The sequence below is a fragment of the Bidens hawaiensis genome, unplaced genomic scaffold (assembly GCF_021521415.1).
Source record: "Bidens hawaiensis isolate Kalapana, Puna unplaced genomic scaffold, B.hawaiensis_p1.1 tig00020232_1, whole genome shotgun sequence".
NCBI classification, from domain to species: domain Eukaryota; kingdom Viridiplantae; phylum Streptophyta; class Magnoliopsida; order Asterales; family Asteraceae; genus Bidens; species Bidens hawaiensis.
In genome coordinates, this window is record NW_027493080.1 from 195726 (window position 1) to 254737 (window position 59012).

General features: G+C 34.7%; 3 protein-coding genes and 3 pseudogenes across 6 annotated transcripts in view; 1 reads left to right on the forward strand and 5 right to left on the reverse strand.

The window, feature by feature from the left end:
* The first annotated feature begins 324 nt into the window (after positions 1-324).
* Positions 325-717, forward strand: LOC143560189 (histone H2B.3-like). Its single transcript, XM_077048547.1, has one exon. It carries the CDS (start codon positions 325-327, stop codon positions 715-717), a length of 393 nt encoding a protein of 130 aa, XP_076904662.1.
* A 4604-nt stretch (positions 718-5321) lies between these two features.
* Positions 5322-11042, reverse strand: LOC143560184 (alpha-isocomene synthase-like; annotated as a pseudogene). Its single transcript, XR_013140071.1, has 7 exons — positions 10864-11042; positions 9398-9696; positions 8477-8858; positions 7847-8065; positions 7608-7746; positions 6264-6512; positions 5322-5716 (listed from the first exon to the last, which is right to left on the reverse strand). The product of XR_013140071.1 is annotated as an alpha-isocomene synthase-like (transcript).
* A 2767-nt stretch (positions 11043-13809) lies between these two features.
* LOC143560201 (U1 snRNP-associated protein usp106-like) lies at positions 13810-19892 on the reverse strand. The gene is made up of 13 exons (XM_077048554.1): positions 19687-19892; positions 17977-18029; positions 17630-17798; positions 17456-17519; positions 17235-17314; positions 16479-16632; positions 16306-16367; positions 16131-16205; positions 15965-16023; positions 15517-15598; positions 15350-15393; positions 14606-14854; positions 13810-14455 (listed from the first exon to the last, which is right to left on the reverse strand). Exons 1-13 carry the CDS (start codon positions 19831-19833, stop codon positions 14437-14439), a joined length of 1257 nt encoding a protein of 418 aa, XP_076904669.1. The 5' UTR covers positions 19834-19892; the 3' UTR covers positions 13810-14436.
* A 14053-nt stretch (positions 19893-33945) lies between these two features.
* LOC143560185 (cathecol O-methyltransferase 1-like) lies at positions 33946-36102 on the reverse strand (annotated as a pseudogene). The gene is made up of 4 exons (XR_013140072.1): positions 35613-36102; positions 34472-34782; positions 34338-34402; positions 33946-34271 (listed from the first exon to the last, which is right to left on the reverse strand). The product of XR_013140072.1 is annotated as a cathecol O-methyltransferase 1-like (transcript).
* Positions 36103-42324: 6222 nt separating this feature from the next.
* Positions 42325-45770, reverse strand: LOC143560202 (cathecol O-methyltransferase 1-like). Its single transcript, XM_077048555.1, has 4 exons — positions 45350-45770; positions 44781-45091; positions 43089-43153; positions 42325-42722 (listed from the first exon to the last, which is right to left on the reverse strand). The coding sequence occupies exons 1-4, from the start codon at positions 45727-45729 to the stop codon at positions 42426-42428; spliced, it is 1053 nt and encodes a 350-aa protein (XP_076904670.1). The 5' UTR covers positions 45730-45770; the 3' UTR covers positions 42325-42425.
* Positions 45771-53109: 7339 nt separating this feature from the next.
* The window catches only part of LOC143560203 (cathecol O-methyltransferase 1-like), a 6371-nt pseudogene continuing 468 nt past the window's right edge, over positions 53110-59012 (reverse strand). The window contains exons 2-5 of the transcript XR_013140078.1: positions 57794-57855; positions 55247-55498; positions 55103-55167; positions 53110-53490 (exon numbers count right to left, since the gene is read on the reverse strand). The product of XR_013140078.1 is annotated as a cathecol O-methyltransferase 1-like (transcript). The remainder of the gene's footprint in view (positions 53491-55102; positions 55168-55246; positions 55499-57793; positions 57856-59012) is intronic.

Below are 59012 nucleotides of genomic sequence, written 5' to 3' on the forward strand. Positions count from 1 at the left end.
TTGTCTCAAATCGAAAAATAAGTGCATTCTGATTAAATTTAACCAGTATATCATTTGTTGAATTTATTGCGGCCGTTAAAAGAAAACATTAGTCAACTCGCATTTTCCTCATGAATTTCTGTGTTTTCACACATTTCAATCTTTACCGTCCAATTAACATTCCAACATAATCAACGGCTTAAACTCACAATCCATGTTAACTAAATATCAACCAATAACAACACACCTAATTACCCTATATATACATAACAAGTTAATAACCCATACCACCACCTTTATTAACTCCATCAAACAAACATAAACATCCTTCACATAACAATTTCAATGGCATCAAAGGCAAAAAACAACCCGGCCGTCGAAGAAAAACCTCTATCCGAGAAGAACCTCCTAAAGGACGCGTTCGCAGCCACTGACAAGAAGAAAAAAAGATCCAAAAAACCCATGGAGACGTACAAGAGCTACATATTCAAGGTGTTGAAGGTGGTGCATCCGGATTTAGGGATCTCAAGCAAAGCCATGGAGATAATGGACTCATTCATTAATGATATCTTTGAGAAGCTCGCGGAGGCGTCTAGGCTTGCTAGGTACAATAACAAGCCGACTATCACCTCAAGGGAGATTCAGTCGGCTGTGAAGCTTGTGTTGCCTGGTGAGTTGGCGAAGCATGCGGTTTCTGAAGGAACGAGGGCGGTGATAAAGTTTAGTACTAGCGCGTAGATTGGTTGAAGTTGAGTAGGGCTTGGTGTGTTTGGTTGTAAATTATAATTTCACATGTTTATCACTTAATAAGTGTCATGATTTGGAATTATAATTTATGATACATGCATGCATTAATGTGGATTTAGCCTTTAGTTATTAATATTCAGTAATAATATAACCTTTTGGTGAATTTGGTTCCAATGTTATATGATTTTGTTAATTACCTAAAATCTCTTTAAATTATTTTTCGTGAATACTATTTGTTCAGTTGTAAAATTCGCTAGACGACAGTCTAGCAATGGGGTAGTGATCAAGGATTAATCAGGATTACTAAGGAATGATCGGATTGGATTTCATATGTAATCTTTCAAATATACGCATACATACAAAATTTTATATATATATATTTTTTATTTTGACCCATTTTGACCAAATAACGATTAATCGGTGTCTAGGCATGATTTTTACGACCATTGTATCATATAAAGTATTGAAAACTAATTATAAAATCCAATACATAAGGGTGTTACTTGGGGGTTTCAATGAGTAATTAAGGGTTTTGGGTAGCTAAGGAATATTAGCTAGACTGCCGCAGATGGTTTGGCTTTGCAGATTGGTTAGTGATTTTGGTTCATGGAACCGAATGGAATTGAAGGTGGTGAAAGTGAATCGGGTTGGCAGGTATTGTCTTCGGTTTCCACCCCGTGTGATTTGGTTTAGCCAGATTGGTAGCTAGGTGGTTAGATTTTAGGCTTGAAAAATTCCCGGGGGGGGGGGGGGGATCAAATTTGTGGTTAAAAATAGGTAAAATTACACTACGTATAAAATTTACATGGAAAATTTTTTTTAGTTGTCCTTCGCTATGCTTCGCCCATGTCCAGATACCCAACTATTGAAGATCAGTGTTAAGCTTAAAATGACTTCAGGGTTGAATCTTGACATGTAGACTTCAGGGTTGAATCTTTAAGCTTAAAATGACTTCAGCGGCTAGAGATGTAAGTTTTACTAACCTAAAAATGGCATGTGTAACACGCGTATGATATTATATCACGAGTGAAACTGGAAGATTAAACGGATTCACAATTAAATTAGTTACATTGACGAAATCAAATCGTTGGATGCGCCGTAATTTTGATTAAACAAAACATTTATACTTATAAAACTTCCTGCTTCATGTGATTGGTTGTAATACTAGAAATCTAACGTCGTCGTTAAAGTTTATAGGGTGTTCTACAAGACCGTTGGCATATGCAACTTTATATAATGTAACTTATGAATTTCATCAATCAATGCGTCATGATATGTGATATATAATTAAAAAGTAGCTAAATTTGAAAATAATGTCAATAATAGTACGTATATACCAAAACCACTCCGATAGTTATACAGCCCGAGTCAACAACAAAGCGGGCCACCATCCATGACGCATGAACACTATGTTACCAAATCTACAAAGATTTTCCAAAAAAAAAATAAAATCATTGTCGTCTAAGACCAAAAGTAGCAATGAATCTTCTCAACTTGTTGCTGCATTGAACTCCTACCGTTGACGGAATTTAAACTTTTAGATGCGCCGCAATTTTGACTAACCGTATTTATATACTTATCAAACTTCATATTTCATGTGATTGGTTGTTATACTAGAAATCTAACATTGTAAACGTTTATAGGGTCTTTTTAATGCATTTTGACATATGCAATTTTTTATAATGCATTTTATAAATTTCATCAATCAATGCGTCTTGATAACTAATACATGTGATATATCATTAAATAGCCGCTATTTGAAAATAATGTCGTTGAGGGTATATCAAAACCACGTAGACAGTGATTCAACCCGAGTCAACGACGAAGGGGACCACCATCATGACGCAAGAGCTCTCTGGTACCGAATCTACAAAGATTTTCCAAAAACTAATCATAGTCGTTTAAGGCCAAAAATAGCAATGAATCTTTTTAACTTCTTTCTACATATCAATTGTTACTACTTTTGCAAGTTTTATAACATTGTACTTAATTTAACTAGGTAATAATCCATTTCCTTCCAAGGTAGGATAAGATAAGGCTAATTATATATTATTGGATTATGATTTTTCATTTCTTTCTAAGATATCAAATAACGTTATTAAAACTAATTAAATGCAAATTAAACTTAACGAGTTAAGGTTTGGATTATGAATTGAAAGGGGTTTCGAACATCCACATAGAGTTCGTTATCGTTAATCAAAGTTGTTAGCTAATTTTGTTTCTTGGTCGAATAGGTTATAGGCTTCATGAACCAGAGATGGTAAGATTTGATGTGATTATGTAGTATTTAGTTCTCTAGTGTAAAAAATCTAATATGCCATTGTTAATGTTATTTTTCTATGTGTTATTCCTTGTTGCTATGAATTATACGAAAATGGTGTCCTTTCGCATCGAAGGTTAAAGCGCGATTGTGTTTAGAATATGGCGCGATCATGGGAAACCAAAAGACCAATTCACATTACGGCTCGATGTCCCGCTTTCACTACATTGTCTTAATCGTACACTTATCATCTCAGGCTCACAGCTATCGTGGACAACAAACACGGTCATGCCCAAAAATCCAAAATGTGGTAGAATTGTTGTTTAGTTGATGACTCTGGGAACATGGTCGCTTCAAAGACAAGCACGGGCACTAGAACTGGTGATTTACGATATCCATGGCTGTAGGTTGGATTGTGTATCCGAGAAATTAATGAAACCGGCACGATCGCATTGATGATGGCCATGACTATGTCTAACTCCAGATTTCACCATTTCTTCTACCATCAAGCAATGTTCTTTCTATTATCCAGAAAATGTTATGGACAACAATGTTGGAGATTCATAAATAATGCAATTAAGTGTCGATTTTCATGAAATTTCTAACGCACATGTACAAAATTTACAATAAAGACGGGTAATTTTATGCAAATCAACAAGTATCTTTATCTTCTTAATAACATAAATTAAAGGACAAAATTTAAACTAAAATAAATTAGAATTGTTGCGTTCTCCATAACGTCGCCATAAACTTTATGTGTGCAAATGTATATGAAATAAAGGTTTCACACAATGGTTTTAAAATGGTTTTCACAAACAAACTAAAATAAACAAATAGACAAATGTTTCTACCAGAATATAGTATAGTAATTAATGATAAGAATCGAATATCAATCCATAGACACATACAAAGTTTAAGATACTAAATCTCCATCAATATCTTGTTGATCAATCAAGAAGTAGAGGGAATCAATGACTAAACGAGCAAACAGGCAAATCAAACAAAATAAAGGAATATAAGATGGAGAAAACTCTCCTAGGCGTCGAATCCTGTTGACCTTAGAATGACTATACTTATGAAAGTAGTTCCATGAAAGGCTAGGCTCTCACTAAGGATACTCTAGTCGGGTATATACTTAAAGCCTACTACAATGAAGAATCGAAATTTAAGCTCAAGTTGAAGGGCTAGAACAAGCTAAAATCCCTGCTAAGGGCCTATAATCCCAAAAACAAAAGGAACACTTGATGCTAGCTATGACACACGCTAACTACCTCAAATCATGAAGCAAGCTCTGATTAAATCTACCTAAGACACAATTATAATCAAACACTATATTTCATCCCTTAAAGTCCTTAACTTTAATTCTACGTCTCCATGAAGGTCCTATGGTGCCATGTCCTCAAAGGGTGCAAATCTAACAAATGAAGCCTAGATCTCTCATCCCAACTAAATTTGGGTATGCCTCTACTGCTTATCTTGCTTGTAGTTAGGGTTTCCACTTATCTAATATGAGTCATCGTCTATTTCTTTTTCACATATCCAAACCATCTCAATCTCCCTTGCCTTATCAAATAAGATATACTAGTTACCCCTAAACTTTCTCAGAAAACGTTGTTTCTTATTCGATCTAACGTTGTGCCCACACACCCACCTTAGCATACTCATCTTTGTTACGTCTAGCTTAGGTGTATGTGTCTTATTGATGGCCAATAATTTGTTTCGTTTAAAATAGCAGGTCTCATAATTGCTACCCTATAAACTCCCCCCCCCCCCCTATAAACTTTCCCCCTTTAACGATCGTGTTCCACAGTTTTTTCTTTTTTAAAAGAAATGGACAGAAATTGTAGTGAAGATGCCAATTTTATTTTTTCAAAATTGAAGTGACTTGGAGAGAAAGAATTTTGAACACATAATATCTTTATGTTACGTATTCTTTTTGTTTAAGTTATATGTGGGGCACATAAGTTGTATTCTATATTAATGAATACAAGTTCTTAATTTACCCACCCAATTTGGAAGTTAAACTGAAGTCCACCACAGACCACATCTTCTTTCCCAAACATATACTCATCTTCAAGAATAGATATAAAAACAAACAATGATGCAATTAGCTTGGTATAGTAGAAGACAGGCAGAAAATGAAAAAGTGGTAGACTTGTACTTATTGGCACTTAATCTTATACAGTAGTTGTTTATGAATCATATCTATTTAAACAATAAAGTTATTACTCAAACTTGACATACAAACAGAAACTTATAAGCACACGTATATTAATCACCTAACGAGGACAAGTGAACCATCATATGCCAAAGAACTTTGACTTATTTTTATTGTCATACATAATCAACCAAATATCTTAATTAAAGAAATTATGACCATCTTCCAAGTATATGGAACATATTATGATGGCTCATTAAGGACATACTGAACTCATATCACGATAGGATCCACGACAAGCGACTTGATATGATTTATGAGTTCTTCATCAACATGTGTATAATGGTCCTTATTCTTATAGAGGACATCCATAGCACGTGCCAAATTAATCACCCGCATAATTACAGGCATTGCAACATCTTTACACCTCAGGGACTCTAGATTCATTTCTTTCCAAGCTTCTTCAACTTTCTCATTGAACAAATCATAAACATGTTGCTCACTGACATCATGTTCTTTCATGTAGCACTTAATGCCAGAGGCCACAGTACATGCATTCTTTCTTGCTCCTCCTAATGTTTTTTTTCAAATCTTTAGGAAATCAGTAATTCCTAAACTTTTACATTAATATAAAAAGACTTGCGTCGCAACTCTACAACGTTTTCTGTTGGCTTCATGGGAGGCTTGGAGGGTGTGCGAGCCGCACCATCAGCCGGGGCACATAAGTTCCGGGGGCACAAACTTTTTTATACATATTACATATATATATATATATATATATATATTGGTGTTAAAAATAGGGTTATTTGCAATGGTTTATGAGATAATTACATGCTCGAGATGGTTTCTGCTGATAATAAATCGGTTGATAAAATTTTATCCATGTACATTAGCGAATAGAAAATTTTCATTAAGGCCTACGGGCCTTTTTATTTTGGCTCGGCCGAGGTATTTAAATTCTCGTAGACGGCCCTGGTGGCTTTTACCCCTTTTGTAATAGCGAGAACAAGGATGATATACAACTATGTTCTATGTACAAAATGAGTAACATCTAAGGTTTATCAGGTTGTGTTGCGAATAAACACATTTTAGCATTGCTAAGATACGAGTTAAGTGTACCTTGTGAGTGACAATATCATCCATGACCCTACAAAGCACGCAACAAGCTTTAGCAAGGGGAGGCATAGTGAGAGCCCATTTGAATGTTTCATCTGTGATCACATCACCCATGGCAGCAAAGCTTGCTATTAGAGTAGATTTATATCCACTACTAACGGTGGCAACTTCTTTATGCTCCTCCATTGTTGGTATGTATCCATCATTTGCCCATCTAGCTTCTTTCATGTAGCATCCAACGTATTCCATCATCTGTAAATGATAATAGGCACAGGTACATGCAACAAAATCCATATTTCTCCAGATAAAACATTAAAATTGCATACACAAATGTTCAATCTAAATGGCAACATTACACAAAAATCCACATTTTTAACTCTTTTTTTTTTTGTTGTCTAATTAACTAAAAGATTGAAGGAAGGGTAAGTTATATATAGACACACTGTCTGACGTATAATCTCATAGTGTTTCAAATGGCCATCCGGATAGAGGTCGGCTAGCCGCTTTGACCAAAAAGTTTAAAACTTTGACCATTGGAACGACCGTCCGAATTTTGGCCAGTCGCCATTCTGACCAATAACTTTCAAAGTTGTTCAAATGATCATTCTGATCAATATTTTTTCAACTTTGACTCTTTTTATTGTTTGGTAAAAATGATTGTTTGAGTATGCATTACAGACGTATGATCATTACGCTTCAACTGGGTTATTCTATTCCACCTCTTAGAAAGAAAAGAACTTAATCAAAATACTTAATAGCATGGCGATACATTTATACAAAATTTCTACCCCGAGCACACGTAATGGAACCGTAGACAGTCAAGTGAAATTCAATCCACGAAATAATTTGATCTATGGACAGCATCATTGTGGTAAAGGTCGTAATGCCAGAGGAATCATTACCGCAAGGCATAGAGGGGGAGGTCATAAGCGTCTATACCGTAAAATAGATTTTCGACGGAATGAAAAAGACATATATGGTAGAATCATAACCATAGAATACGACTCGAATCGAAATGCATACATTTGTCTCATACACTATAGGGATGGTGAGAAGAGATATATTTTACATCCAAGGGGGGGCTATAATTGGAGATACCATTGTTTTTGGTACAGAAGTTCCTATAAAAATGGGAAATGCCCTACCTTTGAGTACGGTTTGAACTATTGATTTACGTAATTGAAAGTAACCAATTAGGTTTACGATGTGGACGACCATTTGATGGTGTGAAATCAGATTGGAGTGGTGTGGCTATAGCATGACCCTTGAAGAAAAACGCATTTGAAACAAACAACTCCCAGACCTACAAAACGATACCGTCATAATTGGAATGTGTTGGAAACTTACTGCTTCTCTAATATAGTTTAGATGATGAGCTATTCCCATCTTTGTCAAGATTTTTTCCATCTCTCCATACATATCTAGGAGCATTCGGTATATAAGTTGCATATTCTTCGGTAAACCATCCAAGCTTGTGATTGATCACCTATAAGAAACATTATGTGTTATTACTTGAAAATTCGGTATATAATTAAGTTGTATACATTCTGTTTTGACGGAGTCAGGCCGCATGTCGGTTCTTATACCTTTGAAGGGCTTCTGTAAAGATCTCAAGTTCTTCCAAAGTACCATATGCATCATAAATGTCATCAAGAAGTGTTGCCATTGAGAGAACTTTAGCTAAGAACATTCTAGATTCAGAATATTGAGGCTCAACATACACGCATGATGACCAAAAGTGGCATTCAACTAATATATTTCTGGCATAGGGTAAATTAGTTGGGACCTCAAAGCCTTTCCACCACCTACAACAAGTTAAACAACATGTCCAGTTCTATATCTAGATGGAGTGAATGAAGGTTTTAGAATAATAAACTAAACTTATATCAATGTGTATATAATATGTATTTATTTGTAATATTTGTATTTAACCGGTAACCGGTTTAACTCCAATTGGGAGTTAATTAAGATTGCCAGCAAAATTAATCGCCAATAATAAAGGTCATTACATGTATGTATATATAGGTGATTCCAAAATCCTAATCCGGTACCACGAATAATTAATAAACTTTTGATTAATCCGTTATACCTTATGTTGTCTACACTCGTATTCATAGTTTGATACAAAGATCAAGCTAGGAACAAGATACACATCTCATGTTTGATTATAATAATTGAAGAACCAAAAAAAAGATAGAGGACTTATATGTGCATACTTGTAAATTTGGCTGAGCTCTTTCTTATGTAGTGATTGAAGTAGGTTGAACTCTAACTTTGCAAGCTTTAGTAAAGACTTGTTATGAGAAGTTTTTTGTTCGTAAAATGGTATGTACCGCAAAGCCTCGAGTCTAGGCACCCTTTTATGCAATGGTTGCTTTAGCGCTTCTTGTATTCGATAAGAAACGATAGAGTTGCTCAAAGAAGGATCTTTTGAAATGTCATTAAGACGACGTTTTGTGAATGCAAGTGCTTCCTCTAATATGATTTCGCCCGGAACCCTTAGATATGTTGCCTCATAAAACTCAAGTAAACTCTCAACATCATTCTCCAGTGGCTCCTTAAAACCCCCATCTTTGCCCTTGTAGGTATTGAAAATATCTGTTACATTTTATACGAGACGTAATTAGCTTCTTTTGGATCATGATAAATATGAAAGCTGGCCAAAATATCCATTTGACTAGTTAATATAAACAATTTTTCCATTTGAACAGGTTTTCCCAAAATGTCCACCCAAATTCAATCGATGTGCCCACTTACCTAACTAGATTTTCAAACAACCATGTCATGTCACATGTTAATATCCCATCGAGACGCTCAGATCTTTTGAAAAAAAAAAATTAACCAATGAGATTTAATTTGGTGTCTAACGAGATTCCCGTCGTCTTCTGATGGGATTTATCTTGTCTTCTGACGGTTTTATTTCTTATACCAAGATTATTTTATGGGTGGCAAAAATTTGTGGCCGGCTTGAAATATTGTCAGGGTCACAATTATTAAGAGGGTCGACTAGATTTGTGGTATAAATTTTGATAAAAGTTGTTCAAATATACATTTTGTTTTCAATGACCGGTAAAATAGACATTTTTGTCATTTTCACCTGTAAATAAGCTTGATTTATGCACGCTAATATAACCAACCACTTGAAACAAAATATCCATGTTGTCTCATGATTCGAAACCAAACACAAGTAGCACCGCTATTCCAGTTGTCACCGTAGGCATCATAAAAGTGTTGCAAGGCTTGATTAATCGCTTCCTCAAAGTAATAGTCAATGCCTAGGCGTTCAACTTCATCAGCCAGTTTTAACAAACTGGTATGGTCTGTAGGGATGTTCAATGCTCGCAACATTTCTTTCCTCACTTCTTCTATGAGCTCTTTAACCACCTTTCTAACACTAGCTTCATCTTCTTGCTTCATTTATGAGCATAAATGTTAACTAATTAGGCACAGAAAGTTGCGCAACATGTAAAAATAATTACGCCACAAAAATTTACGTAACTTGTATTTAAGACTTTATACGCTTAGTACGTTAAGCAACCTTTGTACGAAAACCTGGCCTATGCACACACGCACACACACGCGTGGATCGACTTCGGACATAGATTTAAGGAATATATAAAAGTTCGTTATAGATGTAATTTACTTATTATGATACATGTGAAAAAACTTGATGAGCTATAAGAACTCAATATGAATCACACAATCAATTAAATGAGTATTGAACTCAATATGTGGCTGAGAATGAACCTAATTAAAAAATTAATCAGGGGAGAGAATAAAGATTTTTGATAATTACACAAGTTTAAATGTTAGTTACATATATGTAATAAGTCGATTCGATTGTGTAAAAAAATACTGTAATTTTTTTATGTTACTATTACGTATTACATAAGTGTAAAAAGAAATTCAAAAAAAAATTGTTACGTTGAATTCTTTCGAGTTCTTAAAACTCAAAGTAGTTCTCAAAAAAATTTAACTAAAACCGAACCGAAAACCAAACTTTCGGTTTTATGATTTTTAAAACCGTCGGTTTCGTTTTTTTCGGTTTTTGGGTTCGGTTCGGTTTTGGTAGCAGTTTTTTCGGTTTTCCTAATCAAGCCTAAACTTTTTGGGTCAAAAAAACTTGACCCAAGATATTGAAATTGGGCATGACATTTATTTTCTTCAAACTAATAATTAATAGAATGGACCTAAAAAATATTAAAAACTAATAAAAGGTACATTTAAATCAAAGTTCAAAATCAAATCTAAAAATACCAATTAATACTATTAGTTATTAAGCGTATGCAGAAACTAAATATATTTGTTATTAACCATATGTTAAAACTAAACAAATAGTCATTGACGAATTTTGTTTTAGTGGTTACAGTTAGAATATTATGGTTATCTCGATTTTTGTTCTTTCGGTTCTTTACAAAATGCAAACCGAACCAGAACCAATATTTCGGTTTTTTCTAAAGTTCAAAACCGAACCTCCGGTTTCTAATTCTGTTTGGTTCTTTAGGTTCAGTTTTTTTGGTTTTTTCGTTTTCGGTTTTGTGCACACCCCTACTTTTGAGTTATCACAATTCAAGCGAGTTCTCCTACGCTGTTGTGAAGGTACGTACGCACCTGCTCATAAACGAGAAATTGATCTCCCCAAACACTGGGAGGAAATGTAGCAAGGGGACGCTTAACATCATCTTGTTTAGCAGACATTTTTTGTGACAGATTTAGACTGATATATAAGTTTTGTAAATTGCTTAAATTTGAATTGGATCAAACGAGTATATATATATATATAGCGGGTGATGATGACTGATGGCATCTTTGTCCCATCTTCTGTGAAGATTCTTCTTTTTTACTTTTGTACACATCATGAAATATTTTATTGAATATTAGCTTTTATCTTCCGTATTACGGGTACGCCCTGCTTGCGGTGCGCGCATATAATGTATATATGTGTGAACCCTCGGGTGGGCAAAAGTAAAATTGCACTAATTTTGACGTTATTTTACTAATCTCGTGAAAATAACGTTAAAAGTGGCGGAAGGTTTATCAGGCATCATGTGGTGGCGTTGATAGCCGAAAGACAAGGGCACATGCACCGATCAGCCGGTGTCCCGATGATTGAGTTTTTTTGGTTTTTTCGTTTTCGGTTTTGTGCACACCCCTACTTTTGAGTTATCACAATTCAAGCGAGTTCTCCTACGCTGTTGTGAAGGTACGTACGCACCTGCTCATAAACGAGAAATTGATCTCCCCAAACACTGGGAGGAAATGTAGCAAGGGGACGCTTAACATCATCTTGTTTAGCAGACATTTTTTGTGACAGATTTAGACTGATATATAAGTTTTGTAAATTGCTTAAATTTGAATTGGATCAAACGAGTATATATATATATATAGCGGGTGATGATGACTGATGGCATCTTTGTCCCATCTTCTGTGAAGATTCTTCTTTTTTACTTTTGTACACATCATGAAATATTTTATTGAATATTAGCTTTTATCTTCCGTATTACGGGTACGCCCTGCTTGCGGTGCGCGCATATAATGTATATATGTGTGAACCCTCGGGTGGGCAAAAGTAAAATTGCACTAATTTTGACGTTATTTTACTAATCTCGTGAAAATAACGTTAAAAGTGGCGGAAGGTTTATCAGGCATCATGTGGTGGCGTTGATAGCCGAAAGACAAGGGCACATGCACCGATCAGCCGGTGTCCCGATGATTGAGTGCTATGTGCCTTATGTCCAAGGCTTGATGCAAAACTACTATCGAGCCGGGGGTCTCACCGGAAGCAGCCTCTCTATCCCTATGGGATAGAGGTAAGGCTGTCTACATCTTACCCTCCTCAGACCCTACCATAGCATTGCTATTGGTGGGATATACTGAGTACGATGATGATGATCTTCCGTATTACGGGGTTATTTTACATTATTTGTTTCTAATATTTATAATTTTTTGGGGTTTTAATTTTATTTATGGTAAGGAAGTTAATAATATACTTAAGATTTGATGATGAAAGAGTTTCACAAATGAATGAGATGTTATAACCCGATTTAAAAGTTATCTGGGTCTGGTGAGACCTATGACCCGCTTATTTTTTTTACAATAAAATTGAATCTTAATTATAAATAATATCTTTTTTTTAAAAAAAAAAATAGGATATTAATTTTTAATATATCTCTATTTTATAAGATTTTCATATCAAATATTTAGTGAGATTAATTTTAATTTAATGAGATGTTATAACCTGTTTAAGGGCTATCTGAGTTTAGTGAAACTCATATCCATGAATCCAGGTCAAATGCATGAGAAACATTCATTTACAAATAAAACAATCTGATAGCTTAAAAAAATATAGAAACTATAAAATGATTGAACATTTTTTCTTTTTCCCCATAAAGTGATTGAGACGCTTTGCCCTATTCCCCCACCCCGGGGTTGCGGAGCTAAACCAAATAACAAACTCAGCCATCAGTTCTACAAAGTTGAATTCGTGAATAACCAGTTTAGATTTGGTTAAAGCCCGGTTTTTATAACTTATAACAACCTCTCACATAAAATCTTATTAGTTATTTTCATATTTTGAAAAGAGGGGATTGAACTTTTTACCATTTGTTTTCTTTTTCCCCATAAAGTGATTGAGACGCCTTTGCCCTATCCCCCCACCCCCGGGCCCAGGCGCGCTTCGATACAAACCTTTAGTTATGTTGTAACACGAAAAACAAGTTGGACACAAATGCCATTTTTTAATCACATTTTTTTCTGGAAAATTGTCTGTTCTATCATATTTAATACAACATGTAAGGTTCAATGTATAATTGTGAAAAACACATTAGCAGACAAGCAGACAGATTAGACATTAAAATAAACACAATTTTAAAAGAAAAAGAATCTCTCTAAAGATAGGAGGTTTTTTAGTACTGTAGTATTTTAAATAACATTTAAAGTTGTGATTAAAGTTGGCTGATCATAGATGGTTTTTTCACATTAAATGCATGTGCATCTCAAAAGTTGTATGGAAACAAATAAATAGTTAAGAAAAGAAATGTAACCAAACATTAAATTACTAATAAAAATACTGCTAATGTATTGAAATAAATTCGTTGCAAAATCAAGAAAATAAATTTTAAAACCAACATTGGTGAAATCTATAGCAAAAAACGAAGAACGCTAGTTGAATTTAGGTATTCACTTATAGTGTTCTGAATTTTCAATGTGGGATAGAGCATAGAGGAGTAAAAGATATATATTACAGCGCGTTTGTAATTGAGTTTGAAAACAAATTATTGGTTTATTGATTTTTTCAAAAAGAAATATGTAAAAAATTGTTTTTTAAAAACCATAAATTATGGCTTTTCAAAATAGCTTTTTGAAATAACCAATAAGTCAATAGACTACTTTAAAACTCGATCCTAAAAAAGCTCTTAGTAGAATTGTTTTTTCAAATTATTTTGATTTGTTCTTTTTACCCTTAAGACACCATAAAAAAAACTAGCAAATTTCAATCAATTTCCAAAAATGCACTAATTGATCAATTATAGATCAAACAAGATTAGGGATCGTAAACGATTTTCTTAGCTTTTCTCATGAACTTAACCGTGTTTAGATATATAAAACAATAATATAACTAACAAATAATAAAACAAGCTCGAGCTTCTCGAGGGAGCTCTGATAAGTTAAACAAGCTAGGCTCACATTCAAACTCGGCTCATTTACACACCCATTGCCCGGCCCGCTTTGACAAGTATAATGCAATTGCCTCAGGGCTTGCTACCTTCATCCTAATACCCAACCATACGCAGGAATATACAATATACACTTCTAAAACGTATTACACTTTAAACGTACCATTTAAAGAATAAGCGAAAACCCCATGAGCCCAAATGCACGCCCAACTCGAATACAACTAGAACCCTAGAAAAATATATTAAAATACTAGCTAGTACTCAAGTAGAACCGCAATCCATAAACGAAACTTACACTTACACTGAATCTGACATATAGAGCTGCTTCTACAAAACATAAAACAAAAACCCAAAATAATAACAAATACATTTGTTCTAGTAAAACCCGATTAATTCCACCATTCAATCTGAGGTTAAAACACCAACAACCAACGATTTATAAAAAATGTTTTGTGCAGGATTGAGAAAAGATAACCTTTGTTCATCCGCTTCATTGCATGCTAGTACCGGTCATAACGCCTGCACACAAGTTCAACCATCATTATAAACAGTGATACAATATTATCTAGAAAGGTTATATTATTCGACCACTTTATAATCAAATAATAAAAAAAAAGTTTATCTCAATTCCACGACATCAAAAGTGAAGATAATAAAAGAAAATCAAACCTTGGTCGATCATAGTCTCTGACACGGTCCCTTGACCGTGACCGTGACCGTGATCTATGTCGGCTCCTTGAATCGCGATCTCTTTCTCTATCACGGTCATGGCGGTCATAACCACGACCACGGTCGTGATGCCTGTCACGGTCTCGGCTCCTACGGTCACTATCACGTGTACGGTCACGGTCACGACTACTGGCTCGGTCACGGTCTCTGCTGCCTTCTCGTTCAATATCCTTGCTTCGTTCTTTTGATCTAAGCAATAAATTTAAAAAAAAAAAGGATTCGATCCATTTATATATGAATGACTAAAAAAATGCAAAAAAAAATATGCTATATTAATAAATGTGAAGGTTACCCGAGTATTCAACTTTTTTCATTAAAGTCGAAAGTCAATTTAATCTACTTCATAACCAAATATCTTTTTTATTATACCAATTCCAGTAAAAAACATGCAGGATGACAAAAATGCCCTTAAAACGTTGATTAGATAAAAAAAAGGTTGATGAATGATCAACATGTTATAGAGAATAACTGTTCTTGTAATACGGTATTTTCGAAAATTTACATGTTTTGGTTGACATTGGTATCATGGTATGCATGACCTAACAAAAGTTGGCCGAGATGATAAAGTTAAATACTTGGGTTAACATCCACATACATTATACCAAAAAGAAAATAACTGTTTGGATAACTTTTATAATTTTATTAAACCTACTTACTGTTACAAACAAAAGAAAGCAAACTTACCTTCTGTCGTCTTCCAGGACCTTCCTTTTATTGGTTCTCTCTTCCTGACATATTAATATCAGATAAATTACACGTTAGAGCTTCAAAACACAAAATACAGCCTTAAAACACAAATGATACTACTAATAACCAGGGGCATAAAAGTAAATGGTCAATCAATAAATTACCAAAAAATCGGCTAACTTCTCACGGATTTGCATATAACCAAGGTGTAGCTTTCCTCCAAAATGATCCGCTAACCGACGGTCACTGAGAAGCACGTTAGAAAGTGAAATAAAAACAAGATAAAGAAGAACATAAGTGCATAACCATCATAAATTATAACTAATAAATATTAGAAGATATTATAAAAACAGTCCCATAATTCTTTGAGCTAAAGCAGGATGATCAACAAGCAAGCATAGTATAGACTATAGAAATTAAAAAACGCACATTCTTTAGCAGCAAAAGTTTATCCTCGTAAAACTGGGCCCAAAAGCCTGCTGGTGACAAGGAGGTATAATCACCATGTCAAACACTGAAGTTACTTTAAACCTTAAATACTAATTTTTCTTGATCCTAAATAACACTATTTAAATTTCAGTCTTCACTGAATAATAAGAACTTAAATTTTACCTGTCGTAAACACTTAAAAATGCTCCACAAATGTCACAGACACGCAACTTCTGATCAGTCTGAAAAACCACAATTTAGTAAGCATATGAAAAAAAAAATCAGTTAACAAATCTATATGCTGTTTATATAAACCAAGCAAAATAATCAGAGGCTGTAGATATCTTACAACTCGCACATCTGCAGCATACTTAGAGGAGTCTGTAACGGGTTCCTGACGAGGAGGCGGCAAGTGCACTGAAAGCTACAAAAAGAGATTAAGAAAACTCAGAATAAGTACACAAGAGAGTAAAATAAGAAATAAGCGATTTAGTTTATCATTCTAGAATTTAGTGATAAAGAACCTTTTTAAGTGCTTCAGCCTCTTCAAGTGCTTTTTGTGCTTCATCCAACATTCCTTGCTCGCCTAGAAAATGAGAACATTTATTACAAGGTTTCTAACAAAATACACACGTAGTGAACAAATAAAATATATGAATTGTATTTTGATAGATTTAGAATTAAAAATTCAACTTACCAAGATCTTCTGCTTTTTTGAGCTTCTCATTAATTAACTCTTGAGTGCGGGCATCAGGAATAGGCACAGGCAACGGTGCCAATGTTGGAGGGTTTGGAAGAGGGGATGGTAAAGAAGCCCGATCTTTGTTAAACGCATCTAATAAAAGCACTGACTGGTAATAAAATAAACAAAAAGCCACCAAAGATCAGCAAGTGGGTGTAAGTTAAAAAACTGGCAATTCATCAAATTCAACAAACAATTTATTACATGTATACTCAAATTCTGCAAATTAGAAGTGACCTTTAACATTTTAATTGTTTTAACTCTTGCTCTTTCTAAAAAAAGCATACTTAACTATTTACAAGGAAGTCCAGAAAATAAGTTTGTCTTTACAGACTTGAATTGACTTTTTATCCCATATTCCAATTGGTTTTGAAAAATTAACAGCTTAGAAACAATTTATCTTAATGGCAAGTTTCGGTTTTTTAAAGATAATCTTTTTTGCATAGGAGAATATTCAATAAGATTTGAAATCCATTATCCATCTAATACCAGCCAAGAGAATTGCATTTGGAGACTAATACAGAAGCTATACTCTTAAAAGAGGAAGTTTAAGGAATTCATGTATTACAATAGTCATTTGATTAATTAGATTGCTTATTACAAGAGTAAGTTTACGAAGAAGTGTTGAATAAAGCATGTTTAACAGAAACAAAAAAGAAAGAAATAAAATAAACCATAACACACGTTTTCGCAGTACAAAAGAAAATGTACCTGTTTGTCTGCTCTTTGAGTTCTGAGTTCTTCAACAATCTCCATAGCTCGAATCTTCATATCTGCTTTTCCTTCAAGATCTAAAGTACCAAAATTGAAAATGATAAGCAAAGAAATAATGAGACATCATAAAATAAATATATAGTTCACACATCATGAGATAGTAGTGTAACATCTATTAAAGGCAGAGCAAAATTTTAATTGCAATCGACCATATTTACCATATTGATCAGCTTCTTTCAGCTTCTCCTTTATCTGCTTTGACAACTCAAGAATCTCTGGTGTCTGCAATTTCACAAATCAGCAAATTAAAAAAGCATGAACTGATATAAACATGCATACAGAATTACAGATAAAGGATGATATGCAAAAATAACCCAATAAGTTCAACCTACCTGTGTAACTTCTGTTACAGATATAGCAATAGCTGCTTTAGCATCCTCCTCACTAAGACGTTTAAGAGCTCTTGCAATTTTTCTGTCACATTCAACAATGAGTCTGTCTATAAGATCCTCCAATTCCCTATCATAGTTATCTTGACCTTTTGCCTTTGCTTCTTGGTATCTGATTACAGTTAAGTAACACTGATATTCAAATCCTAATGTTCAAACTTCAAACTCACATATATTAAGATGGTGGTCTAAAACATCATAAAAAGTGATCAACTTGAGATATCATCTTTTTAGCTTCTAGATGATAATCAATATGAAAGTTGATAACATAAGGGTGAGAAAAAGGATACTCTTTTCTCAGCTGAAATGAGTGAACCTTCGGGCATGGTCCCATGTCCATTTTCTGTAGTTTTAAACATAAGAAAGTTGAGTAAGCATCACAAAATTTGTCAGCTAAAGAAAAACGGAAAGCTGAAACATGTGCAAAAGATGATCGTAGCATGAAAAGTTCTGCTTAAACATATAATAACATGAAGTTCATAAGGTCAACAACTATCATGTTCTTGTTTACATTCCTAAGTTCGCTCGGTGCTAAAAAGTGTCGAGTATTACAATAAATCCCTATAGAACATTCAAATATATCCATGACTTGGAAAATAAAGAAAAAATAAATTCAGGTTGAATCTTTCCTCTTCTATTTTGTTTTCAGGCTATACATACTTTAAACATTCAAACATATTATTAATAGAATTACCTTTTTAAAATGTCCTAAATTCAATGTTTTCCTCTGTTTGAGACAAAACTATAACACCAACTCAAAATAAAGCCAAAACAACAAACAACAAGTAGAACTCTGCTAAATTTATTTTTCATGCTTGCAGAAAAGTAACATGTCTAACAAAAAGCCAAGTAAGATGTTTGAGCTGAATTCTCTTCTATTTTTTGTATCAATACTTAACAAGTTGAGTAGTAGAAAAAAAAATAGTAAAACGATCCCAAAAAAAGCTCAAAAGTCATTCACTATCATCCGAAATTGGCATCCTAACGCTTCAAACTGGTAAATTTGTATTAGCTTCCATGATTTACATCTTACTTTTCTTACAAAGTTAAAAACAATTCAAAAACCTGCAGTACACATGACGAAGATTAAAAGTGCAAACGAGCCGAGCCGACACATGAACTACTCGAGATCGGGTCAAGCTTAAACTGGCTCGAGCCTTATAATAAGCTTGTTTGATAAACAAATTCAAGCACGAGCTTCACTTATCGAGCTTAAGCTGGCTCGCGAGCCTGAACAAGCCTATGATTTATATAATTTTCATTTCAATGTATTAAATATACAAATGCAGCATTATCTATTATATAATTATATATAAAACTATAATAAAAATAAACTAAATAGTACATATTATGCTATACACAAAAGATATAACTGAAAATATATAAGACAAACTAAAAATGTACATAAATAACAAGCAAGTCGAGCTCAAATATACGACTAACGAGCCGAGCTCGAAATACAATCAGATTAGCTTCCATTCCTCACTCAATAACGAAATATATTATCTAAAACTCAAAGTATTCAATTCCGCGACATATTTTGTAATATCAACAATAACAAGCCCTAACACGCAGTTATTATGCGTCGAAATAATTAACTGGCTAATTAATTATTCGAGTATAACTTACAGTGATTTGGAAGAGTATAACTAAATCGAAGATATCATGTTATACACAAAAATTATAACTGAAAATATATATTAACAAACTAAAAATGTACATAAATAATAAAGTAATAAACAAGTCGAGCTCAAGCTCAAATACATGACTAACAAGTCGAGCTCGAGATGCAACAAAAAGCATTATCTAAAACTCAAAGGATTCAATTCCGCATCACCCGATTCAAAGGAATTCAAAATTAGAATTCAAATTCTATCAATTCTTATAACATATTGTGTAATATCAACAATAACTGAATAACAAACCCTAACTATTAACTAACAGGCTAATTAATTGATTAATTAATGAATTAAACTATTATTGGAGTATGTATAGCTTACAGTGAGTTGGAAGAGTTCGTGTGGACAAAGTCCGGCTAAGAAGAGACGGCAGACGTCACGGTCGTAATACTTCCGGTTGACTTCTGTGACGTCACCGTTCCGATTGGCTCCCATTAACACGTCTAACTGCTTCCGTATTGCATCCATCGGTTCGTTAGGGTTTTGGTGTACGGTTTTCCGGTCAGATTGTTTGTGAACCGAAGTGGATCGTATAATTGGTTAATGTGTGTATGTATATATGTGAGGTACTGAGGTTATGTGGTGTTGAACCGAAAGTCAAGGGTCAATTACTTAATACTAGAATTATTTAAATGAACTACTGGTTAAATTTATCATGTCGGGATACACTTCACTTGTCGAATCTGTTCAGTTCAAGGATCCAACTAGCCTCTCATTATGTCGCGGGCATGAATCGAACATGAGTCTCATGGAACATCAAGTCTCTCATTTACCACTCCATCACAAACTCATTGACATAACTTAAATTAAAGTTTAATATATATAATTATTTATTTTATAGAGAAAAGTTAACGTATAAATGAAATTAACGTGCTAATTGTAAGGTAAAAAAGCAAATGTATTAGATGACAAACGAAAAGAAAAACACACTCATTTCTCTCTTTATAACTCCCTTGAGGTAGAGGGGTGTGACTTTCCATCCTTTGGCGAGGGTGTGGCTTTCTAAGACCACCCTGTGGGGCTCCAACGGATGATGTGGCGGCCCCGGTGGGCGCTCAACACCACCAAGGGGCGTCTTTGGTGGTGGGGCGTCGGTGGTCAAGGTGGTTGTGAAGCTGGGTGCGGATGGGTCTTGGATGGTGGAGCCCTCTCTCTCTATCTCTCAAACACACATACATACATATGAATATATATATATATAATGGGCGCCTTTACCATAGTGGTGTTGAACCGAAAGTCAAGGGTCAATTACTTAATACTAGAATTATTTAAATGAACTACTGGTTAAATTTATCATGTCGGGATACACTTCACTTGTCGAATCTGTTCAGTTCAAGGATCCAACTAGCCTCTCATTATGTCGCGGGCATGAATCGAACATGAGTCTCATGGAACATCAAGTCTCTCATTTACCACTCCATCACAAACTCATTGACATAACTTAAATTAAAGTTTAATATATATAATTATTTATTTTATAGAGAAAAGTTAACGTATAAATGAAATTAACGTGCTAATTGTAAGGTAAAAAAGCAAATGTATTAGATGACAAACGAAAAGAAAAACACACTCATTTCTCTCTTTATAACTCCCTTGAGGTAGAGGGGTGTGACTTTCCATCCTTTGGCGAGGGTGTGGCTTTCTAAGACCACCCTGTGGGGCTCCAACGGATGATGTGGCGGCCCCGGTGGGCGCTCAACACCACCAAGGGGCGTCTTTGGTGGTGGGGCGTCGGTGGTCAAGGTGGTTGTGAAGCTGGGTGCGGATGGGTCTTGGATGGTGGAGCCCTCTCTCTCTATCTCTCAAACACACATACATACATATGAATATATATATATATATAATGGGCGCCTTTACCATAGCGGGGCATTATTGGATAGGGCTTCGAAGCCCCCGGTGCTTACGTGGCGTTGACGTGACACGGTGGATGGGCTTCGAAGCCCCCACCATAGAGGATGGTCTAAGTGGAGAGGTACGAGAGCGACATGGGGATACCTCTCGTGAGTTAGAGTAAACACGACCAAGGAGATGATGGAGAAGTGGGAACCACCCCCACCCCCCGGAGCGGGGTTAGGGTGGGGGATGTTGGTATCGGGATAAAGATACGGAACAACATTCTTATTTCTTCATCTTTGCATTCCCTGTCCTCTAACAATACAAGTTGTTGTTCTACTTGTATTTCACCGTCCTTGTGTCCATATTCAAGTAATTTTGTATGTAAAAGTGTCTATCAATACCAATTTGTTTAAGCGGCTTTAGAGCAACTCTTTGTATTTCACTTATATGCTTATGACAAATCGTGAACTGTGTAAACCATTAAAAATTATGAGTTGTTGGAATTCTACACACGTCCTAACATTCAATTTCCAATCCATCATAGATAAATTCAATATGATCTTATATGTGAACACAATATTCCCGTCATATTATGCATCTCGGCGATGGCCCAATAAGCATCGCGCAATGGATTGTTTATAGGGAAAATCAAAATAAGCGTTTATGAAAACGTTTTTCAGGTTTTGGTAGCCATTTGCAAGAAATTCCCAAAAGAATATGTATTATAAACTAGTCGTGACTAGTAGTTTATGATTACACACGATTAGTTTGTGAACCAGTTAAAACTTACCATGTGCCCTTAAACTAACTGTAACGAGCAGGTTCACTAATCATATACTCGTCATGACTAAATAAGTTTCATGCCTCGTAATCAACGCCAACGAGTAATTCATAAGTCCTTTAGTCGCGCCGACTAGTTTACCTGGTTTACATTCCTTACACGAGTAGTTTATTAGTAGTTAACTCGCCACGACTAGTTTAACCTTACAATCTACTCGTCGCGACTAAAGAACTTATGAATTACTAGTGGGCGTTGATTACGAGACGTAAAACTTATTTAGTCGTGACGAGTAATTGGTTAGTAAATATGCTCGTTACGGTTAGTTTAAAGACACGTGTCTAGTTTTAATTGGTTATACAAACTACTCGTCACGACTAGATTATAATACATATTCTAGGAATTTCTTACAAATGGCACCTAAAACCTGAAAAATGTTTTCATAAACACTTATTTTGGGAATTTTTCCTTGTTTATATGATTTGTCAAGGGTACAATACAATGAGAATGTTTATACGATCCGTCAAAATGAATGGATGGATTTGACAAGAAGTATTTCATAAAGTAATTTTAAAAATGGTCTAACTTTTTCAAATAACTTATTTGCCCGTCAAGTTTCTAATATATATGAATTATGATACTTTAATCGTGCTTGATAAGTAATTTCTTAATACTATTGAATTAGTATATTGAATGAAAGATGTGGAGCATATGTGACATGTCGAGATTAATGGTTGTATGGAGGGGTATTATGCTACTTATTAAATATTACAAACATTAAAATGTGAGTTTAACATTTAAAGAACACTTTTGTAAGTGTGGAGTTTCTTCATTTTGTCAAAATATGTCATATGGCCTACAATATAGATATAAGAAATTTTTGCATCTTTCGGTGGGTATAAAGTTACTTCTCTTGAAAATTTGAGATGATAATCTTTATTGATGTAATTGACCTTTTGGCACAATAAATATCACATGAGTGATGATAATTAAGGTTTAAAATTTTTGAAGTCGCGTGTTCGAAATCTGAGTTAAGGGAGTTTTTTCATAATGGTGGGGTTTCCTCCTTGATGGCGTTTTCGGTGAGTTAGGCACGAAACATCAAAATTAATATGAACGATTGAGACCTAAACTTCGTAGGGGCACAACTTAGTGTAAGGTCAGGGGGGATCCACCCACACATGTCTTCGTCAAAGCATCGCCTTGAGGATAGTTACAAACACTAACGCTGTTAACAAAAAATTTCCATTAATCATGGAAGCATGAAGCAGAAGATTGCATGATACCTAAATGTAATTCCTTTACACGTTATGGTTGATTTGGTTTTAGTATTAGAGAGACAAATAGGTAAACTAAAATTGAGATTCATTTAGATTTTGTTTAAATGATAATAAGGACTTAAATGCTAATTCAACAATTGTTTAATTGGATATTTGGGTATAATATGATACGGTCAAAATGTCTCATTTTTAAATAAGTTTTCACTTCCGACCTCGAACTCAGAAAATATTTTCATTTTAAAACCCACAAAATATTTACTCACCGAATCCAAACACATCTAATATATACATGATATATTTTTGTCGGGTCTAGACTTAACAAACTTTGCATGGAGGACCTTGTTGTAACTTAAAACCCGTTTTCATAAAGTTTTCATAAAACTTTTAAACTAAAACTGAAAAAAAAAATAAAATTAAATTTACATTAAAATTTAAACTAAGTTTAACGAAAAACAAGATAAAAAAAATTAAAAATTTACAGACTAAAAGAAAATAAAAATAAAGTTTAGATAAAAATTAAGCTAAATAAAAGAGAAAAAAATAAAATATAAATAGCATAAAATAAAATTCAAAAGAAATACAAGTTAAACTAATTTTAGCAAGTAAATTAAAATTAGATAAAAATTAACATGAACTAAAATTTAAAATTAATATTATATTAATCATATTAATTAATTTACAAAATAAGCTATTCATACTTGTTTTTTGTGAGAAAGATCTCGATATGGAATCATATTGTCTATAGTGTCCTAGATCACACTTCTATTTGGATATTATTATGCCAAGAACCCAAAGTCGATTGTAGATATATTGGTTCACTTTAAGCTTAACAAGTATTTTGATTTCACCGTGATACGTTAAGGTACAATTTGGCACAGTACTTGTGTGGTCCCCTGTTAATCTGACATGTTACAAACTCCATCATACCTCGGGCATACTTTGTGTTCATCAGTAGCACCCAGAATTGACTCAGACCCCCTAATGATTGATCAAAACATTTTGAGCTTCATAGACTTTTTGCAAACTTTTCTTTCAAACAATATGTAAAGGTTGAACCATGGACTTACTAACATTGTTGACTTATGCCTTCATATAAAGTGTTTAGGACTTACTTGTTTGCCCCACGTTACGTGGTTCTAATATACCCCTTTTTGTTTGATAAAATTATCAACATTTTTGTTGTTGATTTTTGAATACTTTTTGAGTATCTTGCAGTTTTTCTGCTTTTTCAATAATTTTTTATATTTTTCAATATTTGAAGCTAAAGCAAGAAATAATTTTCATTGTGACCAATCACTAACGGGCTCGTGTATGACTGACTATTAGAATTTTTGCCTTCATTAATATGACTTATTTGGAGTCGGCAACCACTTCATAAGAGTGTAACCACTAGCAAGGGCATATATTTAAGTTTATATCACTATGATACTTACTTATTTGTTAAGCTTATCTACACATCAAGCAATGATCTCGTTGGTTTTTGATCTACTCTTTTCATGTGCTAGGATCACCTAAGACAATTTTCTATCATTTTTCAAAGGTCGGATCAATTTCTCAAAATTTTCTAATATTTTAATATTATCCGACTCCCTCTAAACAGGAGCTCCCTCTAAACGAGAGATTATACTTTTAAGGCTTTTTGAGGTTTTCTCAAATAAAATAACGAATATATAAAATATTTTTGGAAGTCAAATGACTGAATTTTTGATTTTCTTAACAAAAGTAAAATCTTTTTGGTGAGTAACGACTCATTTTCTCCCTCTAAAATTGTGACATATTAAAAATATTTATAATTTTATATACAAAAAGATAAAATAAAGAAGAAGAAAATTTAAATGAAATTCAAAAAGAATATTTAAAAATAAAACAAAGTTTAAAAAAGAAAAAGTTTTAAAACTTAGAACAAAAGAAAAGTTAAGTTAGAAAAATTAAAATTGAATAATAAATTTTTATTTTAAATAAAATAAATAAAAGAAAGATAAAATTAAAATAATTTTAAGATTAAATTAAGTAAAATTAAGATAAAAGTAAAAATAAAGTAAACTGAAAAATAAACTAGTTTTAAAAACTTAAGTTTGTTCAAAAGAGATCAGGCCAAGTGACTCAATAAGAAACAAAAATCGGGCACGATCAAAAGCTTTGGTAAATAGGTTGGCAAAGTTGTAATCAGATTTGACCTGTTCTACTGTGACAAGCTTCCGGTCATAACAATCACGAATAAAATGTATTCGGATGTCAATGTGCTTTGTCTTAGAGTGCTGGACCGGGTTTTTCACAATACACACAGCTGCATCATTGTCACACTTAATCGGGGTGTTAAAGAAATTCAAACCGTAATCCAACAGCTGATGTTGGATCCAAATGACTTGAGAACAGCAAGCGGAGGCAGCAATGTATTCCGTTTCAGCAGTGGAGGTGGACACGGTGACTTGTTTCTTGCACTGCCAGGAGATTAATCTGTCGCCCAGGAACTGACATCCACACATCGGACTTTCGGTCCAGATTGCATCCCGCATAATCACTGTCGGTGTAAGCGTGTAGTACCAAAGGAGAGTCTTTGGGATACCAAAGACCTAAGCAAGGCTTTCCCTTGAGATACCGGAAGATGCGCTTGACAGCAATTAAGTGGGACTCTTTTGGATTACTTTGATATCTGGCACACTGACAGACAAGGAACATGATGTCCGGTCTGCTGGCAGTGAGATACATCAGAGAGCCGATCATAGATCTATAAAGATGTTGATCAACAGGAGTTCCTGATGGATCTGGAGCAAGCACAGGTCAGGTAGCGATCGGAGTGAGAAAAGGAGAAGAGTCTTTGAAACCGAATTTCTGAACAATGTCCCGGACATATTTCTCTTGATGAATCAATATACCATCGTCCTTTTGTTCAACCTGAAGACCCTAGAAGAAACTCATTTCTCCCAACGAACTCATCTCAAACTGATTCTGCATGACCTCGGCGAACTCTCTACACACAGCTTATCTGAAGTAGATCCAAAGATAATGTCATCAACATAGACTTGGACAACGATCTGATCGTCCCTTACCTTCTTGATGAAGAGTGTTTGATCGATAATACCCCTTCTGTAGCCATTCTTTAGCAAGTGGTTTGCTAATGTTGCATACCATGCACGAGGTGCTTGGTGTAGGCCATACAGAGCTTTGTCAAGACGGTAGACATGATCGGGATGATCAGGATCCTCAAAACCTGGTGGTTGCTTCACATATATCTCCTCTTTGACCTTTCCATACAAGAATGAAGTCTTTACATCCATCTGATAGACTTTGAAATTCATGTACGAGTCATAGGCTAGAAACAAACGAATTGCTTCCAACCTAGCCACCGGTGCATAAGTTTCATCATAATCAAGGCCTTCACGCTGAGAGAAACCTTGAACTACCAATCTTGCCTTATTTCTTGTAATAACCCCTTTATCATCCTTCTTATTTCTAAACACCCACTTGGTACCAATCGGTTTCTTGTTCGCAGGCATCTTGACCAATCTCCAAACTTGAAGCTTCTTAAATTGTAACAATTCTTCCTGCATTGCTTCAACCCACGAGTTTTCCCTTAGGGCCATCCTGTAGTCCTTTGGTTCAACCTGTGAAATAAAACAAGCAAACAAACATCTGTTAATAGTACCGGATTTTCTTCTTGTTTGGATGCCGGCAGATGGAGAACCGATGATGTTCTCAGATGGATGACGTCTGTGAACGAGTGTCTGAGGGATGTCTTCAACAATGGTCACTAGTTCGGCTTGAAGGTTTACGATGAGACTGTTAATGGGATGGAAGATACGAGGTGCACCTTCCAGAACATCAGCAGTTGATTGAACAGAGTTGGTTTGATCAACTCTGTTTTCTTGATTTTTCGGTTCTTCCCAAAGTTCCTCACCATAAGGAACAATGATTGTGTTGATTGTAAACAATCTGATGCATCTTCAACTTCTACCAACTCAGTCGAGACAGCAACTTGTGAAGTGGCTTGAGGAGCTGCCAGAGGAGCAGGATTGTTTACAATTTGATTATTAACTTGAGGAGGAGGTTGAAAGATAGGTGGAGCAGGCAATGGCAGATAAATACACTTCTGACAAACTGTTGACCAGTGTTTGCATCAACAAAGGGTCTTGTGATGAAGATGGAACTTGAGTACTAGCATGATATGAAATAGACATGCCTCGAAACTGATTAAACAGACTGTCATAGTCAAACAACCAATCTGGTTCCGTGTGAGCGTCAGTAGGATTTTGCTCTTGCCAGTCAACATTGTAGGATTCCAAGATCAGCGTTGTTTTCTTGTTGTAGACTCAATAAGTAGTTTTGTTGGATGCATACCCAACAAAATAACACTCATCAGCATTTTCAGAAAACTTAGGATCATGCTGAACACCCGTATGGAGTAAGGTGCAAAGACATCCAAAGGTTTTGAAGTAGTTGACCAGCGGCTTCGTTTTGTAGTAAACTTCATACGGAGTCTTCTTCACACGCTTGTTGATAATCACACGGTTTTGGATGAAGCAGGCCGCGTTGATGGCCTCACCCCAAAATAACAGAGGTAATTTGGAATCAGATAGCATTGTTCGTGCAGCTTCAATCAGTGTTCGGTTTCGTCTTTCAGCAACTCCATTTGTTGAAGAGTGTAAGGTGCACTGAAATGACTTTCTATTCCATTGGAGCTGCAGAAGTCATCTACAGATCGGTTTCAGAACTCAGTTCTGTTGTCTCTTCGAATACACTTCACCTTCTTGTCTGTCTATCTTTCCACCAAAGTTATAAACTTGATCAAAAACTGTGCGGTTTCATCCTTATGCCCTAAAAGGAAGGTCCAGCTGAAACGAGAAAAGTCATCAGTAATCACAAGGCAATGGGCTTTTCGGCCGATTGCCATAGGAGTAATAGTACCAAACAAATCCATGTGTAACAATTGAAGAATGGAATCTATGGAACTTATCGTCTTGGGTTTGTGAGGGAGCTTGTGTTGCTTGCATTTAGGGCATGAAAGACATTTTTCAATGCAAGAGAAAGATTTAACAGGAAATCTCCTCACATGTTCCCCTTTAACCAATTTGTTTAGATTCTTAAAATTAACATGACCTAGACGACGATGCCGTAGAGATGAGTCGTTCTCCGAGGCCTTAGATAACAAACAAGAGGCAACTTTACGTGAGTAAGAACTATTCATGTCTATTACATAAGAGTCATTGTGCCTCGGAGTACGCATCATAATCCATTCTTCTGGGACCTTAAAACCTGGTTTTAGAATCAAGCATTCATTTTCGGTGAACAATGTGGAGAACTGTTTGTCACAGATCTGAGAAACGCTGAGAAGATTGTGGTTTAATTGTTCCACCAAGTTGACATCTTCAAATGTTAGGACTCCATTTGACACTTTTCCTTGTTTTGAAATATTTCCACCCATATCTCCAACAAAAGAAACGTATCCGTCATCGAACGGTTTAATGTCAAACAGCAAGGATTCGTCTCCTGTCTTGTGTCGGGTACAACCGCTATCTAAATACCATATACTATTTACAGAACGTCTTGGCTGACCCTACACATTAGCAGTTTAATTAGATACAGGTTCCCGAGACTTAGTTGTCTCGGGAGGGTCAAATGTCCTTTTTTCTCATTGTTGTTTATGAAGTTGTGGGACGTGTCAGAGTCAGAAGAGCAGTCCTTAGGATTCCATGCACGAGCAGGTTTCCTGTTTTTAAAAGATTTTCGATACTGTCTCCTTCTTTGTTTTAAAACAACATCCTCAGTTTTTTCAATCTTTAGATGTCTTTTCTGCTTTCTTTTTTATGAATTCTTAGACCTGTCGGTCTTTGAATTCCTTTTTTCTCTCTCCTTCTTCGTTATCCAAAAAGGAGGTTTTTCATTCTTTTTTACTTTTGGATCTCACGTCCATTTCACTGGCAGAACTGTCAGGTTGATCATTTCTATTCCTTGAGCTTGGTTTAGCTCTGGATCTGAATTGATTAAGCCGACTGTTCTGATCATCTCACGTCTCATTGTTGTTTATGAAGTTGTGGGACGTGTCAGAGTCAGAAGAGCAGTCCTTAGGATTCCATGCACGAGCAGGTTTCCTGTTTTTAAAAGATTTTCGATACTGTCTCCTTCTTTGTTTTAAAACAACATCCTCAGTTTTTTCAATCTTTAGATGTCTTTTCTGCTTTCTTTTTTATGAATTCTTAGACCTGTCGGTCTTTGAATTCCTTTTTTCTCTCTCCTTCTTCGTTATCCAAAAAGGAGGTTTTTCATTCTTTTTTACTTTTGGATCTCACGTCCATTTCACTGGCAGAACTGTCAGGTTGATCATTTCTATTCCTTGAGCTTGGTTTAGCTCTGGATCTGAATTGATTAAGCCGACTGTTCATTTTTCTTTTCATATCATGCCAGTTCTTGCAATGTCTTGCAAGGTGAGAAGGGTTACCACACACAAAACACAACTTTCTTCTATCTTCCCTATAGAAACCGTCAGAATGATAATACATGGGTTGTGGCGAATAAGGAGATGGTTGTACGAAACAAACAAGCTGTCAGATCTATGACCTCTATCATCAAAAACATTTGTATAGAAAGAGTTAACATAATCTTGTGGATAGTAACCATAGTAGCTATTATCAAATTGATTGTATAGTTGAGGTTGATAATATTGATTTGTGGATTGATAAAAATTGTTTCTATGAGGTGGCACATATTTACCAGATGTACATGTCTTTTCCTTTTCAAAACGATTTTCATTAATTTTAGTTTCCTCAACTTTACAATCTTTTGATGAGCAACTGGGTAGGTTAGTATTCACAGAGATCTTTTCATGCACAGTTCTATCAATAATGGTTTCATCAAAAATAGTTTCACAATCACTATCTGAAATAGAAACTTCATTTTCATTTTCAAGAGGCGTGCCAACATGAACACTCTCATCAGATACATCATTGTTCAAAATATTTTTGGAAACAATATTATTACAGACAGGGTAGTTAATAGACGAATCAAAAAAGCAAGTTTTTATCTCCAAAACCCATGTTTGTTTCCATACACCCACTTTCTTCTACACAACCTCCTACATAAGATGAATCATTATTAGGATTAACCGAAGAATTAGCTGAAATAACAATCTTGGGAGCTGCAAGGACAAATGTCTTTAATATGGGCACATGACCAATACCATAGACCATTTCTTCCTCAGGAGGAGAATTAAAATCAAGATGAGGAACGCTAGTATAGTTATTGTTAAACAGTGGAGGTACAGCAGAACAATCATAGCCTAAACCAGTCTTTAATCTTAATTCTATTTGTGACCCAATAAGTTTGTTCAGCTTTTCGGTGGCTAACTCAAAGTTTTCTATGGCAATCTTCTTTTTGGTTAACTCAATCTCTAATTTAACAATTTTGGCGTTTAGTTCAACTACTTGATTTTCATGACGTTTTGCTAAATTTCTAGCAATTGAAACTTGTTCCCTAAGATCGGCCATATCATTACCATGAGTGTTAATTCTAATAGTGTAAATCTTTGCAGCCTTTTTAAGATCATCATTTTGAACTCTAATACTATCAATTTGTTCAAGAATTTTAGCATTATGGTTTCTATTGTGAAGAACTTTATCAATACATTCTTGAGAGCAGAGTTTGTGTACCTCGGGAATGAGAGAGGCAGGTGTGGGAATCCCGTCGGTGGTGCTTGAAGAGGTACCAGCCTGATCAGTGAATGCCATCCCCGCAAAGTTCAGAGGATTCTTTAACTCTTCAAATTGATCTTCTTCCCAATCAGGTACAGTTGAATCGACATTCCTAGCAATCATCGCCTTGGAGTTCAATTCGAAGTTCCCTTTTGATGAGCTTCCTTGATTGATTCTAGGGACCATTGGCTTCGATGAGTAGTTTTGGATGATTCTCTTACCAGACTTCTTAGTACCTTCATTGTCAGACATCTCGGTGATCTTGATCTCTCCCACAGCCATTGGAGGAGTTGTCATTCACGAGCAAAGTGACCAGGCTCCCCACAGTTGTAGCACCGGAGCTTGTCTTTCTCAAAACCAAGATTCTTCCCATCTTTGAAACTATCCTTCCCGTACTTCTTCATAAAGTTTGTGGCCCGATGAACAGCCATGGCCATATGATATTTGATATCCATTTTCTTGAGATCATACTTGTTAATCTCGGGAAGATCTCCTTGTTCAAACGATGGAGGAAGCAACTTTCCTTGTAGCAATTCCTCATGACTTGATAAGAAGGCATGAATCAAAGCTACATTGGAGTCATCAGTAGGTAGAGGCTTTGAAGCAGTGAAAGTTGGAGTGCTTGGAGTAGGCTTGATTCCATGAGCTTTAAGTGCTTGTGCAACAGCTTAATCAACAGCAGATTGAAAGGAGCTTGAGTTTGCACTTGATGAAGCTTGAGACACACTAGACGTATTGAAGGTTGAGCCTTGACTTTTAGCTGTGGTGTTGACTTGACTTATGAATGCAGAGCTCACACCTGTTCCAGTGGCCATACCAGATTTTGAGAGAGAACTTATGTGATTGTTCATCCTTAACTTCTCATCCATCACAAATGACTTGATAACTGAGGCCAAATTCGACAAACTCATGAGATGAAGGTTGGAAGTTCTCCTGATGGTGATAACGCTGCTGCTCCATGAGTAAGGGAGAGAATTTAGAAGCTTATCGTTAATCTCAATTTGCTCGAATTTAATTTTCGCACTGTTGATTTTTGTAATCAACGTTTCAAATCTTGAGATGAGACTATCAATTGATTCTCCTTGAATGTAATTAAACATGTTAAACTCTCCCTTCAACATCCCTTTACGGCTGTTTCTCATTTCCAGATTCCCTTCAAACTTGTTCACTAAGGCATCCCATAGACCCTTAGCAGTGGTGTAGTCTCTCAAAGTCAATATAATTTCTCTTGAAAGAGATACAGTTAGGATACCAAAGGCCTTTTGATCTTCATCAAGCATTCTTCGATCATTATCATTGTAGTTAGCCAGGGTTTTGGGAACTTCACCATCATACCAGTTGTCATAGGATGGTGTGGACCTTGTTCGATAGGTCTAATAAGATTATAGTCAATGATCTTGAGATAGTTGTAAAATCTCTACTTAAACTCATTAAAATCACAGTACCATTTCATCAACTTTGGAGGCTTAGAAGTGGTTCCGGCCTCGTTTTCGAACATCACATATTGAACAGCTTCAGCACTAGCAACAGTGGAAATTGGGTTTGCCATCTCTTAAAATTCTGCTCAAAAACTAAGTCTGATGTATTCTAATGAGAATTGTATTCTAATCAAGTATGATTAGATTACAATTTCCTTAGAATAAAAATATCACACAATGTATGCTAATGAAAATTGTATTCTAATCAAGTTTAATTAGATTACAATTTACTTAGAAAAATTTTGGCCACAAGGTGATTGCAATTGAGTGGAATGTAAGAAAATTTTGGCTAAGTATTGTATTCGAGTTGGAATGAAGAGAAATTTGGCTAAGGATTGTATGCGAATTGGAATGAAGAAAATTTGGCTAAGTATTGTATGCGGGTTGGAATGAAGAAAATTTTGGCTAAGGATTGTATGCGAATTGGAATGAAGAAAATTTGGCTAAGTATTGTATGCGAGTTGGAATGAAGAGAAATTTGGCTAATGATTGTATGCGAATTGGAATGAATAAAATTTGGCTAAGTATTGTATGCGAGTTGAGGTATGAGAATTTGGCTAAGTATTGTATGCTAGTTGATGTATGCGAATCTGATGAAAGACTAAGGATTGTATGCGAGTAAGATGGATGGGCTGGATTGTATGCGAATTGGTGTAAAATAACTAAGTAGTGTAAGCGACTTGGGTAGGATTGTATGCGACTGAGGCTAAGGAGAAAAGTTAAGTATTGTATGCTAGTTGATGGGCATCATGAATTCGATTTTCACCAACCCAACCTTGAATTTGAAACCCTTTTAACCAAAGAAGCAAGTTACCAACTTATTCATATCACCATTCTCAAACATGTCCAAATACATGCTAAACACCTCTTTTCAAGAAAGCATCACATGCACAGTACAAACACAATTATTTCAAGATTCATACACCAAAACTAACCACTTTAACAACATTGAACCATCTTCTTGAACATGAACACCTTAAATATTTTAAGAACTTCAAGAACACAAGAACCCGAAAACCAATTATTTTCTCGAAAAATCCGTCTTTTCACACACAAGACCAAAATCCAAGGTTGTGACCCAAGATCTAAAACTAGTTGAGCCCGAAAGCTCTGATACCAATTGTAGGTCCCGAAACCGGATCAAACAACAAAACAAACTAAATACTAGTTGTTCTTGGATCAACCTCACAACTAGTTGGCGGAAACAACTAGTCGGATCGAGATCTCGGATCTTGTGTGTGTGGGTAAGGGAGGCCGAAAGTTAAGGGAAGGGTTGTGAGGGAGTTGAGAGAGTTTAGTTACTTAGATGAATTGAAAGATGCAAGAGTTGGTTGGTGTATTCCATACACACACATTATATATGTGGTATGCTATACACCATTTCATTAATAACAAGCCCAATAGGCACCAAGTACACAAGGCCTCGGGCCCAATACATATAAGCGTAAACGAACATAAACGAAAACTAGACTAATACAAATACGAAAGACTTAAGTAATCAAAATCGGGCCTTACATATGAGCTTAAGTGTTCAAACCAACTAGAAATAAATCTACTTGTAGAATTCCATGACCCAAAAATTGCAAACAAAACATTCTTTTCTAATCCCCGTGAATCCACCACCTTTGGCTAGTGCAAGAAACTCATCCTTGGTGCGCTCCTTTCCACCGGGATTCTAAGTCATCATGATTGCATCAGTGTGGGTCGTGGCTTTGACGGAAGAGCTTGTGTCCGGTATAAAAGGGAGAACCGCCTCTACGATAATAACCTTTCCATTTTATGGCAAAGCCTTATAACAGTTCTTTAGCAACTTTACACAAAAGTCGTCACTCCAATCATGTAATATCCACTGTCTTATACGTCATTAGTCAGAAATATGTTCAATAGGAAATATAAGTAAGTTTGATTATATTACCTTCATAAAAATGGCATCACCTTTAGGAACCTCTTTAAACATATCTCCTCCAACATGTTCTATACCTACAATTAGTTTACATGAATATTAGCATGGGTGTAATGAAAGGGTTTGTTGAAAATATAAGATGTAACCTTGATATATTGGTGCATGTTGAGTTACATGTGATAAATCGAAATTAATCCCCTTAATGGTTGGATGTTTCGATACAATCATACTAAGAGTGATTCCTAGACCGCCTCCAACATCAACGACACGTCTGAGGGTGTCGAAACCATGATAGTGCTTCAAAATTTCCTTTATTACCAAAGTAGTATGGTTCACCATGGCTTTATTAAATACCTCATTGAACCTTGCATCTAGTGCAGGATATTCGAATGCGTGAACTCCATGAACCTTGTCAAACGGAACACCTCCTTTAAGAACTGAATCCCCAAGTTCATACCTTGTTGTGTAAACAAAAAATATAATCAATCAATGGAATGAAAACAAAAATCATGTTACTGATATATTATTACAATATCCAATTATATATTCTCTTGAGAACTAAAAAATAGATAAAATTATCTTTAATCTATTTTGTACAAGGTAATGATACTTGCATTATTTGACTTTGCATTTAACTGTTTTCAACTAAACTTTAGTTTTAAATTTAGTTTATTAATTTAATATATATCACCAGTGTTTAAAAACCATTTTAAATCGGCCGGTTAAACCGGATTTCGCACAGTAAGCCGGTATTTTGAGTCCTGTATTTTTGACAAGTTTGCTAGAATATCGTACGGCTGGTTTTTGTCTAAAATACCGGTTTTCGGCCCGATAATTTTTTGATGATTGTGGTGCATATTTTTTCAAATTTACTTTTAATCCAACAATCAACATTCAAATTACGTGTAACCATTAGGACTATTTTTTTAAAATTGAGTGCTTTTGCATTATTTTTTTTTAATACGAATTAACTTTTGGATTATTTTTGTTATAAGAATCATTTAGTTTTGGGTTATTTTTGGATTGAAGTTGCATTTATATGGAATTATAAGGTAAACTATTCAACCTGTTGAACTTCCCGGTATAACCCGGGTCAACCAGTTGTATCATTTTTTTAGCCCAATCCAGTAAAAGTAAAATGCCGATTTTTAAAACATTGTATATAACTAGTTGCTTTAATCCACACATTAATTAATTACCTTTTGATCATTAATTTCCATTTTTCAATGAGTATGCCCATTTTGTTATGATTTTTTTATACTAAGTAAATGAGATGGTTACACTTACCAACTCTGAGTGAACACTTTATCTTGAATCAACTGCATCAAGGGACCCAAGGATACTCCATCTTCGTTCGGAACGAAGTATTTGGCAATCGGGGTGAGTCCATAAACTCGAATAGGCCTTGATTCATGGACCCTTTTGTTGCAAGTGACAATTGAATGGCTTGCAAGCAAACAAAGCATTCGGTCAATCATGCCAGGGGCATCTTGGTTGGGGATTGATAAACGAGAAGCAATATCATGACTCGAGAGTTGGGCATTAGGTCCCATCTCCGCTATAGTCTCTAGGACCTTAAGCTTGATTGTAGTCATCAACACCATGCCCAATGACATTGAGCAAGCCAATTCCATTGCAGAAGTGAAGTGATCCTCATTGTAACTCATTATCACACAACTCTTTTGTCTCTATTTTTTTTTTGGTTTGTTACTCTCTCATAAATAAGCACTCCTTTATAGGTACATAAACAAATCAAATATGCATACACCAACGTGTCACACTCACTCACAATAAATTTGAACCTTTAAATAAATATAATAATTCGCTGTTCCAAATTTTTATTAATAATCTAAAAAGTAAAAATATTCAAATCTTAAAGCAACATCAGCCTAACGATGACATTGACAATTACCTGTCTTGTAATGGACATTGACACATTTGTTTAAAGGCTAATTTGCACTCATTGTTCTTTTTCATATATGGACCCACAATTTTATTGATCTTATGAAACTTGAATATTTTTTTTTTCATAAATGGAAAGATTTAACATAAATTTAGTGACTAAATAATTTAGTTATGGGTAGATCAGTAGATGTCTGTTTCACCTTGTTCCCATATTCAAAGGCAATTTTGTGGGGTCAGTGTGACCCTCAAAAGATGCTCATCTACGTGTATGGATTAACAATTCATTAATTTCTCCAAAGTACCACGTTAAATTAGAGGTGTCATTTGTTTCGGGTCAGTGGGTTAACAGGTTGATGAATTTTGGGTTGGCGGGTTAGCGTGTTGAGTTTCTTCAACCCTAACCCAATCCATATTTTTATCCGTGTCGGACCGTGTCGACCCATTTAAATTCGTGTCGTGTTCGGGTTGTGTTTCGGGTCAACCCATTTTACATTCACATACAAATATTAGTAATATCTATTGACTTAGTAATAAATTAAATAATTTATTACTTATTCATATAAAACTTGTTAATAATTTGTGATGAATCTAATTGTTTTTGTGTATCTATTTCTCATTCTCAGTTAACAAAATTAGGTTCACATATTTAATTAAAAATAAGAACAAAAGGAAATAACCAGAGGAGAATATACAATTAGAACTACTAAATGAAATTATTATAAGTAAAAAGTAGATAAAAGTTGTGTAAAAAGAAATTAGTTTTACTTTTAAAAGTTAATTGGTATATGAAAAATTAAAAATCTAAGTATTTAACTTTAAAATTTAAAACATTTTATCTATAAAATAAAAAATTTAGCTTCTCAAAGATTGTTAAACGGGTTAATAGGTCAACCCACTTTTTAACGGGTCGGGTTTGGGTTGACCTGTTTAAGGAAAACGGGTTGTGTCAGTCGACCCAAAACCTATATTTTTTCGTGTCGGGTTCGGATTGGGTTTCAGGTCGTGTCAGGAATTGAATTGACGCCCCTACGTTAATCACATCTTATCCTAATTCACTCTTTTCTCATTATTTTTTTTTAAAAGACGGTATTGTATTAAACATGTAACAAACAAAAGCAAGAATAAAAACAAACATAAAACAAAAGTGTGAAATTACATATTCGTTAATCGTTATATCAAACCTACACCAATCATCTCAATTAACGTCAAACTCTTATCACATCCTAATTCACTCTTTTCTACGATATCAAGAAAATACTTATCAATTTGTTTTTTTCCCTTTTCTAATAAAATAATAATAGTAATATTAACTAAAATTGAATAAAAATAAATAATAAAATAATAATAATTGGAGATATTGTCCTAGTGGGCCAAGGACAATATCAATAACAAAAACCGGCTCCACGGGAACGGCGTAATCCATTAAGAACAAAGACTTACAAATTTATCAACATCTTCAGATAGAACAGTGATCTTCACCCTTCCTCCTCGCCACCTGAACATAATTAGTGAGATTTAGGTGGTGTTTGTTTTTTAAGTGGTAAAATGTCTGCAGTCTGCGAACCACATCTGCAGGGATCTGTGGCAGAAGAGGTGGACCAAACCTCTGCAACATGCAAGAAAAAGACTGTTTGTTTTTTAACGTCTGCAGACTGTTAAAAATTATTTCTGAATGATATAAACAAATAATTCATAAACAAACCGAACCAAACAAACTAATGGTAATCAAACCTATTAAAATTCTTAACAAATCAAATAAAACCACAATTGACATTAATCAACAACCAAAACCTAAATTAATATTAATCAACAACAAAACCTAAACATAAACAAATCAAACCTACTAAAAATGCTTAAAAAAACCAAATATATAAACAAATTTGTGGTCCATTTTCTGGTGAGAACATCACACACATGAACAGAGTTTGTGACACCATCTAACCCTAAAATTGAAACATTTAACCTAATCAATCAATTTGGGGACAATTATACAAACTCAAGTAAACAATCAATCAATGAAGGATGGATGGATGGTTACGGATTCCAGGGACCGGAGACGAAGGTCCACCGCCAACAGCAGTGTCGCCGCCAAATAATATGAGGCAGTGGCGCCGCCGAATAATATGAGGCAAGGAACAGCGTGGGAGGCGGGGTTGTGTAGACAGGGCGTAGCAGCGGTGGATGGATGGAAGTGCAGGAGGAAGGTGGCGGAGGAGCGGCGGCGAGGTGGAGCAAGGTGGTGGCGACTGAATCAAAGGTGGGAAGGGGCTGACGGGATTTGAGGGTTGAAGAAGAAGATGTATAGGTTTTAGGTTTGAGAGAGCTAAGGGAAATAAAAGTTGAGAAGATGTTAGAAGTAGCATGAACAACACTTCTGGGAGAAGAGGACGGGCAGAGGTTTTTTAATGAAATGTCTTCGGAAAAACAAACACACTGCAGACCACAACGTCTGCGCTTGGTCTGCGCGGCGCAGACAGAAGTAGTCTGGAAGAGCTTTTGAGGAAAAACAAACACCACCTTAATCAACCACAAATCCACCGATGGCCAACACCGATTAGGCGGGATGGTGTTTTACCGTTGGTGCCAATGGCCACATTGGCTTGAGATAGGTGGCCACACCGTTTGGTCTAAACGTCGTGGAAATATGTGACATTCACTTAACATAAATTTAAAAAAAATAAGAAGAGATAAATTAATTAGATATTTTGATTCATAGCATGTAGCATTCACTTTCAAATAAATTTAAAAAATCAGCATGACTCATGAGGCGAATTAATTATAGAATATTAATTTGCTCCTTTATGCACTAACGTTATTTTAAACAACTTAGTTTTGCTATTTAAAAATACACAATAACGTAGCTGTTACTAATCAGTTTTTGGTATAGATACTTTTTTAATACGATACTTAACATGGTTTGATTGAAAAAAGAAAGAAAAATACATTTGAAATAACTTAATAAAAATATAATTTATTTTATTGTATAAAGAGTTATATATATTAATTTATATTTATATATTTACATTTTCAACTAAATTTGTGTATCAAGAGTTGTACTTAGGCATCTAATGTATATACATTGCTTACATCATCTTCCTTATCTAGCTTATTGCCAAATGGCATGTTTATTTATGTGCTCATTTGATGTATTGACAGCTGTCCTTGTAGTGATACGTGTTAACAAAGGCTTAATGTATCTACCCATGTTCCCCTCTATCATTATTTGTTTACAACCGTTCTTAATTGATGGTGTCAAAAGCCACCATCTGTGACTTCATACATATCGACTTCTACTGTTGACGGGTTCTATCGGAATCCTTGGTGACGGGGTGGTTGAATGTGTGGCGAGTTCAAGGTCGTCTTTGAGAACTTAAATATCTCGGCCGAGTTAAAATATAAGGGCCCGTAGGTCTTAACGAAAAATTTTTATTCTTTAATATACATGGATAAAACTTTTATCGACCGATTTATTATAAGCAGAAACCATTCGGAGAATGCAATTATCTCATAAACAATTGCAAATAACCTTATTTTAACACAAAAAAAAACATATATATGTAATATGTATAAAAAAAACTTGTGCCCTCGAAACTTATGTGTCCGGCTGATGGTGCGGCTCGCACACCCACCGAGCCTCCCATGTACTGTACAGATTATTTGATGTATTTCTTTTGAGTGTTTCTTGACGATTGATAACTGTGAATATTCTTTTAGAATTGATTGAAGGCGATGACGTTCTTTTGAGCCTACCATGAAGTCCAACGGTAGCGATGATCACATTTTCGAGGTTCAGGATGCTACCGGAGTTTTCTTGGTGGTGTTGTCCAGCGAATGGACTTTCAAAAATAATCAGTTAAAAGAGTTTTTGTTTTATGTATGTTTAGCCCTTTTTAGATTACTGCAAATTTATTTATATTTATACAATACTAGGATTTTGACCCCGCGGGGGTGCATTTGAATATTGTTGTGGGTTAACGACAAAGCAAAAACAGAAGAAACCCATAAACATTTAAAAATGCTAAAGCAACTCAAAACCTAAACCAAGCTATAAAACAACTCGAAATGTATACTAAATTACTCGAGGCTCAATTATTCGCGATCACATCAGACGACCACTAATGACTAAACTCTAATTGCAGAACCTGATGTTGACAACCTCGGATAAAATAATCTATTTGTGTTGAAACTCACTTTAGCAAGTTTTTCAAATTCTCCTACAACTTCATCATGCTCCTGCGCAAACACAAATATTTTTTAAAAATTCCTGCAAAACTGAAGAAAACTGAAATACGGGAAATGAGTACACGCATGCTTGTATATAATTATGTAATAACTGGTTTTATTTTAAACCTGACTTGACTCAGGAAAAAAAAGAACGTATAAGGAAAAATAACAAAAACACGGTTTGCAAGGTTAGTTTTTTTAATCAACCATCGACACGATTATGGTGATCTTGACCGGGGTTATCGTCTAATCGATCGAGTATTGTATCTAAATTTGAGAGAACTGGGGTGGGCAGGTGAAGGAACGTGAAGATTGAAAGGTGCACACCATACAGCATAAGGTACAAGCATTTATGCAGTATTATAAATATAAATTGGGGGAATTGTGCTTCATCAGGTTGTACATGCATTGGGCTCATGTTGAAGGTCATGCAGGTTCAGATGCAAACTCTGCATCATTTTATCATTCCAGCTTCATAAAACCCCTAAATCCATGTGCCTCCTATCTATCTTCAGCCGATAATTGGTTTCTTTGTCTAATTTGTGGACTGATCGACACTTGGATGGGATTTCTCTTTCGGTAATTAATTTTCTCTTTCAATTTCATTTGGTTTTGCTCACAACCTACTCGATGAAATGCCTTTGCGGTGGTGTCTGATTTTCTTTCATGCGTAGGTCGTTCTCATTGTTGTTTGCATGACCTTGATTTCGTTTTGCTGACAAGGCTCTCGATGAAATGCCTTTATCAAACAAGTCCAATATTAATAATTTACACGGCAATTGATTTTGGCAATTTTCTCAAGATCAAAACTACCAAGAGGAAAGCATAGGTAACTCACAGGTATGTATGATTTCTTTATTCTTTAAACTTTATATTACATTGTTTAAATAATATACTTGGATCACATTGCTTAGGTAACAACTTCAAAAACTTTGCGATGAGCTTAAAAGCCAATTGCGGGACATTGATGGTGAAGGAATAGTGCAAATGAAGGGTCGTGCAACATGTTTAATTGCAAATTGCAGCGCTTGCAAGTTGTTTTATTCCAGAAGACAAATCAAGTGCACAAATACAGTTAAGATCATAACTTGCCTAGCCGTTACAACAGGTTCAAGATACAATATACTGAACACAGAATAGTAGTGGTACAGTGCTAGAATAGTATTAACCTCAAAAGAATCATTGAATAATGATAAAACAAATAATAAGTTAGATAATAATTATGCAGATACAAAATGAATGCAAACTGGAAGTTAATGACTTAATGTGGATGAGTATGCGGAGGCAGACTGACCATTCTTGATAGATGTTATATATTGTTGTTTGACTAGATTTACCATTCTTGATGGATGTTATATATTGACCATTCTTGATGGATGTTATATATTGTTGTTAGTCGAGAGTAAGTCCCCTATAATAGTTTCATTTTTCTTTTGCGTCATATTAATAATAAACTATAAATAATTATGATTTTCATTTATTTTACTAGGGAGCACTATGTAATATGCTACCAATTTTTAAGGCAATCCAACCTCAAATACATAAACTTTTTTAGTTAAAATATACCTTTTCAAGGTCGGTTCAGATGTGGATCTTGACATGCGTTTTATCTTGATCTTTCTTCTTGAATGCACGTCCCATACAATACTAGATTATTCTTGATCGTTCCTCTGTTTCTAGATCCGGAGTTAGATGGAGATTGTCTGTTTTGAGTGTGTAGGCAAAGATGAAATGAGAAGTTTTTAGGGTTATAGGGTTTAAGGTGTTTTTATAGGCAAACCCCATGGACCTTAAGCCCATAACCACTCCTAAGTCCATGTTTTTATTATCAAGTTAATCACTCAACTTATTATTATTTAAAATAAATAAATAAAAAATACCACATAATTCTAATATTTTTTATTATGAAGACGGATGTTATAGTTTGAAATACAAACATGGGCTTATTTGTTGAAACAACTAGAAATACATCTACTTGTAGAACTCCATTACCCAAAAGTTGCAAACAAAACATTTCTTTCTAATCCCCATGAATCCGCCACCTTTAGCTAGTGCAAGAAACTCGTCTTCAGTGCGCTCCTTTCCACCCGAATGCTGAGTCATCAAGTGTACATCAAGGTGGGTGGTGGCTTTGAAAGAAGAGCTTGTGTCTGGTATCAAAGGGAGAATCGCCTCTACGACAATAACCTTTCCATTATCCGGCAAAGCCTTGTAGCAGTTCTTTAGCAACGTTACACAAAAATCGTCACTCCAATCGTGTAATATCCACTGCACATACATCATTAGTCAACATTGTGTTCAATACAAAATATCAGTGTTTTCAAAACCGGACCGTTTCAGCAAGTCGGATAGGTTCGACAGGAATTTAATCACCTGACCGGTCCGGTTCTTTGTAGCTCGCTCAGTTTTCTAAAAATCGTCCGGTTCACAGGAGAACCCGACCGATTGAACCGGTTCACCATAAAAAAATATTTTTATTAATTTACAATATCTTTAACCTTGAACTACATTTTTGAAATAAAAGTTGTTCGGCTTGTCGGACCTGTTGAACCGGTGAACCGGTAGTTGGTCCGGTTCACTATCCGATCTGGTTATGAAAACATTGCAAATATAAATAGGTTCGATCCATATTACCTTCATAAAGATAGCATCACCTTTAGGAACCTCTTTAAACATGTCTCCTCCAACATGTTCTATACCTACGATTATTTTACATAAATACAAGCGTTAGCGTAACGGGTGATTCTGTTGACCGTCCAACCAACTAAATTTTCTACTAATTACATGTGTATCTTACAATCAAATTTTATGTTTACCCGTTTCATCACATACATGTCGATGATAAGTGTGAGGATTACTATTTGATAGCCTTTTAAGCAAGCTACTTATATCATAACTAAGCATTCAGAGTTCTTGCTGTCTGTAGCTTACTAGTGAAGTGTACTGAGGAACGAAGTTGCAGGGTTTCAGCAATATTCATATAGTTAAAAAGGCACGTATTTTGTCGGGGAACACAAATTTTAAAAAATTCCTGATGTTATATATATTTTTTTAGAATATTGGAACACCTTATAATCCCACTACCATAATTATAAACTCATTTTAATACCACGATTTTGCTAATTATTATGTTTAATGCCATAATATTAATCGTCGTTTAAAAAAAATAGTTTACACTATTTAGTTTGTTAAGGCCTAAGGAACATATGTTTTTAGGCAGCTTGGCCGGGGCACGTGAGTTCTCAGGGCGCCACTGCAAACTAATACATTATTTTAATTATTGTAGATTTATATATTTTAATAAACTATTTTCTTATCATGTGAAATCCAACATAATATTACTAATTACTGCAAGTTATCATGTTGAAGGCTGAGTTTTCAATCTTAGTTTCATTATTTATTACATCACAAAGTAATGTTTGTGATATGTAGATACAAGTCTATCTAAAGTGTCTTCACTTAAGTTGGTTAGCTTGCAGGAGGTTATGGTTTATGGTAGGGGTGTGCACAGCTCGATTCGCTCGGTTATTAGCCTCAACCAAATTAACCAATCGATTTTTGGTTAGTCGGTTCGCTTTATTCAGTTTTCGGTTCGGTTTGGTAAATTTCGGTTAATTACAAAAACAAAAATTTGGGCTAAAGTTTTTACTTAAAAATACATGAAATGGATGCATAAATACATGAAAATGAAGACATGATTACATGAAATGGAGATACAAATACATGAAATGGTGGTATAAAATATAAAATACATAAAATGGAGGCATAAAAGTTGCAAATTATATGAAAACATGAATGATTCGGTTCTATTCTGTTAATTTCGGGTAACCGTGGGTATAAAAAAACTGATAATCGATTTTTGGTTAATTTGGTTATAACTTAATGTTAGTTCAGGTTCGTCGGTTTTCGGTTCGGTTCAAAGTTCGGTTATTGCTCACCCCTAGTTGTGTTTACTATTGTGCAAAACATGATCTCTAAGTGGATTAACTTTCTTTTAAAGATAAACAAAATTTTAGCACTAGTTTGGGGAGAGAATCTGATTGTATAATTTTTGGGGAGATTTTCTTGACTTAGTTGTACATATTCATCTACATTTATGTCTAGTCATTTTGTAAGTTTGTTCGGGTAAACATGTTTGTTAAGGTTAAAATGAGTTGTTTTAGAACATGAAGTAGAGTAGTACGATAAATCCAACAAGTATTTGTTGTTGACTTGTTCTTTTTCTACAATTATGGGTACCAAATATGTTACTATATTTTTGCATAATTACGTAAAAACTTGTGCAAATGGTTTTGTAATTACAAAATGAAAATATAAGATGTATACCTGGATATAGTGGTGCATGTTGAGTTACATGTGGTAAATCGAAATTAATTCCCTTAATGGTGGGATGTTTCGATACAATCATGCTAAGAGTGATTCCTAGACCGCCTCCAACATCAACCAGACGTTTGAGGGCGTCGAAACCACGATAGTGCTTCAGAATTTCCGTCATTACCAAAGTGGTATGGTTTACCATGGCTTTATTAAATACCTCATTGAACCTTGCATCTACTGCCGGATATTCAAATGAGTGTACTCCATACACCTTGTCGAACGGAACACCTCCTTTATGAACTGCATCTTCAAGTGCATACCTTGTTTTATAAAACATAAAAGAACATATAATCAATCAAAAGAAAACAAACAAATATAATGTAACAAATACCTTGCCTATATTTGGCTTTTCATTTACCTATTTTCAGCTAAACTGTATTTTTAAATTTATTTTCTAATTAAACATATGACTAGTTGCTTTAAGCCCGCACATTTAATTATCTTTTTAAAATATATTTAATTTTCTTTCTTTTTTTTGGTTAAAAATTAAAATGTCCATTTGTTATGGTTACACTTACCAACTCTTAGTGAACACTTTATCCTGAGCCAACTGTATTAATGGACCTAAGGATACTCCACCTTCGTTCGGAATGAAGTATTTTGCAATTGGGGTGAGTCCATACACTCGAATAGGCCTTGATTCATGGACCCTTTCGTCACAAGTGACAATAGAATGACTTGCGAGCAAACGAAACATTCGGTCAATCATGTCGGGGGCATCTTGGTTGGGAATTGATAAACGAGAAGCGATATCATGACTCGAGAGTTGGGCATCAGGTCCCATCTCGGCTATAGTCTCTAGGACCTTAAGCTTGATTGTAGTCACCAACACCATGCCCAATGATATTGAGAAAGTCAATTCCATTGCAGAAGTAAAGTGATCCTCATTGTAGCTCATTTTCACACAACTCTTGTATCTATTTTTTCTAGTTTGTGGTTAATCTCTCACATGTTATTACTCCTTTATAGGCACATAAAACCAATCAAGTATGCCCAATATATTTAACGTTAAGGCGAGGTGGGCTACCACCTAGGCCCTAGTTGTTAAAATACTTTATTTATTTTAAAATGAAAGTCCATAAGTTGTCTTTTTGTTAAAATGGAAAGAGTGTAAGGTGTATAAAGTTGTTAGTGATTTTAGTGTAATCGAAAATTTATTTGTTTATTAAATTAATTGTAATACGAATCTAATTAAGTTGGATGAGATGTGTAAACTTATTTGATCTTATTATAATATAATCTTATTATTAAAGTTATAGGTGAAGCCCTAAGTAATGAGGGTTCCATGGAGGGCAACTCCCCATTGGCAGGGCTTCGGGACAGCGCCCCTAGTAGCTAGCAGGGACCAAGGGGTGGCAATCCTTGGAAAGATCCAAAGGGCAGCGCCCCTGACTGGGATCGAATACATGATAACTGCCAAAGGCAGTTAATAACCAAACCATAATAATCGTTTCTTGATCACACATGACTTCTTTTGGGTCACAAAACTCTCTCGGATCCAAACTCGCTTTCTTGCTTTCAATATGAGTTTTATCTAGTCTAAACATTTAAGAACCACATATGGTTTTTCATCTGAAAATGTTCTCACGACTCTCAGATTTCGAAGGATACCCGTTTTTTGCAAAATCCCCACAACGAAAAATAGAAACAAAGGTTTTGAGTTCAAATCCTTGAAGTGACATTTTTTAAATTTTTATGGGCCCTTTTCTTTTTACTCATCCGTGCCTTGAAATTTTTAGGGGTTTTTAGAACGGTTCTTAACTTACGGTGATAGATTGAACCAGTATGTTTCAACCCTGTTTAATTTGTCTTGATTATGCTTGAGATGGGGTAAGTGGATTTGTAACTCTTTAGGTGTGAGACACATATATTTATTGATATGACTTGAACTTAATCCTTAAATAGATTCGGGTTTGGTAGGCTAGTGGCTAGGTTTAAGTGGACAGTATTATCGGCAATCGCAGTTTTTGTGTTTATCTGTGCTTAAAATTTACTTATATGTTTTAAAGACCAGTCTTGAATTCTAATTCCATTGCGTTATATATTTTTCAAGAACGAAAAAGGTTTAAGTGTGGGATATTCGATGGGGTCTAAATTATGCATTTATTTTATAAATATTTCCTACATTTTTGAGTAACTTTTGAGTTGATTTTGGTTAATATTACCATTAAGTGGCTCATATGTTTATTTTAAAGGTTTCATAAAACAACGAAGTAATATGAAGTATTTTTACTAAACTTGAGATAATGAGCTAAAATATTAATATGCAATCAATACTCATGTTACTGTTATTATTGTTATAAATTCTAAAAAAGTCTTGAAACTAAATCAATTTTAGTACTAAAATGCATTTTGGTTTTTAATTGATATGCATACTGAGACGAAATTTGAGCATCACACCAGTGGTCGTGATAATAATAACAATTTTTGAATTGATTAAGGAGAGTACAATGGGTTTCGTTATTTTTTTGTCCACTATTTGAATTTGCCTAAAACGAGCCAATCATGATGATTAAAAAGCCCATTAGGCTATGTGTAGTGGAGAGATTATAAAATGGGACGTTTTGTGTCATATGACAATCAGTCAGTAAAAAGAGGGGTTTAAGGGTGTAATGGTGTTGTAGTCCAATATATATATATATATATATATATATATATATATATATATATATATATATATCACACACTCATACTAATATAATATTATTAGAACCAAAACCCACACCGGCGACACAAACTCCTCGCCTCGGCCCTTGTCGCCCAGGGAGCGATGTGCTCGCCCCTTATCGCCCATATTTATTGCCCATTACGTGTAGCCTTACTTGATGAGGTCACAAACCCATATGTTTTCTGTGAAGAATCTGGAGAAGTCCGTGGACAAGAATTAAAGAGGCATAAGAAATTATTGAAATGGGGGGCTCAACATTATTGAATTGGGGTCACGCAAGTATTGAATGAGGTTTTGAGGGTCACTAACACATAAATATTATAAAAGAGGATCCTCATATAATTTGGTTTGAATTTATTGTTTTTATTATGAATTCAATTTTATTTTTAAAATCAGATTATTTTGTTTTGTTTTTGAGTATGATTATTGGCTAAATCCTAGCTATATGGGGTTTTGAACTTTTGATGATGATTACTTTGTGATTCGTGGATATTATCTTGGTTTTTGGATTTTATTGTTGGGTTAATGCTAGAATAAAGAATCTTTTTACAATTGATTTGATGTGTTTGCGTATCTAGTTTTGACTTATTGTTGATCTTTGTTTTGCATGTGTCTTGTTGAATATCTTTCATTTACAGCCTTATATGTGCATGTTAAGGTCAATTACTATGTGTTTGTGATTATTTTATAGTTTTGCTAGACGTAGTTTTCTATAGGAACATTGATTGGTGATTTGTTAGAGCTTTATATTCTACTTATCTAAAGACTGAAAGGTAATAAATAGTCGGGTTGTCTTTAAGATTAGGTGTTTAAGCTAGAACACTCTGACATGAGGTCTCCCAAGATTTCCCTAATTTCATTGTAATCTCGTGTCTTATCGATTGTTCTTATGTTACCCCTTGCACTTTAGGGTGTATTGAGATAGTGAGACTGACAAGTAATCTATCTTTTAGGGTAATTTAGTGTTGTTGGAGAGACTGACAGGCAATCCAACCATCAGGTAAGTTTACATGCCCCTTAGGATTTCCTTTTACGTCACACCTGGAGAATGATTAGAGATCCACTAGGTTGTCTAAGGGTGTCTATTTTAAGATCTCGGTTCCACGAGTAAGATTCTAAACCTAGGTAGTTCTTCTCCTATCTTTGAGTTCGTTTAGGTGATCGTGTCGAAGTTTGTCAGTGTCGGTGCCAGTTTTCTTTTAATTAGTTAGTTGTCAAATAAGTGAAATCATTAAGTTCTTAGTTAAAGTCTAGTTTAACTGTCACTAGTGTCATTTGGGTTTGATATCTGAACTTTATTAGGCTTCACTACAGTTGATAGGTACATTTGAATGTCTAGTTGTCTAGCATTAGGAGAGTCTAGGTTTGTAAATTTAAAAGTAGAGTGTCTATGTTAGATTAAGTTTATATAAACCGCTTTAACACATCAATTACATTATATTTATGCTATTAAATCATATTGAATTAACCATAATTTGAACCTTAATTTATTTATTTATTTTGTATAAAGTATTTAGTTGCAAAATAGAAAGAAAGAAAAAGGGGACTCAACTAGTAAGGTACAAATGTACAATGACTAAAGTTTTGGTGTGGTGTGGGGAAAGGGTGAGATAAAGACGAAACCCATCATATATGAAAAACTTTGTCATCATCATCAACTCTTTATTTGAAAACTCATCCAAACTAAAACAATAAAATAATAATAATATAATATACATCTTTTACGGCTTAAGTTGGTATATGCTATCCTAGACTTTGATGTGAATTTTAAATGGGTGGATTATTGTCACGGGTCTTCTGATTTAGTAAGATAAGAATGATGGTTAAGGTTTAAGATATTAAGGTTTTATGTTTGAAACCTTACTCAATAGGGTTTTCTCACAATAATTGATTTCTTCTTAATGATGCTCTTGGGAGAGTCGGACCTAGAGTGTCAAAATCCGCATGGGATGTTTCAAACGTTGTTAAATAGAAAGGACGGATTGTTATTAATTAGTATTCTTGACCCTATGATAAGTCAATTCAATGGTCCAAAAATTGTTTCACCATAGTGTTGTCTTCAAAACAATTTTGTTTGTTATAAAATTGTTGGGTATTTAGACTATGTGTAGTGGGTTACAATTTTGGGTGACAATGGACGACTTTTAGCTTGAACACCGCCCCTCGGGCAATTTGGGGGGGGGGGGGGTGGCGACTAGTTTCTTGTCGCCTGCAATGTTTGTTGTTTTATTATAATTATAATAGGTTGTGTGTGTAATATATACACACATATATATGAGGCTACAATACCATTATACCTTTAAATAAAAAACTCACCATTTGTTACTAGACGTCACATGACGTAAGTCATCCCATTTTATAGCCCCTCCATTACACATAATCTTAAAATGGAAAAAAAGGTATTAGTTAAAGGGCATCCACTAGCACAACTTTAATAAAGGTTGCATTGGTAGTGTCTAGTTAATAAATGTTACATTGGCAGTCTCTTGTCAAGAAGAGAATATCCTTCCTTATACTTCACAGATAACTATATATAGATAATAGGTTTAAACTGATAAAACAAATTTGTGCAGTTTAAGCCTACGTATGACATGATATTATTATTATTAAGTATATAAGCTTATCGATTCCCACCTTTACCAGTAGCACTGCTCAAGTAGTTGGTTGTTCAAATCCCATTTGATATCACTTATTAGTTTGCATTATAAGCTAGTCAAGCTTGAACCAACATTTAAATTTCAACAATGAGCAGCTAATGAGCGACTTGTCTTGTTTCATCCCTACTTTTATATTAGGATGCCATCCGGCTTGTTCTTTAATTTTGCACCCTATTTTGAATAACTTTATGGCGCTAACGCTTACGTAATTATCTTTTACAATAGTTGAGAGCTCGACTTGGATGTTGAATAGACCCTATATAGTTATCATATATCTCATAGAAGATTTACACACTTAAAACTATTATTGCATACATAGTGTATGCTTCGATGACTTGTAAAACAGATTTCAACGTATGTTTTGTGTAGTTTGTATATATAATATAAACGTCGTGTCAGCATTTGTAGACGGGTGTAAATGTTTCTTCCTTTTGCTCCCGCATTTGATACCAAAAAGTTTGAAGTGTATGAAATGGCACTTAAAGAAAACCTATGGGTATATGTATAGATATTTGAATTCAACATGTCACATCTCTTGGAAAGGTATTGTTCATGTATTTATTTCGATAGGCCCAAATCTGAGCATGTCTGGCTACTATGATGGAAAGGAGCTCCCACTAAACTAATTATCTTGACTCTTGGTAGTTGGTTCTCTTATCTTCATAAGGCTAAGGTAATCGGGCGCTATCCTTAAGGTGCGATCTAGGTGGCAGTCGCGCACACCACTACTACCCTCACGCAAGCGGGGGCGCAATTACCTGTTAAAGACACGATAAGACCTGTTAATCAAAAAAATGCGGTATGTGATTTTTCTATTTTCTTAAATAATTGAAATTGGTAGGCTAGACTCCCTCATTATCCCTTATTGGTACACAAAACTTAAAACTGTCTTATAGTCATGGCATATAAAGTAGTTAAACGAGTCGTATTCAAGTTTTAAATCTGTGTCACGCGCGTCGCCTCTTACCTGTTAAACCTGTTAAGACATGAATTGTCAGCCCTAGGCGCAAAGGTGGGGGGCGAGCCGGACCACGGGGCTCAAAAGAACCGTTGGGCATTGATTTGCTCAAAAGAGCCGTTGGGTTTGAGTTTTAGAAAAAAATTTTTTTTTTTATTTTAATTACAAACCTACCACTATTTTTTTAACTAATCACATCAAGTATGCACACAACCATTAAAACATAACAAGAAAAAGGGGCTAGAAACTCACTTTTGTCTTGTTCTTCTCTGAGTTAACTGTAATACTTTTCCTTAGCTGTATTTGAATCGGACTCGAATAACTCAAAATTCAATTTGAATCGCATTCGAATTTGAAGCTTCGAGTTCGATTTTCAATCATTCGAATTCGATGTGGTTCGAATTCGATTTTAGAAATCGAATTTCGAATCGCATACGAATTTATGATTTTAAATTCGATTCGAAATTCAAATTCAAATTATACATTTTATTTGTGTTATATATGCATACTTATAAAATGATAAACAACATAAATCTTTTAAGTTATAGAGATTAAAAATTAATCACTCTGGTCAATAATTAATGTAATTGGACATTACCATTTTTAAATATTTAGGATATGATAACTTTAAATAATTTATTTATTTTATATGCTTGTACCTTTTGTTGTTAAAAAACTCAAATTTGTAGTGCTTTTGAAACTGAAATAGATTGTTTTAATTCTCGAATCGAATTTCGAATTAGCTTTTCTGAATTCGAGTCGAATCGAATTGAATTTGTCGAATCTATTTCGAATTCGAATTCAGTCTCAAAATTTGAATAATTCGATTTGACTATTTGAAATTCGATTCGTTGAACACCCTCAGTTGTGAGTGAAAGAGCTAGAAAAAATAATGATAAATGTATAAAAAGTATTATTTAATTAAAAATAAGAGAGAAAATTCAGTGATTTTTAATGTAATTATATTATATATATGTGTGTGTGTGTGAGGGGGGGGGGATATATGATAGGGAATAGGCCGAGAAATCCATTTAATCAACATTAAGCTCTCATACCACATTGATTATATCTTACATATGGGCTAAAACCATACAATTCAACCATGAATAATAAATTAGACATCCAATTTGATTATATCCTTACACATGGGCTAAAACCATACAATTCAACCATGAATAATAAATTAGACATCCACCAATTATTCATACTTACTTGTGGGTAACGGTTATCTATGAAGATAATGATTAAGCCATTGTTAGAATAAAAGTCTCAATTGACTAAGTCAACTATGGTCAACATACTTCACGAGTTAAAAAGTGACAATCTACCAAAGTTATTTCAAAAGTAATTGAAGCTTTTGGTTAGAAGTGTCAAGTCAATGAAGTTTCAAGGACTATTCTGCAGATTCTGTTACAAGCTACTAGTCATGTCATATTTGTAAGGTTACTCAAATTATCAGTAAGGCCACATTAACAAATTATTCCCAACATTGTAATCTCTAACTTTTTGGTGTCTTATTTAGTTTATTTTTAGTTTCGTCTTTCATAATTTTCGTAATCTCAGGGATGTACTTGGACGACGTGTTTAGATATATGTTGTGTACTCAAATTTACACAACGGGGAGATAATCAAATGAGAAGTAATTACTATGATTCAATTAACTCAATAGAGAGATTACATAAGAAACCACAAGATAACAAGAAGGGGATGGGAAACATATTAGAGAAGAAGAGATGAGAAGACCAGAACCAACTGTAACAATATTCAATCATACCCTATTTCGTACTCTCGTCTTGCTTATAACCTTTTCTGGTCATTCTCAAACCCGTGGGCCTTTCACTAACATCGAACTGGGCTGCAAGGTTGGGTCTACTTGGATTGGGCCAATTGTGTTCATAACAATATAAATGAAGGAAATAACCAAAATTTTATTATAATTAACAAACTAACCAGAAAGGATAATTTTATTCAAACCATACCCTTAAATCCCCCACATATTGCCATAACCTAGTTTTAAACACTTCTTGTTTGGGATATAATTATGGGTTTAAGGTCTTATTGAAGAAAGTAGGGATAAATCTACTTGTAGAATTCCATGACCCAAAAGTTGCAAACAAGACACTCCTTTCTAATCCCTTTGAACCCACCACATTTGGCTAGTGCAAGAAACTCATCCTCGGTCCGCTCCTTTCCACCGGAAAAGTGAGTCATGATCGCAACGTCTAAGTGTGTGTTGACTCTATCAAAAGAGCTTGTGTCCGGTAGAAAAGGCATAATCACCTCTACGACAATAACCTTTCCGTTTTCTGGAAAAGCTTTGTAGCAGTTCGTTAGCAACTTTATGCAAGAATCGTCATTCCAATCATGTAAAATCCACTGTCACATACACAACTAATTAGCATAAATAATATATTTTTTTAAATGGGGTGTATTTGAGAATCCAAATCACTTGGGGGGGGGGGGGGAGGGTTGCCTTTTTTTTTTAATCACAAATAGGTTGTTAGTTTTTAATATTGGCAAATAAGAAATTAGACATAAGTGTGTAAGAGATTGTCAGAGGGTTGCCAAGTCAGAAACTCTTATTTGTATATGACAGTGGCGAATAATGTTAATTACGTTTAATAGTGGTGAATATGGTTAACTTCGTTTGATAGCAGCAAATAAGGGTGACCAAATACTATTAGCACTTAATACTGGAAAATAACATTTATTCCCAATAATATTGGCGAATAAGGCAAATTGTAAACATGTGTTTGGTTTATAAAAAATTAAAGTTGTTAGGAAAGAATTCAATGTTTTAAAAAACTGGTTGAACCGGTTACACCGGATTTTTGTAAGGCAAGCGGTATTTAGATCTTGATATTTTTGGACGGTGTTAGAACATTATACCGGTTGTTCTTTTAAAAATACCAATTTAAACCAGCAAACCGGTTTTAAATGTAAGAGATTTTTTTATATTTTTTGTGACCCATATTTGTTAAAAATGATTTGTAACATAGCGGATAAAATTGAAACGAATAAATATGATAAATGGCGATTCGTTAAACCAATTTTGTATCATGCTAATCTAATGTTGGTTTATTTACATATTTTGTAATCGATTAATTTCATATACAAAGTACAAGCTTTCTATCTGACTCGATCATTGTTCATGTGTGATATTTGGTTCAAGTGTGATGTTTATTAATGTACTTGTGGGTTACTTTTTGAGTTGAATTTGTATTTATATGTAATTACAAGTTAAACTATTCAACTCATTTTAACTTTCCTGTACATTACGGTTCAACTGGTTGTGCCATTTTTAAACTAAATTCGGTACGAATACATACCGGTTTTTAAAACATTTGAGTAAGATTAGTTGTAAGCTGTTGCAGGATTCAATGAAGGTTGCCGTTATACTAAGTTAAAGTTGTTGGGAGGATTAAATGAAATGTTCATGGTTTATGAGCCGTTAGAGGTTGACCTCAATTCATATTCTCTCCAACAAACATAGATCAAACTTCATATTCTTTTCAACAAAAGAAAAATGTTTAATCCGAGTTTTCTTATATTATGCCAATTTCGTATGATACATTACCATCCCAACATAATTTAACAAAAATCGGATCGAACATTTTTTGTTGTTGGGAAGAATAGAAAGTTTGATCTATATTTATTCGCCAATATCATTGGGAATTAAGGTTATTCATCACTATTAAGTGCTAATAGTATTTGGTCACGCTTATTCGCCACTATCAAATGAAATTAGCCTTGTTTGTCACTATTAAATACAAATAAGAGTTCATGACTTGACAACCCCTCTGGCCAATCTCTTTCACGTATATGCCAAATTTCTTATTCACCGCTATTAAAATCTAATACCCTATTTGTGATCATGATATAAAGAAAAGGCAACCCCCAAGTAATTAAGATTCTCAAATACACCCCATTTTAAAAAAAATCGCAATATGATGAATACAAAATTATAAATAAGTTTGATCCAGTTTACCTTCATAAAAATGGCATCACCTTTAGGAACCTCTTTAAACATATCTCCTCCAACATGTTCTATACCTACGATTATTACAAAAAAATCAGCATGGGAGGAGTGATCGAGAACAAATATGTGCAATGAAAAAGATAACATGTATACCAGGATGCAATGGTGCATGTTGAGTCACATGTGGCAGATCGAAATTAATCCCTTTAAGTGTGGGATGTTTTGATACAATCATACTAAGATTGATTCCTAGACAACCACCGACATCAACCACACTTTTGAGGTCGTCAAAACCACAATAGTGATTTAAGATTTCATTCATTACAATAGTGGTATGACTCATCATGGATTTGTTGAAAACCTCATTGAACCTTGCATCCGATGCCGAATATTCAAACACAGGTGCTCTGTAACATCCTACTTTCGGTTATATTAATAAAATAAAGTTCGTTTATTTTATAGCGGGTCGTTATCGGTTTAATTGAATAGAATACGAGATGGACTTGTGTTGGGTAAATGGATATGGGTTATGGACTTGGGTTATGGGGGAATGAAGGAAAGACCATGAGCTTAAGCCCATGATCAAAAATATATATACCCTTAATCCTCCATTTAATTCATTTACACATATCCCTTACACCATCCAAAACACACACTTAAGATTCTCTCTCTCTCTCTAGCCGAAATATAGAAGAAGAATCGGATCCCGACCCAAGGTATGATAGTATTTTGTTGTATGAGCTTAAATCCGTTAGTTATGGTTACTAAACGACGAGCGGACACCGTTAAACCGTTTAAGTCACGAGATCCGGGTGGAATTGGGTATAAACCGAACCTATGATGAGCTTAGGGGTCACCCTAGCTCAGATCTGGATCGAACGGGACGAAAAACGGTGAAAAACGAGTTAAAACTCGTTTTTCCGACGTGTTCGCGGTTTTCCGGCGGCTTTCCGGCAAAGGCGGCGCCGGAAAGGCGGCGCCGGAATAGTGGTACGAGGATAAGGAATGTCAGTTCGCTATGGGGGCTTAACGAATTGAAGGTGATTCGTTAGTTGATTCGCTTAAGGGAGCACAACGAACTAGCTCTAGTTCGTCTATGATTCGTCTCCGATTCGTTTAGGGAAAAGGGTAACGAATTACCCTTGATTCGTTATGGTTAGTTCGTTAAAAGAAATAACGAATTAGAAGGTCCAATTCGCTATATGGACTGATTCGTTAAGAAGTCCAGTTCGTTAAGGGTTCAATTCGTTATAAGAACCAGTTCGCTAGGATAATCCAATTCGCTATGAACCAATAACGAATTAGAAGTTTAACTGAATGACAATAACAGTCCCTGGACTTAGAAAAGAATGATTTAATTACAATTAGGCCCTTGAACTTTTAAGTAGCAAATTAATTAACGATTCAAAATGTTAATGGAAAATGTGTCACGACAGTTAATGAAAATAAAATTTTTCCAAGCTGACCTGGCAGCTTAACCCCAGCCAGGCGCTCTGCCCCTTGGACCCCGCTAGGGGCTGCCGCCCCTAGAACCTCGCTGCCAGGGGCGCTGCCCCCAGACCCCCGCTCGTTGAGGGTAATAATTAAACTAGAAAGACGATATGTGTAGTGATAGTTATTGATACGTATAATTATTATACAGTTAGTCGCGCACAGCTAAAGAAGGGGATAATCGTAAAAGGTGAACGCAACCGCCTTGAGGTGAGTTTCTAGCCCCACTTCCTTGTTATGTTTTCGGGGCTGTGTGCATACTCGATGTGATAGTTAATACACTTATCTTAAGTGGTAAGTGTATGCCTTGTATGATTTATGTATGATGATTGTTTGACAGTGCGTGAACGATCTTCGGATATTGCATGTACCGTCAGGTGGTAGTTAAGATATGATCGATAAGTATGATGAAAGATATGATGTGTGTATGAATATATGATGTATGCATAATGTATGTATGTTATGATGATGGTACGTGAACGCTCTTCGGAGATTGCACGTATTGTCAAGGAAAGTATGTATGAACAGGTACGGTACAGTTACACGAACAAAGGGACCAGACCCTAATAATATCTGTGATGGTTGGGACCAGACCCTAATAATATATGTGATGGTAGGGACCAGACCCTAATAATATCTGTGATGTTAGGGACCAGACCCTAATAATATCTGTGATGTTAGGGACCAGACCCTTATAATATCTGTGATGTTAGGGACCAGACCCTTATAATATCTGTGAGGTTATAGGGCGAAAGGCTCTTTAAAACGTATGATTATGTATGTAAAGAAAGTATGAAGGTAAGAATGAAAGTATATACACTTACGTGTGTATGAAAGAAAGTTATGAGGTTAAGTATGAAATGTAAGAAGGTATTGTATGATTATGTGATTAACTAGAACTCACTCAGCGTAGCTGACTTTTAGTATGCACGCAGGTGAGTAGAATGAGGCAAGTAGCTTGAGGAGGGCACATGGCAGAGTTGGACGAAGCTGGCATCTGGAGATTTTGCTATGATGTTTTATTTTATAAGACTATGTTTTGTTTTTAAGTGATTATGAATGCTCGATAAGACACGAATTATGGTTATGGAATGTAATGGTTTGAATGTTTTTAATGTTCCGCGAATGTTTTAATTAACTCTGATATTTAGAACTGCGTTTATGAGTAAATCCAACACGAAAGTAGGGCTACCGGTATCGGGGTCTTACATGCTCCATGAGCCTTCTCAAATGGAACACCTCCCTTAAGGACTGAATCCTTAAGTTCAAGCCTTGTTTGTAAACACGAAAGCACGTAGCATCATTAGAAGTAAAGCAGTTAAAAAGTGCCGTAATTTATTTTTACTTTTTTTTTAGTTTAACAAAAATAAGTAATCAAATAAACATATTGTTACAAATATCTACCTATACTATTAAAGCAAGACCAAGCTTTCACATGCTATTCAATTGGACCATTCACATAGCCAAACGTGCTTTTAAAATGTTTATAGTTTACCAACTCAACTATGATGAATTGATGTTAGTCTTCTTTTTTTCTTAATTAGTATAGATTCATAACATTCTATTTAGTTTTTTTTAAATACAAATACAAATAACCTATGTATCTTTAGAAAATTAGTTATATCTTATGAAACCATAAAATTTAACATTTTTATTTTATTTTTTTTACCCGTATAGCCTCGTTCAGTAATATAAATATACGATATGATGGAAACAGATATATGATGCACATTAACAAATTAAATTATCTTTTTAAGTTGTAGTTGACATTTTGATATAATGTTTTTTATTTGACATTAACACATTAAATTATCATTTTAAGGTGTAGTTGACATTTTGATATTCAAATTGTTATATTAGTAGATGAGATGAGATTATTTTCATCATAAATAAGTATACACAATTAAAATTATATTTAGCAAAAAATACTTTCAAAACATTATAATCACATCATTAAGTTTTCCTTAACCTATTTTGTTATTGGAAAGAGAAGTAAAAAACTATTCTATTTGACCTGTACATTGGTATTTCCCCTGGGAAAAATCATGTCGAAATGTTGATTACAATAAGCACGTAGAAATGGCAAATCCTTAATTCTATAGAGCGTCATATTTTAAAGTTTGAGAAAGGAATATATATATATATACACACACGAAACTTTGAGGTAGATCTAAGGGATTGTACATTCATGCTTCAAATACTTGCACATTATCACAAAAATCAATTCTGAATGAAATGAATCCGAAAGATAGATTAAGATAAACAAGACATGAAAATACATTTAAAAGTTTATAAAACATCATGTTTTAAAAGTTACGTAAGAAAAAAAAGAAAAGAAAATTGTTAATAGTCCAAATGCAATAACATGAGTGGTTAAAAAAAACAAAGTTAAAACTTTGAGAGTGTAATATATAAGTTCAAATAGAGC

What these genes read in the sequence shown, in the direction of transcription:
- LOC143560189 (XM_077048547.1), top strand. Translation starts at nt 325, where the DNA reads ATGGCATCAAAGGCAAAAAACAACCCGGCCGTCGAAGAAAAACCTCTA.
- LOC143560201 (XM_077048554.1), bottom strand. Translation starts at nt 19,833, where the DNA reads ATGGATGCAATACGGAAGCAGTTAGACGTGTTAATGGGAGCCAATCGG. An exon ending in TCATTTCAGCTGAGAAAAGA is followed by an intron (nt 17,799 to 17,976) that starts GTATCCTTTTTC and finishes AACTGTAATCAG; the next exon opens with ATACCAAGAAGCAAAGGCAA. An exon ending in CTGTAACAGAAGTTACACAG is followed by an intron (nt 17,520 to 17,629) that starts GTAGGTTGAACT and finishes GTGAAATTGCAG; the next exon opens with ACACCAGAGATTCTTGAGTT.
- LOC143560202 (XM_077048555.1), bottom strand. Translation starts at nt 45,729, where the DNA reads ATGAGCTACAATGAGGATCACTTTACTTCTGCAATGGAATTGACTTTC. An exon ending in AAAGTGTTCACTAAGAGTTG is followed by an intron (nt 45,092 to 45,349) that starts GTAAGTGTAACC and finishes TTATAAAACAAG; the next exon opens with GTATGCACTTGAAGATGCAG. An exon ending in ACATGCACCACTATATCCAG is followed by an intron (nt 43,154 to 44,780) that starts GTATACATCTTA and finishes AAATAATCGTAG; the next exon opens with GTATAGAACATGTTGGAGGA.